Below are 63,096 nucleotides of genomic sequence, written 5' to 3'. Positions count from 1 at the left end.
AATACAATTTCGATTGTATCTACAAATCAATACAATCTGCAATTTCATATATAGATTGGTTGCTGCCACCAATTTGCATTAACGTGCAAATACGCAAATCTAACTCTAGCTAGTTCTGTAGGAAAAAGGGTTAAATCAACAACCTTTCTAGATATAGCAAAATATAGCAATATCAATAAAACAGTTATGGTAACGTTCTCTCCAGAAAAGCGGGACTCTTTGCAGAGCTATCCAGAGCTTAGACAAACAATTTTTTTGATCGTTTATTTTACAATAAAATAATGCAAAAGACTGAATACAGAAAATTAACACATTGATATAGTAAAATAATAGGGATCAAAAGTGAAAATAACTGGATAATGATCTAAGCAGTAGTAGTACCGTGTCCTGTGGAGTTGTAAGTCCATAACAGAAGTTAGACAGTTCTGTGGGTATTAGTCCAATGATAAATACCCAAATCCTTGATGGTATATGAATTGGCAAAGGAAGGACCCCTGACAGCCTTTGTGTCCACATATTTAACCTTCTACTTGCTAGGGGTGGATCTTGTAAGGATAGATGATCCCCCACCCCTAGCAATCTGACCTCAGGCCTTTGCCTTAGGGAAAGAGTTTTGCCATTTTCTCATATTCTGCCACAACTCTATAGACATTCAGTATATGATATAAAAAAACAACATTTTAGAGTCTAAAATTTAGACTGTCATCGTTCACTGAAACTGTAGATATCAATCATGCTTGTTTTACCAGCTTCCTTGTCTAGGGAATCGATATCTTAAGCTGGCCACTAACGGTCCAATTTCTAGCGAAAAATCGTTCGAGCGATCAGAAATTCTGATCGGATTGGTTGTAAATAATCTTCATTGATGGACACAATCGATTATGAACGAGTGAAAAAAATGTCGCCCGAATGAATTTTCGTTGAATGAAAATTTGGATTTTCTTGGTGGTCGTGATAGATAGGAAGCAATGATTGGTTAGTTGATGGTGTAGTGAACGATTTTTCGTCCGATCAGAATTTCTGATCGCTCGAATGAATTTTTGCTAGAAATTAGACCGTTAGTGGCCAGCTTGAGGCTGTGGACTAGCTAGAAGAACCATTAACCTCTCAAAAGGTGTATTGACCTTGGTGTATTACGCACTGTGAACCGCGAACCGCTGCACCCAAGCGGTTCCTAAGTATTCCCCAAATTATAACATCACGTGGAATTAGGTATAGCAGAGTTAAATTCAAAAGACAATGGGTTTCATCCTCCATTGACAGGAAATATGGAAGAATGTAGCTTTGGACATTTAGGGATTTACAACAATTGATCTGGTTTTCTGGCTCCCTTTGAGGTATACCCAAATAATTTAAGGGGAATCAGTAAGTGGAGAAACCAGACCCATTGTGAAGAAGTAATGCTTTTATGGCCCCTCTTCTCCTTGCAGAAATGTAAACAGTCACTTCCTATAGAGAGTAACCAAGCAGCTTAGGGTGACCCAAACTACTAGGAATGTATAGAAATCAGAATCAGAATCAACTTTATTCGCCAAGTACAGCAGGAGCCGCACCTGGAATTTTTTGTGGACACAACGGCAATTGGCTTAACAACATCAACATGGTACAGATAATAGCTACATACAGATAATAGCTACATTAGGGGGATAAAAGGAACCAAAAAGCCCTCCTACTAAAAAAGCAAAGCTTGGTGTAATTTGCCTTCTTAAAACAGAAGGAAATTTGCAATAATTCAGTTATAAATGAACATTTGTGGTTACCCACAATGCACTACCACTAAATATGCAAATTATCCCTTTTTGCCCTTGTTAAGCCAAGCAAGCATCCAGAACCGCTGGTGTATAGCAAGCCTATAGCTTTAAGTTTTACACAGCCATATCAAACCCACATGTAGACAGCCTGTTTCAGACTTTTGATCCTCATCAGTACATGGCAGGGATTGAAAAGGGATAATTTGCATATTTAGTGGTAGTGCATTGTGGGTAACCACAAATGTTCATTTCTAACTGAATTATTGCAAATTTCCTTCTGTTTTAAGAAGGCAATTACACCAGGCTTTCCTATAGAGAGTGACTGTTTTGTGACAAAGCACTTTTTTTTTCTTTTTTTTTTAAGTTACATGAAAACTAAAGGAATACTCAGAATCATGCCTTTGTACGCATATTTTCATGCGTTGGTGCAGGTGAATCCGTCACACTCCCGTTATCCAGAACTCAGTTAACCAGAATTGTCAAGCAACGAGAAAAAAATTTTGGCCTTGCAAGATTCATAAATCTACTTTTAGGGCCCGTTTCCACTAGAGCGAATATGCATGCAAATTCGAATAGCCAATAATAATCAATGGACCTGTTTCCACTTGCCAGGAATTCTGTGCGTTGGACTGTGCAGAAAAAATCTGCACAGCAGAGCCATCAGAATTCGCACACCGCAAGGCTAGTGTGCGATTCGCATGTAATGAATTTGCATGCGTTTTCGCTATGCAAATTTTTCATGAGAATTCGCATACATTTTAGTGTAAAATCAATGTGAAAGCACACAGGCACTGACATGGTTAAATTTGCATACTTACAAAAATACACGAAAACGCATGTGAAGTCCCATGAAAATTTGCATACAAACGCATACGAATTTGCATCCACATGCAAATTAGTTTATGCATTTTCAATAGGAGATCAATAGGTGATTGGATCCAGGAAGTAAATGAAACAATGAAAATGGAAGACCTCTCCCTTATGGTGCATGGTCGGCCAGAAACATTTAAAAAAACATGGACAAAATTTAAAAATACAGAAGAGTATGTGCAAGCCCTTAGTGAACAAATTCCACAGACATTTTGGTAACATCAAGGTTAAAAGAGATGGATAGCGACGGCCACTGGCTTGGACTGCGGGATTTCCAGAGGAAGGTGGGGGATGGGCCACCATAGACCATAATAGGAGTTACGGCTAAAGCAGCGCACAGTGAGTAACTTCGGCGCCATCAGAAGATGGAGCTGAAGTTACATATAAAAACACTGTAATTCGTCCGCCAGCAATAGCTGGAAGCCGAATTACATCATTCCCCACCATCCACGTCGACCTAGAGGGGGAATAGTAATTAACGTCGCGAGAACTTGTGGAGCAGCAGGATAAGCCATGCCGGCTGTATCCTGCACCCAAGTCTCCCGGCGCCGAATTTAAATGTATCCTAAATTGGCATTGGAAGAGTAGAACCTTGGAGACCTCTCCCAGTAAACTGGTGAGATGAGAGGGAGCCCTTGAGGAGGAACTATTATTGTAGAATGGGGAGATGTTAAGGATGATTGGCAGGAGGGAGATGACGTAATGTTTGGATCCTCCGTGAGGTATAAAGGAAGTAAAAAGTTTGGGGGCAACTAATATCCCAGCTATGATCTGGGGTAAAGAAGCAAGGGGTATATTCTTGGATGACATATTCCAAAGTGGAATTTTAGTTGCTGCATTATGTATACATATTTTATATTGAATTATGTAATTATATGAATAATATGAAGGAAGAAAAATATCGGCATTGAAGAGAAATTTGGGCACTCGTAACGCCTAATAAAGCCCTGCGCCCATAGCCACTAATGCAATTTCTCCACTATAAGGAGAATCCTGGCGCATAGTTAAATTTAAGTGCAGCTCACCAGTTATGGGCACTGCGCCAAATGTAACAGGATGCACCAGGATTCTCCTTATAGCGGAGAGATTACATTAGCAGCATACAGGTGCGCAAATCTCCTTGTGGCTTAACCGTAACCAAAAGAGACTTGTTTAGGCAAGAGATGACTAGGAATCTGTTTGCTGAAATTGCTCCAAACAGATGTTACAGAAGAAAGAATCAGGCAGGTGGTGCATTAACATTTCAATATAATAGAAAAACAATGTTTAATAATAAAAAAATGGACTACTGGGTTTCAGCCTGGCCATATGGAAATCCATACTGTTCCGTTTCTGGGGCTGGAGATGTTTTAGCCTTTTTATGCCCATGAGAAAAGCAGGCGTTTGTTAAATTACATCAAGGAGAAGTACAACAAAAATAATGGAGTTGGGCTTGCTTCCCTACAAAGGCCTTTTCTGTTGTCCCAACTCTGGTTTCCTCCCACATCTCAAAAACATACAAATAAGTTAACTGGATCCCCCTTCCTGTTCAGTAAGCCAACACCTATTCAGTAGGAGACCTTGGGCAAGACTCCCTAACACTGCTACTGCCTATAGAGCATGCCCTTGTGGCTGCAGCTCTGGCGTTTTGAGTCCTTCAGGCGAAAAGTGAAATATAAATGTTATTTGTCTTGTCTGGCCCTTGATGGTTGAATGATGGGTATGACTGGCAGGGTTTAGATTGTGAGCTCCTCTGAGGGACCGTTATTGACAAAATGATGTACTCTGTATTGTGCTGCAGACTGCATTATCTAAGTAATGTGTCTGTTGCTAGTGTAATATGTGCTACACAACTGGTGAAAAAACAAAAGTTTGCTTTCTTAAAACAGAAAGAATTTGCGATAATTCAGGTTGGAGTGAACTTGAGATGTCTCCCAGTGCATCACTGCTGATCATATGCAAATTACCATTGTTGGAAGTAATGGTAAAATTGATGTACTCTTCATACGGACTGCAATTTTACCTCTATTTGGTGAATATATCACAATGTATTAATTTGTCCATTTGTCAGTATCAACAAATGACCCAGTGTGGGGGTCATAATCCAGAGAGATGGTGGCCATTGTGAAACCTGAGGCCAGCAGTCATCAAATTTAACTGGAGAGATTTTGTATGGAAGAATAGTCAAAAATAGCTCCATCCAGAAACTCATTAAAGGTTGTAAGAAGTGTCTAAAGGCTGGTATATTTGCAAAAGCATTGATTTCATATCGCATTTGGGGTGCTCAAATGTGTGCAAAAACGCACAAGGCGGAAAACTCAGCACAGACAAGTGTGCTCCAAGCCTCAAACTTAAAGAGGGGTTCTTCAACTTTTTTTAAGTGACTGTATTAAACTTTAGTAAAACACATACAATAAATCACCTCATAAATTAAGTTTCATTTCAGATTTGGTTTAAATTACTTAAAATTCCTTCCATATACATAAATTCATTCCTAACCACAATATCTGCTTCTAAAATCATCTGCTAACAATTTCATCACTCATAACTCCTTGCCCTGCATGACTGCAAGATTCTTGTACAGCTGCTTCCACCCTCTGGAACTCTCTCACTCATCCAATTCATAAAAAAACTCAAAATCCAACAGTTACTTTAATTTTATTTTTTTTCTATTTTCCACAAATATGAATAATGTATTTCTCTTAGACAATAAAATAGAAGAATATATGCCTTCCTCTGATTCATCTGGGATTTCTGGACATGTGTTTTCCCTTGTTGAAGCCGAGCATCTTTCTTTCACCCCATGTAACCAGCAGTTTGCTGATGTGCAGTAAGATGGCCTCAGTGGCTAAAACATTTACTGCCACTAACATTGCTTCTCCTTAGTATGATTATTTTCATGATTGACAAAGTGAGTTCTCCTGGTAAATCCCTTTCCACATTGAGAGCAGTAAAATGGCTTTATCCCTGTGTGAACACGCTGATGGACTTTTAGAATGCTCTTCAAGGAAAAGCATTTCCCACATTCAGAGCAGGCATATGGCTTCTCCCCCGTGTGAACACGCCGATGGGTATTTAGAGTGCTCTTCTGGGCAAAGCATTTCCCACATTCAGAACATGAATATGGCTTCTCCCTGGTATGCGCCATTTTATGTCTAATAAAACATTGCTTCTCCTTAATATGATTTTTTTCATGCTTGACAAAGTCATTTTTCCTGGTAAAACACTTTCCACATTCAGAGCAGGAAAATGCCTTTACCCCTGTGTGAACACGCTGATGGACATTTAGAATGCCCTTCTGGGAAAAGCATTTCCCACATTCAGAGCAGGGATATGGCTTCTCCCCGGTGTGAATATACAGATGGGCATTTAGAGTGCTCTTCTGGGAAAAGCATTTCCCACATTCAGAGCAGGCATATGGCTTCTCCCCGGTATGCACCATTTCATGTCTAACAAGATGTGCTCTTGTAGGAAAACACTTATCACAAAAGGAACATGAAAATGGCTTCACTCCTGCGTGAATTTTCTGATGTTGATTCAAAATGCTCTTGTAGGCAAAACATTTCCCACATTCAGAACATGAAAACGAGGTTGATGGGGTTGTGGACTTTTCCTCTGAGTGCATCCTCCCATGAAATACAAACTCTGATTCCTGCGCAAAACTTCTCCAACATATTGAACATGTAAACCACTTCTCATCACGGAAGTGCCATGCTTGGTGTCTGTAGAGAGTGGTTATTGAATCCAAGCATTTCCCACACTCAGAACATGAAAATGAGGTTGATGGGGTTGTGGAGTTTACGTTTGAAGAACTGGAAGTTCCATCCTCTTCTGTTGTCTCACCATCACTGGATGTTCCATCCTCTTCTGTTGTCTCACCATCACTATTGGAGAAGTCACCAGGATGCTCACCAGTGTTACTGCGGATGTACTGTCCATCTGGTGAGAATATAAAATGTGTGGTAATAGGGATGGGTACATTGGTACTGTATGAACAATTCGTAAATGACAAAAGAGGCAGGCCTATGACACACTGAAATATATGCTGGTCTTCTGAGAAGGAGATAGAGGCCGACATATTTCCTTTTTAACAATGAACATTGCATGGCTATCCTGCTGATCCTCTACATCTAATACTTTTAGCCATAGACCAAGAACAAGCATGCAGATCAGATGTTTGCCTTAAAGAGACACTGAAGCGAAAAAAAAATGATGATATTATGATTTGTATGTGTAGCACAGCTAAGAAATAAAACATTAAGATGAGATACATCAGTGTAATTGTTTCCAGTACAGGAAGAGTTGAGAAACTCCAGTTGTTATCTCTATGCAAACAAGCCATTAAGCTCTCCGACTAAGTTAGTCGTGGAGAGGGCTGTTATCTGACTTTTATTATCTCAACTGTTCCTGGACTATTTACTTTTTCTCTGCTAGAGGAGAGGTCATTACTTCACAGACTGCTCTGAAAGACTCATTTTGAATGCTGAGTGTTGTGTAATCTGCACATATTATAGAATGATGCAATGTTAGAAAAAACACTATATACCTGAAAATAAAAGTATGAGAATATTTTCTTTGCTGCTAATCTTCTAGTAATTATTCATAGTACACAACCAATTCACTATATCATATTTTTTTTTTCGCTTCAGTGTCTCTTTAAGTTTGACTGCATTTGCCGCATGCTTGTTTCAGGCGTGTGATTTAGACACTGACAGATCAGCAGGGTGCCAGGCAACTAGTATTGTTTAAAAGAAAATAAATATGTCAGCCTCCATATCCCTCTCAGATCAGTTGTCCTTTAAACATTCTGTTAAAGAGTGACATATAAATAATTTGTTTAAATAGACTAGTTAGGAATTTAGTTAACCACTGAGTGTTTTTTCCACTTATGGACCAGAGCAATTTCACATCTCAGCACTCCTCCCTTAATTCGCCAATAACTTAATCACTGCTTCTCACAACGAAATGATCTATATCTTGTTTTTTTGCCACCAATTAGGCTTTCTTTGGGTGGTACATTTTGCTTTCGAATTATTTTATTCTAAATACATTTTAACGGGAATAAATACAATGAAAAAATCAATTAATTCTCAGTATTCAGCCATTGTAGTTTTAAAATAATAAATGCTGTGTAATTAAAACCCCCATATTTTATTTGCCCATTTGTCCCGGTTATAATACTATGTATTTTTATAAAACTGTTTTATTTTGCTAAGTATGGGATGGGAAGTAAGGGGTTAATTAATAGGGTATTTTATGTATTTTAATTTAATGGGATGAATGTAGGTATCATTTTACTATTTGGCCACTAGATGTGTCCCCCCCCCCCACTTTATTTCTAGCGTGTACGGTTTTCTGCATACATGCATTACAGGAAGTAACGCGTGTATGCTTTACTTTCACTTTAGTCAATGATCACAGGCATCTCATTAATGCCAGTGATCATTGATCACAGGTGCTTAGAGCAGTGCATAGGAACTGAGTTCCCATTCCCTGATTTTTTTTTTGATGTGTTTCCTGAACATTAGAAAAGGTATTGTTCACTTCCTCAGGAGTATTATCTCAGCTTAGAGGTCTCTCGGAGATAAGCTTAAACTAGGACAAGATTAGAGGGCAGATATATTATACAGCTGGTGGTGCCAAGTTTCTAGGTGGTATTTATTACTAGGAATTGATATGTATATCTTGAAAAGTATTTTTTTTTCCTGTGGGCTCCGAGATTACTTTCCCAGAGTGACCAAGGATGCATTCAGAAAGCTATCTACTGCACGGATCATGGCAAGTAATTTTGGCACTGTCATAAATTGCAATGTTAATTGGAGCTTAAGTGGCACTCAGTGTATAATTTGGACGCAGACCTTAGCCAATAGGAAGGTAATGCTGCAGGAGGGGACGGGTAGTGTCAGGTGTAGGCCAGTGATTGCAATAATTCTGACTACTACTCCTCAATACCTCATATGACTGCCGAAGGAATAAAGGTATGAGAGGGCAACATCTAGCAATGGGGGATCTGTGAGATTACACTGTAATTTTAATGTTAAAATGAATCACAGGAACCAGACAGTCATGTACTCTCAATACATTACAAAACACAGAGGTGCAATGCATAAAACACTGATCATTGTTGATTATTGCAAATGTTCTATTTTATGCATTTAAAGACCAATGTTAGTTACCTGGTAACATTTTTTTTAGTAACGTCCAGGACAGGTGCACCAGGAGACGACTTAGGCTCCTCCTAGAGAACAGGAAACGTCCACATAGAGTATTCTATAAATATAATCAGACATCTCCACTTGCCAGTTTGTCACAAGGACTGTTAACCATACAAGAGGTGTCCACCATCTATCAAACATAAACAAATGCTGGATTTGAGGATTGTCTTCTCACTCTTCTTGACCAAAATTCTTGAAAGGTCATTCCTTGCACAAGTACACCCCATCCTAGTAGGCTTTCATCGATGGTTATCAGTCTTGGAGATGGTATTTTCCAGAGCCGGCCCTACGTCAGAATCCTTTCTGACGGCCACCACTCTAGCAATCTTAGGATTGTCTCTGGGATCCTTAATATCCCCCCTAGATCTTCCTGTCTCTTCCTCCAGTTTTCCAGAACTGAAGATCTCTTGTGTACATTAATTCCCACTGTATTGCTGGGATCGTGGATGTGAAAAGGCCCAAGACCTTCAGACCTTCATGACTCGTCTTAGGCTCAGCTCACGCCTGCTTTAAAAATGTACCAGTGTGATACTTTTTAAAGCTCTACTTAAACGCAGGAAGAGGATCCTATGTTAAAAATAGGATCCACTCCCACTTGTTCAAAACACGGATTGTACATGGATCAATGTGACGGGGAATGCAAGACGGAACGTAGAGTCCGGCAGTTTTTCCTGGAATGGATGGGAAAACGTGTCCAATAAAAGCCTGTAAGAACTGACACTGTCTGTTCTCACTAGGCTAGTTGTCGCATCCCTGTTGCTTGTTTCGCCCGCATTCTGTCACTGCCGCAAAGTTGTACTCACGCTTCCTGCCGCCCATCGCCGTCGCCCGGTCCCTTCAAAACAGCCCAGTGGCTGGGGGATCTCCATTGGGTTGCAAAAGACCAGTGGGAATCCTCAGCAACAGGAAGAATTCTTATTGGTTGATGTTGGACCAATTAAAAACTTCCTTGTTGCTAGGGAGAATTGGTCTGCTGCATGCGTCTGCTGGCCTCTGGGCTGCTGAAGGGACCAAGCAGTGGTGGGATAGGAGTGTGGCAATGCATACAGGCTGACGTGATTGGCGCTGCGGACGTGTGGCGAGGTGCTGACGCGGAAGAGACGGGGAAAATTCTTGCATGTGGATGCAGAACAGGCGGTACGCATCCGCCTCGCGGATGTGCTTACCGTTTCCGTTCTGCATCCGCACAAGTGTGAACCGACCCTAACTGTTAAGATTGAGTCTCTGAAGTAGTCTACAATCATGTTACTTATGGTCTGAATCTTTTCTTCCATCAGATATAGTTTCTGTGTTACAAAGTTGATCAGAAACCCTAAAAACTTTATCCTCCATGATGGATGAAGCATTGACTTGACCTAGTTTATGATCCAACCCACTGCCTGTAATTGTTCTAGAACCTTTCCTGTATTGGTTATTGCCTCCTGATGGGTCTCTGCCAGCAGAAGTAAATCATCCAGATAGGGTATCACTACAATTCTTTGTCAGTGTAGGATCGTAATCACTTCTTCTATTACCTGTGAGAATATACAGGGAGGGGACACATTCCGAATGGAAGAACAATGAACTGACTAATGCTACGTACACACATGCGACAACGATCGTTCGTTGAGGACGACGAACGAACTTTTAATTGACGAAAGAACGACCGAAGTAAAGTTAGTTGTAAAAAGTGTGTAACGATCACATCGTTAGAACGAACGTTACACCACGTAAAAGCACTTAATGCGCCTGCGCATAAAATTGTAAAGTTCCTTGGAGAAAAAGTGAAGTACGCATGTCCAGCCTGGTACGAACGATCGTTTCCAACGATGTACCACTTTTGCTAACGATCGTCGGTGGTAAAAATCCGCCAAGACAGAACTTTGTTTTGTAGCGATTTGCCTCGTTCGTCGTTTGCCTTAATAGTCGTTAGTTCGTTTTTTGTAACGATCGTCGTTGGTAAAGATCGGGGAACGATCGTTACAAACGACTATAGTCGCATGTGTGTACGCACCTTTATTCTTCCTTATTGCAAATCTGAGAAATTTTTGTGAGGAGTCTCTTATTGGAATGTGGCAGTAAGCATACCTTAACCTCTAGCCAATCGGCGTAAAGTCCTGGGGCTCTGTTTTTGCAGGAGATCGCGCGCAAGGTGTGCGCGCATCTCCCGTTTGGTGAACGGAGCAGAGCGCCGCCTTCAGTCTCCAAGGGGCGCTTGCCGCTCGGGAGACTGTTAGACGGCGTACTCATTACATGCACAGCGCTGCGATCAGCACAGGCACAGAGGTGATTGGCTGTCATCGGCTAAAGCAGCTGTTTACAATGAAATAAAAAAAATAAACACTTTTTATATATAAAAAAAAACATAAATAGACAAACACAGACAAACATTGGGGGGAGAGGAGCGATCAGACCCCACCAACAGAGAGCTCTGTTGGGGAGAAAAGGGGGGGGGGGAATCACTTGTGTGCTGTGTTGTGCTGCCCTGCAGCTTGGCCAATTTAATGAAACATTGCCTGGTATTTAGGGGGGTTTAGCACTGCGGTCCTCAGGAGGTTAAGGTCTAATATTTTGTCATTACACATCTTGGGGTTAGTACGTTTCTCACAGAGAAGATCAGTTCCACCCTGAATCTTAGATAGGATACAAAGGGGTTCAAAGGCTTAAAGAGAACCAGAGATGAAGCACCCTCTTGTATTTTACCTTATAAATCAGTGGGAGCAGGACAGTAAACACCTAATCTGTTCTTTGTTTCATTGTTCTCTGTTTAATCTTCCTGTTATCACCTCTGATAAGAATCCCTGACTGAGCACTCAGTCTAGCTTTGCTACGGAAAGATTATAGCCGAGTTTGTCTTCTCTGGTGTCTTTTCAAGCCCAAGCCTGCCCCCTTGTGGCTCTGCTATAATGAAGAAAACAGCAGTCCCTGGAGCTCAACTGTGTAAATGTATAAACCAGGGAGTCAACCAGTCCACACCCTGATCCTTAAGGGTGTCACAATCCACAGTAGCAAGCAAAGAAATGACTGGGTCTCCACCTGGATGAATGCAGTTATAGCATAAATTTATTGCACCATAGTGACAGAAAAACACGACGTTTCGGCCAGCAGGCCTTTATCAACACTTGATAAAGGCCTGCTGGCCGAAACGTCGTGTTTTTCTGTCACTATGGTGCAATAAATTTATGCTATAACTGCATTCATCCAGGTGGAGACCCAGTCATTTCTTTGCTTGCTGCTCTGCTATAATGACTCAGCTATAATTATTCCCTGCAAAACCAGACTGAATGCTCAGTCCGGGATTCTTATCACAGTTGATAAGACACTTTTAGCAGTGAGGATAAAACAGAGAGCATGGTAAGTGTTTTCTCTATTCTCTAATGTTCTTACTGATATATATATGGTAAAATACACAAGGGTGCTTCGTCTCTAGTTCCCTTTAAGATTAATCTGAACTTGTCCTTTGGCTTTCTTACCAGAAAGGTCGTCAAGTAGAATCCCCTGCTGTCTTGACTTCGAGGAACAGGAACTACCACGTTCTCTTCTATAATGCCCCTGTTGATCTCTTTTAAGGCCAGACTTTTTTCCTTTTCTCTTGGAAAAGGAGTTGTAATGAACCTGCTCCTTGGCAGCGATTGTGAATTTTGTACCCTTTTCCTACCAGTCTCATTCAGAATGAAATTGTTCCTGCAAATTTTCATCCACTGGGAATATCTCAATAGACGCTCCCCAACTTTTTCTCTGGCGTCATTTCTTGTCCTGTGTTTCGAAGAAGAAAATGTTTTCTTCCACCTTCTCCGTTAACCCACCTGGCGGTAAACCCGACCTACACTCGGGATAGCCGCCGCAGAGGATTTCTCGGCCCCAGCAGGGATTTTTTAAATAAAACTTGTTGTAATAGTTGTAGCTAGCACAAGGCTAGCTACCTGTGTCCCCCAAGTCCCTACGGTCCCCACCGATCAGCCCCGATCGCCGCCATTACACGTACCCCAAGGGATCCCACGATGGCGCAGCCTCCCAATCAGCTCCAGGCTTCGCTTTGGGGAGGATCGGGATTGCGCATGATGTCATGTACGATCGTCGCCATAGCGACAACTGAAGCTGATTGCGGAGGCTGCAGTTCTCGCTTGATCGCGGCTGGGTAAATATAAGCGGCGGCGATCGGGGGGGATCAGAGAGGTGCGGGGGACGTGAGGGACACTGGTAGCTAGCCTAGTGCAAGCTACAAGTATTGCAACAAGTTTTATTCAAAAAATCCCTCCCGCGGACGCAGCCACCGAAACTGCGTACCGCCAGGAGTGTTAATAGCCCAGGACTTTCTCTTTTGCTGAGGTTTTTGTCTATTATCCATTTTTTTTACGAAAGAACCTTTTATTCTGGATACATTTCTTCTTCTTTGAGGAGTTCATCGGTTTCATCTGCTGGAAATCTAAATCTTGAAGCCTTCTTAGTTTCATACTAACTCATTACTTTTAGAGGAGGCCCGATCAGAATTATCCTCACCTTTTTCTTCTTCTACCTCCTCATCTTCTTCTTCTGAAGAATATATAATAAGTCTCTTAGCAGATGTCTGTCTTAAGTTTAAGGACTGGTTTCCCTGTCGTAGTCTTAAAGGACAACTGTAGTGAGAAGAATATGGAGGCTGCCATATTTATTTCCTTTTTAACAATACCAGTTGCCTGGCAGCCCTGCTGATCTATTTGACTGCAGTAGTGTTTGAATAACACCAGAAACAAGCATGCAGCTAATCTTGTCAGATCTGACATTAATGTCAGAAACACCTGATCTGCTGCATGCTTGTTTAGGGTCTGTGGATAAAAGTATTAGAGGCAAAGTATAAGCAGGACTGCCAGGCAACTAGTATTGTTTAAAAGGAAATAAATATGGCAGCTTCCATATCACTCTGGTTACAGTTGTCCTTCAAGTTCTGAACTAGCAGAGCCCGCAGCAGTGGCTGTAGCTGTAATAGCTTCTGCTGTCAAAAAAACTACTGCAGATAATACCCACTTCAGCCTACAGTGTCGAAAATCGTATGCATCCGAGCAACGTTCACCTCCCATTAATTCGCCAATAACTTTATCGCTACTTATCACAATCCATTGATCTATATCTTGTTTTTTCCGCCACTAATTAGGCTTTCATTGGGTAGTACATTTTGCTAAGAATTATTTTTTTCTAAATCCATTTTAACAGGAAGATTAAGAAAGAAATGGAAAAAAATTCATTATTTCTCAGGTTTTGGCCATTATAGTTTAAAATTAATACATGGTACCGTAATTAAAACCCATGTATTTTATTTGCCCATTTGTCCTGCTTATTACACCGTTTAAATTTTGTCCTTATCACTATTTATGGCGCCGATTTTTTATTTAGAAATGAAGGTGCATTTATTCAATTTGCGTCCATCACTATTTACAAGCTTATAATTTTTAAAAATGTAATAAGATACTCTCTTGACATGTATATTTAGAAAGTTCAGACCCTTAGGTAACTATTTATGTAGTTTTTTGTTTTTAATTGTAATTTTTTAAATTTATTTTTTAATAAAAAAATGTATTTGGGTAATTTTAGTTTGGGAGGTAAACAGCTAATTTTAGATGTAATATAATGTAATTATTTATTTAAAAAATGTATGTGGGTGCAGTTTACTATTTAGCCACAAGATGGCCACAGTCAAAAAAGTCCTGGAGCGTACGATCACGCTACCAGGAACTATTAGGAGGCTGTACAAGGAGGCTTTTTGGCAGAAATACCGCGCTCTCTAATTAGAAAGCGTCTGTTTTTCTGCGGGAGAGTTAGATCGGTCAATGGGAATTATATTCCCATTCACTGATGGGGAAGGGGGGGGGGGGGGGGGAGGTTAGCGGTGGGCAGCGGGAGCGCGCTCCTCCCTCAGCGGCAGCAGCACAGGCTATCTGGACCGATATATCCGTCCAGATAGACTTAAGTGGTTAAATGATTTAATAGTGTCTGCTATTTCCTGCCTCATAGTTGATATTATCTCCTTCTGTAACACCCCCCCCCCCCCCCCCCAGACTGTTCATGAATCAACTTAGTGATGCACGGCTGACAGAATGGTTTTGTACAGTACATTATGTCTGGGATAATTTAGTTTCATAGAGCGGGCAATGCCTTCTCAGTTGTGAAGGAATAGTTGTCTCCCCACTCTACAAAAGAAAAATACAACAGAACTTGTAAATATCAATCCTATGTATAATGACACAGTCAGAGGAAAGAGGCGCTCCGGTATATATCAAATTTTAAAAAATAAAATCAGAAAAATGGAGGTGGCTTACCTCAATAACCAGACTGTGTGTAAACAAAAGGTTTTATTATTTTAGCACAGGCAATGCGTTTCACGGGTCTGAGCCTGCTTCATCAGGCCAATAACAGCACTGAGAAACAAAAGCCATCGAGCATAGGGAGCCACTCTATGCTGGATGGCTTTTGGTCACTCTGCACTGTTATTGGCCTGATGAAGCAGGCTCAGACCCGTGAAACGCATTGCCTGTGCTAAAATAATAAAACCTTTTGTTTACACACAGTCCGGTTATTGAGGTAAGCCACCTAATTTTTCTGATTTTATTTTGTTTTGAAACATTTTATACACACCAGGGTGCCTCTTTCCCTTATTGTGCTATCATCACCACCCAACGGTTCCTATTGGTGGGGTATAGACAGACCAAAAGTGGTCTCCACCAAAGTGGTTCCTGTCGATTTTTACCAAGTAGAGTGATCGCACGCAGGTCCCTCAGGACCATCCCGAGTGGAGTCAGGCTTGTTGTCTCCCCCCGCTTCCTGTGTTTGGTTGCCCCACTTGAAATCCACCTTTGTGAGTAGAACATTTACTTTACTCTACGGCTAATACTGCTTTCTACATATTGCACTATTGGGCTCCCATTTTTGTTTCCTGTCATTTTTCCTCTAGGGTGCCAAGACCCCCACCATCCTATGTATAATCCGATGTATAATGATATACACCCCCGGAGGAACCCTGTGTAGAGACTGTGAGGAAAGCCAATGAAGCTTTATCTATGGTAGAGCTAACAGGCAAGAAACTCAAGGCAATACTACCATACTTCATCTATGAATAGCATAACATAGATTCAACAGAGTAACCATGCATAGAACATATTGCATCAACACCATGATCAATAATATGCATACTATTTATATGGGGAAATGAACCATATAACAGAACTTAGATCAGCCAATAAGCATTAACAGCATCTGAGCAGTAATAGTGTGTATATATAGCAACATCTGAGCAGTAATAGTGTGTATAAAAACACACACACACACACACCCACACACACACTATTAATCTAGGAGGAAAGTATGAGGTTTTCCTGTATTTAGTGCTTATCCCTCACCTGAGCTGATCTGTGCAGGAATGTCCTCCTCCTTACATGGCTCATCTCCTCTCACAAACACCTCTTCTTCTTCTTCTTCTTCTTCAGTTTTAATACGAATCATCCTTTCACACTAAAAAAAAAAAAAAAAGATAATGCACAAAACACATTTTTGAGAATTGAGTTTATGATGAAAACCTGATAATAGTGCAATGATAATGTTCCAGTGAGGAATCCTAAGAATATAGGGAAAATGCTTCACTAAGCATCACCGCATTTGGCAGGAACGGGACAAGGTTTTTCAGCACTGGAAACAGAGATTTAAAAGTGCAACCCCGTCCCCTTCACCAAACTGTGCCCACCCCAGTACAGGTAGCAAATGTGCCCCCAGTATTAGGTAGCCCCCTACCCAGTAAAACCTACAAGTGCACCCAGGGGTACAGGCAATAGTCAAATGTCAATTCACAAGTCACAGGCTGTTACCACATGGAAAAATAAAATTACTAACTAGTGAGGGGAATTACCAATTGTCAATTCACTAAAATTACAGCATTCCATAAAACGAGAGAGCTGTTCAGTATTTTAAGACCAGCCTGGAGCTGTCAGTAACTGACAATTAGCCATGTGGTAAAATGTGCAGTCAAAGCCCCCTCTACTATAGTAGGTGGCACACAAGCATGGGATGCTCCTGGTGACATTCACAGGTGGAGACACACATTCCCCCACCCATGCTCTAGTTGTCCTTCTAGTCCCCCTAACTCCTCATCCTGTCCACACGTGGCCCCTTCTGTCACCTGCACATTATACATGGGAGATCCCACGCAACAAGCACACACCCGCTTTGGATCACAGTCCCCCTGCTAGACTACATGGCCCGCCTCTCTTGTCACTCAGAGCAATCCAGGCAGCAGCAGAACTGAGGAAGCTTGCCAGCCAATAGGACATCGGATTGTGGATGGTGACACTGATCCATGTATGTAGAGGCAGCAGGAGTACAAAGCAGGGCACAGTGCAGCAAATATCTGCCTGACTATGCAGCCTCTCACATTAGGCTTACACAGATGTTTATTCATGTCTTCTATATTATTTAATCCTCATATTTGCTCCCTAACCAGCTCCTGTCATCTCCAACTTAAAAAGATATCTCGCATCCAACCTTTTCTCACTCAGGACACACTAAAACGTTAATACATGCTCTTATGATATCTCGTCTGGACTATTGTAACATACTGCTTTGTGGACTAACAGGCTGTACTGAACTAGGCTGCTCATCTCATTCATCTTTCTTCTCGCTCTTCCTCTGCTGCCCCTCTGTGTCAAGCTCTTCAATGGGTTCCAATTAACCAGAGGATCCAGCTCAAACTCTTAACCCTAAAGGTGGCCATACACTTATAGATTTGCAGCAGATTCGACCATCAGATATATTTCTGTCAGATAAATGTTAGGGGGAAGCCAATTAACTTATCTGTATGTTTTTGGGATGTGGAAGTAACCCGCGCAAACACGAGAAGAACATACAAACTCCATGCAGAAGTTGACCTGGCAGGAATGCAAACCAGGGACCCAGCGATGCAAGGAAAGAGCGCTAAACCACTACGCCACCGTGCTGCCCATAATGCCATGAATCACTTAACAAAATTGTTCACAAAAGTGCTTAGCGCATATGAATTGTAGTTTGAAATAAGCCTTATAGAGAGGGAAGTCCATAGCTCTTATAGAGCCTTCCTGGTACTATATCGGTATCCTTGTTCCGGCACAGACACCCCTGTTGCAGGTTATTCAGCCAACTGGTCACATACGCCTTTGGTGATCCTCTGAAGGCTTGGGAAGCCTTCTGGGACACAAGTGCTTCCGAAGGCATCTGAGGATCGCCGAAGACATATTCCACCAGTGTACAATCTAGAGCCGCCTGTCTGCAGAAGCAATCCGGGACACAAGTGTTTGTGAAGCCTTCTGAGCGCTACCGGAGGTGGTAAATCTGGACGGGGGACAGTGCTGGAAGGAGGACACCAAAAGAGCACAGGGAATGCTCTATGTATGAGATCCAGAGCCTTCCCTCTCCATAGGTGGATATCTGACTTCTGTTTTTACAGTCACTTCACATTCACTTTAAGTTAGAAAAGGAATAGTATGGGATAAGAGTGGAGTGATACATCTACAAATAACTCTCCACATTACAATATGCTTCTGAACGCCAAACCTGGGGAAGGAAGTTTTGATTGTGTGACATCAGTTTGCTGCCCAAACCAAAACAGTCTTCGATTATGTCTTAGGGCCGGTTCACACTGGCACTTTCTGGTAAATGGATCAGTGAAAACAAATCCGTTTCTATTCCGTTTGGGTCCATTTCACAACGGAAGGTGAATAGCTGCAAGGGAAAATGCCAGTGCTATATACGTTGATGTTGAGAAACTTAGAGCTAGTATTTAATGCTGGCAATATTCTTTAGCACTGTACAGAGTATATATACAGAGCAAGCTTTCGGACAATCCCTGTCCTTTGTCAAGCTTGTGTAGCTTGACAAAGGACAGGGATTGTCCGAAAGCTTGCTCTGTATATCTACTTATCTGCTCAATAAAAGAGCTTGGAGTGCTGCAAACCTCCTGTTTCCCTTGATATTCCTGTGGAGGAGGGGACCTCCACCGTTTGCTTGCACCCACTGACAGCTTGACTCGAGTGCTGCTGACCCCTGCACGATTGTACAGAGTATATAGTCATATAACAAGTACAGATCATTCATTGCTGCATTCCAGACCCCCATCACCATAGTAGATTTTTGCAGGCTAGAACGTCTGTTTTGTAGTCAGTGTGTTGTACAGATCCGTTTCTCATTGCCTCCCATGCAGTACTTCAGCCTCCATTTCCTTTCCGCTGTCCGGGAAAATCGCTGCAGCACCAAACTTGCATTTGACTGCGCATGACATCACTACTGCGCATGACATCACGACTACGTCATGCGCCGAGCGCTCCTAGCCACAGATGCACGATGTACCGTACGATGCACGCAGCCCGGTCAATGCCTGAGCACTAATACACGACCCAGAATTTGCCAGGGGTCATTTAGGTAGGAAAGTAGGGGAACAGAGAAGAAGGGGGGTGCAGTGGGCATCAGAACAGCTTGCAGTAGATGCCTGCTCCCCACCCCCCGATTCTCCGAGTTAACCACTTGATGACCCAGCCTTTACCCCCCCTTAAGGACCAGCGCTGATTTTGCTGATCTGTGCTGGGTGGGCTCTACAGCCCCCAGCACAGATCAAACACCAGGCAGAGCGACCGGATTGCCCCCCTTTTTTCCCCACTAGGGGGATGGTGTGCTGGGGGGGGGTCGCTCCTGCCTGCGTGTGGCTGGCGGTGGGGGGGGACCTCAAAGCCCCCTCCACCGCAGGATTCCCCCTCTCCTCCATCCCCAGAGATCGAAGGCTGCACAGGAACGGATCTGTCCTGTGTAGCCTCTAACAGGCTCCTGCCTGTCATGTGACAGTGATCCCCGGCCGCTGATTGGCCGGGGATCGCTGATCTAGTACAACGCTGCTACTGTTAGCAGCGTTGTACAAATGTAAAAGCGGATTATTTCCGCTTGTGTTTACATTTAGCCTGCGAGCCGCGATCGGCGGCCCGCAGGCTATTCACGGAGCCCCCCGCCGTGAATCGACAGGAAGCAGCCGCTCGCACGAGCGGCTGTTTCCTGATTAATCAGCCTGCAGCTGGCGACGCAAATCTGCGTCGCTGGTCCTGCAGCTGCCACTTTGCCGACGCGCGTTATGAGTGCGCGGTCGGCAAGTGGTTCAGCTCTGCTGGCACTTTATAACTCACTAATAATTTTTTTTAATCAATCTGCCATGAAGTATCCTTCCACAATTGCAGCATGATTTCTTCACTATATATAATTATTATGTATGTATATGTAATGTGAAATGCAGTTTACCCATCTCCCATACTCACTGCTCACCTGGTTATGTGATCTGGAGAGAGTATAGTCCACAAGCCTGCAGCCACTTATGCAGCAGCTCTACTAGTATTTACTCCTTTCATACCCTGCTAGGACTTCCTGTTCAGCTTAGAGTACAAAAATCCCTCCCTTGCTTCCTCTAGTCTACAGCAAAATGGCTGCCTCCTGCGATGAGGACACATTCGATACCTATAGTCTGTTAATTTCAGTGTAATAAGCAAAACAGATTATCAGTTGCATTAACATCAGAAAACGTGCTAAAAATGCTTGCATGCTTAAGTCTTATTATGTTACATTAGTTTGCCTTTCAGGTACCTGGCTGCTGCATAAGGGGTTTGGAGTGGGCGCCCTTTAGCATTTGGACTCGGAATGACAAGGCCACATTCACAAACTTCGTGAACACACTAGGCGGTACGTGAAAGATAGCGTTTTGCTGCACATAAGTTTGTGCATTTTTAGTGCGTTTGCGTTTTCGTTCCGCACATGCATTTTCTTGCGTTTTGGGTGGTTTAATGCGTTTGCAGTTTGCATATATAAATCGCATATGCATTTTGAATGAGTTTTCGATATGCATTTTAGGCTAATTAATAGAAAGTCAACAGGAAACAGAAATACATCATCAAACCTTTTTTTTTTTAAACGCATAAAACCCCCGCTGAAACGCAAGACCTCTAACTCAGCACTGACATTCATTATGTTGCGTTTAAGATGCGTTTTGGAAAAATATGCAAGACCTGCATTTTTAAAAATGCACATTGCAGAACGCAAACATATGTGTTTAACCATTGACTTGCATTATGTACATTTTCCACAACGCTAGCGTTTCTGCCTAGTGTGTTCCTACACTCAGAGATTACCAGAGGAAGTGCGCCGTGGTGAGGCTTGCAACGAGACCAATAGGACACGTGCAAGCTGTTGGAACGCAGGACGGATGGCAGAATTATGGGTAAATAACCCCTTCTCATGCAGCTGCTCAGATGCGGTAATTAAAGCTCATTTGAATCACAAGTAAGCACTCGTGATTACTCATGAGAGCATCACGGTTACCCACTAAGCCTATGGTGAACTCCCAGAGCTCAGGTGTCAAGCACAAGGCTTGTGGGCCAAATCCAACTCCTCGCACCATTTTATGCCCTCAAGAGCTTTATACTTGCATGATTGAAAGTAGTAAAAGATAGGAAAAAATTAATGTATGCTGATTCATGGGATTTGCATAATGTTGAAGGCTGCGGGACCTTTTAAGGACTCTTTCACAGTGGGACGTTGCGTTTGAAGCAACGTTAAAGTCGCACAACGTGCTCCTAATGCAGTGCATGTATATCATGAAATTGGCCGTTATTTTGCACTGCGGTATGTGCCCCTTGGTGCGTCATTTTCGTTGCATACTGATGGAACGAAAACGGCGCATGCGTTACATTTAAAAAACAAAAAAAACATAACTGAGCATGTGCAACGCAGCAGATTAATTGTTAAACACACAACATGCAGCACTTTCTAAATATTGCTACACGTTACGCAACGTGTGCATTGTGAATGTCGCACAGACCTTGTATTTCTGTGCGTTACTCTGCGTTGTAATGTTTTCTAACGTGTGACTTTAATGTCTCACTGTAAAAGAGGCCTAAATGTAAGAGACACTACTGCCCATTTTGATCATCTGATGAAACCCGGTGGGCAAGCGATACTAGTGATGTCTGGGTAACGTGGTGACGTCACCACTACATTCCTGCCCGGAGTACGCATTTATGGCGGAGCTTGTTGCGGCCTGTGAGTGAAGGATGGGGATGCCAAGCAGACAGAGCAGACTGGCCAAATGTTAACTGAACTGGCTGAGGAAGTCAGTGCTAGCCTGAAGGAGGTGGTGAGAGCCCTCATGGGCACCATGCATACCACACACTAGCGGCTCCCCACTCCACACATGTTCCTTATGCCAGCAATGTGTCATTACTCACAATGAGTTTTAGAAATCTCTTGATGGAGATACGTGTGAGAGTCTTCAGCGCATTGTATTGCTGCGAATAGGAATCTTTGAGAGTGACTACAAGCAGCCATCATAGTGACTCACTCTAAGTGAGCTGCATACACCAAGTTCAATGATTATCCCTGGAAACGTGCCAATCTACGCAATGCATTGCTGTTAAAGGTTGACGCCCGGGAGTTAGAGGACTTTTAGGTTGTAAGCAGTGTGTGAATGTGGCGTGTGAGTAGTTTAGGCTGGTCACCACATTGTTACCCATTTTCAGGGGGTTTGGGGCGTTTAGCTTAGCAGAGCATAAATCAAGATTTATATGTGTTATTATTTATATGTGTTTTAAGCAGACACCTGTGGCAAATTGTTTTAATGCAACTACTCACCTGCGGCGTCGCTGGTATGCGGGATCCCTCGCCAACACCTTGCAGCTTCCCAGCGCGCGTATTCCCATCTTCTTCTTCGTGATCCCCGGCGGTGATCTCCTCTTCTTCTGCTTCCATTGCTTCCCGTCCCTTAGCGATCATGTCTTCTGGCGTGCAAAGAGAACAAAGATAGGGACACCAAGAGCCAAATATAGTGAAGTATGTACTGGTAATATAGGATGAAATTGGTAGAGTAAATACAAATATACTCTCAAGGCAGGGTTACCTCAAAGGTAACCACTGTAACTGCAGATAAGGAGATTAGATTTGAACCCACTCAGGATTAAGAAGTCGCTCTCCATATATGAGGAAAAAAAAGAGGATGACACCCCTGCACCAAGGGTGGACTTAGAGAACAGTGTAACAGGGATACAGAGGCGCCAGAAGAAAAAAAATGTCTAAAAAGTTTAACATTTGTGGAGGCAGTGGTGGACTTACCTCCTTCAAATAGACACAAGAAATGCCAACAAAGTCTGGTGCTTTAATGAGCCAAGCGCCTCTGTCACAGAACCGCTTTCACATTTTAAATTTGTCACAGAGGCACTTGGCTCAATTACAGACCTGCACTGTACCTACTCCTACCTAAAGCCTAGTACACACTAGCAATTTTGATAGGCCAATCATTGGTCAATTTTACCACCTCCATGTAGTATGACCATTTACCTATATAATCTGCATATAATTGAAAATCTGTTTGGCCCTCATACTACATGGAGGTGGTAAAATTGACCAATCATTGGCCAATCAAAATTGCTAGTGTGTACTAGCCTAAATGCATGATAAAGTGGGGTCAACCTGCGAAACGCGTTGCATTTTCCCCTGGAGTATGTACATAAATTTGTTCTGCTAAACTTTGTTGGCATATCTTGTATATATTTCGTGGAGGAAAGTCCACCACTGCCTCCACAAATTTTAAACTTTTTATACATTTTTATTCTTCTGGCACCTCTGTATCCCTGTTACAATGTCCCCTGGCATGTCCCTCTGATGACGCTGCGTGCGCCCCCTGTGTCGGGTGTATGCAGCCTTATCACATCAGGCAGAAAATTCAAATTTCTGTATTGGATCCAATATAAAAAAAATGTTAAGTGTAAAAAAAAAAAATCTATGGGCAGCACTACTGCCCATAGCAGCAAATAATAAAGTGTTTTTACTATGGCGTCCGCACATCACACGGTTCTATTCCATCTAAGGTTAACTGTTCTTTAATTGACCTGAGGAAGCGGGCTTGGTCCCGTGAAACGCGTTGTCAACAGTATACCGTAACCGTTTGTTTTAATAAAGGCTCCCTGATAATCCACTCTCGTGAGTCTTCTATAGAGGTAAATAACCTCTTTTTTATTTATACATATAGATACTAGTTGTATAATTTTATACAGTTTGGGCACCTCCACATAACCCTGATCCAGTTACTCCACACCACCCACGGAGGTGATGACCTCGACTACAGTGGACTAGTTCCATTAGTAAAAGAGGACCCTAAGAGGAGAGTGACCGCCCAGCTCCTGAACAGTCTGGGATTCCGAGCGGGAACGTTTTTTTTCTCGCATGCCTATACGTTGGATGCAGGACTGCAACCCATGTTTGTGAGTATTCACTTCTTCTGAATTTGAGCCACCAGGCGACACTAACGATACTGCACTATTGGGCTCCCGGTCTTCCCTCTCTCAACAGAAAAGGGGGCCTTACTTCCGAAGTGAAGGAAGGACCCTAGACCTGTGCACCTCTTGAAAGTTATTATATACATGCAGATATTTTTATTATCTAGACCTGCCTTTGCTCTTGTGATTTGCACTTCAACAACTCATTTCCTCAACTGTGTCTTGCCTGTATACAGATCTTTATAACTGTCCATTTTTTATGTCTAAGAATATCTGCACCACCTTGCCTATGCAATTTATTATGTACTGTCTATTTTCTACAATAAACACTTTTGGTGAATGAAAAAAAAAAAAATTAAAATAACAAAAGTGTTTTTTTTTTATTGTTTGCATGCTTGCGGACAGCTTGCAAGACCACCACTTGCAAGCGGTCTGCAAAAACGCTTACAATATAAAGAAACACTTTAAAAAAACTGCTTTTGGTACAAAAATTGCATGGAAATTAGATGCCAGGAAGTTTAAAAACACAGTCCTGGAGGTGCCTCTAAGCTGTGGTGTAACACTGGAAGTTTCCAAACCCACAGTGATCACTGGGAATATGGCAACCAGCTGGCCGGATGATGCAGATCACACGCACGCACACACTTTTTCTCTGATTTTACAAAATAGTTGATGCATGCAGCAGTCAGCATAATGTTTGAGTCATCTACCATTAGAGTAGAATTCAAATTTTACTGAACAAACTTCCTAATTATAATGGTATATTTTTCAAAAATAATAATAATAAAATTTTTTTAAAATGAACTGTTCCAAATGATTACACACAACAGTGTTTCAAAACATTTTATAGGTTGTGAAAAACATTATTATTATTTAGTATTTATATAGCGCCAACATCTTCCGCAGCGCTGTACATACAATGGTTTGCAAAAGTATTCGGCCCCCTTGAAGTTTTCCACATTTTGTCATATTACTGCCACAAACATGAATCAATAGAATTGGAATTCCACGTGAAAGACCAATACTAAGTGGTGTACACGTGAGAAGTGGAACGGAAATCATACATGATTCCAAACATTTAAAAATAATAAATAACTGCTCCAAGAGGTTTTCTGCCAAGATTGCCCTGTATTTGGCTCCATCCATCTTCCCATCAACTCTGACCAGCTTCCCTGTCCCTGCTGAAGAGAAGCACCCCAGAGCATGATGCTGCCACCACCATATGTGCAGTGTTAGTTTTCCGCCACACATAGCATTTTGCCTTTTGGCCAAAAAAATTCCAGTTTGGTCTCATCTGACCAGAGCACCTTGAGCCATGTGGGGGATGTTTGCTGTGTCCCCCACATGGCTTGTGTCAAACTGCAAATGAGACTTCTTATGCTTTTTCTGTTAGCAATGGCTTTCTTCTTGCCACTCTTCCATAAAGGCCAACTTTGTGCAGTGCATGACTAATAGTTGTCTTATGCAGCTCGTCCAGAGTCACCATGAGCCTCTTGACTGCATTTCTGATCAGCGCTCTCCTTGTTCGGCCAGTGAGTTTAGGTGGACGGCTTGTCTTGGTAGGTTTAATTGTGCCATACTCCTTCCATTTCTGAATGATCGCTTGAACAAAGTGCTAGCTGCGTGTAAAAAAAAAATATTATGCAAATCGGCCCAGCGGGGCCTGAGCAGTGCCTTCCGGCGGCATAGCTCGGGCTTACCGCCAGGAAGGTTAAACACAGGTGCACTCTATTTAGTCATTAGCACTCATCAGGCAATGTCTTTGGGCGCACACCCCACTTTGCAGTTATTTATTTGTAAAATAAAATGTTTGGAATCATGTATGATTTTCGTTCCACTTCTCATGTGTACACCACTTTGTATTGGTCTTTCACGTGGAATTCCAATAAAATTGATTCATGTTTGTAGCAGTAATATGACAAGATGTGGAATACTTCAAGGGGGCCGAATACTTTTGCAAACCACTGTAGTATATAGTCGTGTCACTAACTGTCCCTTAAAGGAGCTCACAATCTAATCTCCCTACCAGAGTCCTATGTGTATGTATCTAGCGTGTAGTTTATGTATTGTAGTCTAGGGTCAATTTTAGGGAGGAGCCAATTAACTTATCTGTATGTTTTTGGGATGTGCGAGGGAGGGGGAGTGCCCGGAGGAAACCCATGCAGACACGGGGAGAACATACAAACTCCTTGCAGATGTTGACCTGGCTGGGATTTGAACCAGGGACCCAGCGCTGCAAGGCAAGAGTGCTAACCACTACGCCACCATGGTTATTTATTGGTTAAATGGTTATTTATTGAATTTTCTGCATTAGCAGCAAGTCATATTTACTGAAATCAAAAGCTATTCTAATCACAAACATCTTAACAGGTCAAGTTATATTTTAATATAGGACCCCTTATTTGATAGCAGCTTTATAATTCTTTTACCCATTGAACTTGTAAGATTTTTAGATAGTTTCTGCTTAAATTTCTATGAAGGATGTCAGAATAGCCTACCAGAGCTGCTGTTTGGATGTAAACTGCCTCCTGCACTCATACATCTTTTGCTTGAGGATGCTCCAAAGGATCTCAGTAGGACTGAGGTTAGGGGAGGATAGAGGCTCACCATGAGTTTCTCTCCCTTTATGCCAAAAGCAGCCAATGGTGCAGAGGTATTACTTGCAGCATGAGATGATTTTATCACAGAAAGCACCAATCTTTTTGTGCCATGGAAGAAAGTGGTCAGTTAAAAACTCCACATACTTTTCAGAGGTTATTTTCAAACCTTCAGGGACCCTAAAGGGGCCGAACTGCACTCTTCCCACAATTCCAGCCAAAACATTACTCCGCTACCTCATTGCTTACGTCGGAGCCTTGTTGGGACATTTGTGACTATCCACCACTCCATCTTTTTGGACCATCCAGGGTTGCATGGCACTCAACAGTAAATAGGACTGTTTGAAGATGTGTTGTCATGTAGTTCTGGACCCACTGCTGTGATTTCTGCATGTGAGCATTGTTTAGGGGTGGCTGAATAGGTTTATACATAACTGTAATCCTCTGGAGTATCCTGCGCCCTGATGCTCGTGGGACTCCAGAAGCACCAGCAGCTTCAAATACAGTACCTGTTTGCTGCTTTGTAATGGCATTTTAGCAGCTGCTCTCTCAATCCAATGTATTTCTCTAGCAGAAACATTCCTCATTTTGCCTTTATCTGCACAAACTTGTGTGGGCTCTGAGTCTGCCACAAATCTTTTAACAGTATGATGATCACGCTTAAGTTTTTATTAAACACCTGAGGTTTTCATACCCTGTCAAAGTCATTCAACTATTTCACACTTTTGGCAGCAGAGAGATCATTTTTGTTTCTCATACTGCTTGAAAATGGTGCAGGGCTGTGGAGTCGGTCCAAAAATCCACCGACTCCGACTCCTCAGTTTAGGATTCCACCGACTCCGACTCCACGACTCCGACTCCTCTAATTTGCATATTACAATTTTGTTTTTTAAAAGTATGTAATATGAAATTCGTCTCTTAACTGCCAACGCTTAGGAATTTTACAAGACAACTGAAGTGAGAAGGATATGTAGACTACTATATTTATTCCCTTTAGACTAAAACTAGTCCTTGGTAAGAGTACTTGTAAAAGGTACAACCGGAACAAAGAACATCTATCAAGTGTGGGTGCATGTAAGAATGTGAGGAGATTGTAAACAGACAACACGTCTGTGTTCAATGTGCACAGCATTCTCAGTGGATTCCCTGCAGCTCTGTGGGGAGTGCATATGTAGAGTATAGTACTACTGTGTAACAAAGTAAACCTGAGACAGATGAAATTAAAGTTTTATACATACCTGGGGCTTCCTCCAGCCGCCTTCAGGATAATCAGTCCCTCGTTGTCCTCCTCCACCACCTGGATCTTCTGCTATGAGTCCAGGTACTTGAGCCAGTCGGGCGTAGTGCGCATGCACACACTCCGCCGCCAGGAGCATACTACACCTGTGCAGCACTATTGTGCAGGTGCAGAATGTTCCTGGCTGTGGGAGCGGCATGCGGCCGGACAGCGCTGACTGGCTGAATTACCAGGACTCATAGCAGAAGATCCAGGTGGTGGAGGTGGACAGCGAGGGACTGATTAGCCTGAAGGGGGCTGGAGGAAGCCCCAGGTATGTATAAAGCTTTACTTTTCATCCGTCTCAGTTACCCTTTAATTTGTAATCACCAAACCAAATTTTAATAACATATCAAATTATTTTATTTCATCAGCAAAGGGAGTGCATACATTTGCATAAATCAGCATCAATGCAGAATTATTTCCATCTCGTTGACCATCTCTATTAGTGACATACACATCAGGCTTTATTCTTACAGCATAGATGTTATTTAGTATATATAAGAGATTCCTGTGTACACATCATATATACAGTCACAATCAGATATGTATATCTGACCTTAAAAATACGGGGACTGCTTTATTGAAGCAGCACAAGTAACTAATTTTGATTGGTTTATTTCATTTTTGTGGACTAAGCACAGCTATTACTGTATATATACTGTATATATACACATTATTTTTAATGACTATTATCCGAGAAATAGAACATTTTATCATATTTTCTATTTTAATTACAGTTACAAATTCATTAGGAGTCGGAGTCGGTGCATTTTTTCCCGACTCCGACTCCAGGCACCCAAAATTGCCCGACTCCACGACTCCGACTCCACGACTCCGACTCCACAGCCCTGAAATGGTGGTCTGCTTAATAATGTGAAACACAGTTTTTTTTTTAGCAGATTTCCTTTAATCGGACTCACCTGGCAAACTAGTAATCAGAGGTGTCCAAGATTGATTTGAGTGATCAAAAGAGCCCTGAGACACAATACCATCCTTGAGTTTACACACAAAATATTTAATTTTTATAGTACTTAAATACAATTTGCATAATAATTTGGAATGCAGTGTACACACAAGGAAACAGTACACAGAGATTTCATTGCTCATAGTGGGGGTAGGAAAGAGTTCTATTCACTGAAGCCGAACTCTACCATAAGTAAACAGCAGAACTGTAGGAGCTAGTGAGCTGACAAGTCATTACTGATAACACTTATTGTGTACTTTATATGTTCTTCAGGGCTGTTACTACTGATGGGGCCCCCAAGCAAATTAACTTGGGGGCCCCCTAGCAAAAAAATACCCCCCCCCCCCCACTGCCTCTGAGCCGACTTCCAGGACTCATCCCACAACACTCCAAGCCACACAATCATTAGGTGTACATCATATGTTCCCAAGAGCATTGTTGGGGACCCCATTATTCCCCTCCTCCTTTCTCTTATATATTCAGAGTGCACACACATTGGGGTCTTGCCTATTCCAGGCAGCACCATGCTCCAAACTCTGGACTTCTCTCTACACGGCCTCTCCTCCTCATTCCCTGCAGGCATGTATGGGGTCACCATGGCTGGAGGGGACACACACCTTGGGAGGCCTCTCCTGAAATAAGTGTTTGATTGACTCTAAACTTTATTTCCATCATTTAAATTGATATATTTCTTATTTTCAAATGTTAATATGAAAGATAATGAACCAGGATAGAAATGACCAGTGTGATTTGAATTATAAAACAACATATCTTGCTTATAAAATCTTTATGGTATGTGTAATCGAGTGTGTGTCGGGGATGTGGTTAGGGGTGTGACTTAAATGTCCCTCTCACTTATCTCAAAAATTGGGAGGTATGCTCACAGGCTGTGTCTGTTGACATACCGTTTCTGGCTGCCCCTCCATTCAGTTACTCCCCCGACTGCCCCACCACTGTCCTCTTGGCACTTTACACTCAGAGGAGGACTCATGGTTGTGGCAATAGATGCCAATGGTGATGAATCCGCTGCAATTCCTCTGCTGCCCAGCCGGGACACAAGGGGGCTACTAGGGTACTACATACCTCCCAACCCGTGGCAGTCCCACTGAACTCGGGATGGTTGGAGGATCCGCCGTTGCCACCTATATTTTATGGTAGATGACAGCACGCTAGATTCTCATCCAGTGGAGCACACCAGTACAGTGGCCACCAACAGGTATAACAGCTGACGGCTTCAGGGTGCCCAAAGGAGGACCACATGCCTGTCTTAACCCCCACCCCCATTACACCTTAATAAGCAATGCGGCCCTCAATTAACACCTGTTTCAGATTCTGGCCCATTATGTGTCAGAGTTTGACATCCCTGCTATAGAGATACATGTAGTTTTGCCTTCCTAAAGATCAACTCTAGTCAGGGCCATTTCTAGCCTTATTGTCACTCCAGGCAAAATCCTGTATCAACTCCTCCCTCATGAAAAAAAAAACATTCACACGCTAGAGAATACGAATCATGTGCCATTTATGGAGGCACAGGAGGTCCTTGAGATACAAACAACTCACCGATCCTGATGCATTTCATCACACGAACCCTTCCTGCGACTCCCAACCCAGTGTGTAAATGCAGATTGCAGCGCAGCAGTAGCTGTGGACTTTTAGCGCAGCAAGAGGGATTGTCACTGACAAGAGACGTCGCCTAGTGTTGATTACCTGACCTTTATTAAAGGACAACCGAGGTGGCATGCGACATAATGAGATAGACGTGTATGTACAGTGCCTGTCACAGAAATGACTATTCCACGTTCCGGTTTTTCTTTCTCTGCCAGAAAGATTTAAACATCAGGTATGATAGTGACAGTTTCTGTCCGGGTCTGGACTGGGTCAAACTATAGCATTACCCTCACAGATAAGGAATTACAGCCATAAAACACTCCTGTCAGTAAATGGCTTCTGAGAGCAGGAAAAAAATAAAAAAAAAGGGTCAATAATTCATAGATTTGAGCTCTGGCATACTTCAACGCATGTGTCATTGAGCAGAGACAATGAAACAGTAAAAATGTAAAAACTAGATTTGAATATAATATCTAAAAAAGTCATTTTTAGGAGAAGGAGGATGGATATAATTGTTTATCTCATCAGTTAATTTTCACCTTGGTCGGATGTCTTTTAAGATGAATGAGGCATGAATCCCAAAGGGTTACTGCACACTGGAAGACTTGTGACTCAGTCGCCACAGAGCTGTTTTTCCTCTCTTTATGCTGCATGACTACCCACACAGCTGTCCTTCTCTGCCACCACCAACTAGGGTCCAAACCGTTTTTTTTTTATGGAGACATTTTATACAGGTTGTCACAGGAGCCCTTGTGGCTGACCGCACTTAGCCTTCTAAACGATGCCAGCGCACAGATCGTGCGAACTCTGGTCGCCGTCAATGCGCAGGAACCGTTAAGAATTGGCCGCGGACAAACCAGGAGGGCGCCTGTGAGATACGGGTGACTACAACGTCACCTACTGGTTCAGAGTAAACTGCCACCACCGCGGTTACTATGGGACCGTGGGGACCACTAACTGACTGACTAATCCTGCGAATAAAACGGTTAAACACACGATATTCTGTCTAGCCAACAACAAACAAACAGTAGCGTATCTTCAGAGACCCGGGATCAGTTCTGTGTGTGCTGATAAGCAGGGTAGCGGAAAGTGAATGACTTGGAGAAAGTCGTTTATTCACGCAATATAAATAATTAATATATACAGACAATTTATTAAAAATCACAATTATTAAGACAGTAATAGCCAGTATGAAAAATAAAAGAAGGGAGAAAAATACTTAGTTCCTGGAAAGATGTCCTTATTGTGGGAAGAATCATAAAGTTCTTGGTTTCAAAGTCCAGAGTTCAGACCAGGTGGATGCCAGCATATCCTCAAGCTGGCATCTCATGAGTTCAAGATGTTTCAGTGTGGAGGACCCTGAGTTTGGCTCCTCTCCCATTCTTATGCCCCTGATTCAGTAGGAGGAAGTGAGGGCGGGCCCACACACCCCCTTAGAACATGAGATGAGTCCTGCCCTTGTCCTGGAGACCAGAAATCATGCCTTAACCATATATGGGCTCTATCTCACAGAACCGTACAGGTCAGGGCAGATTTACTAATATTTTCAGGTCTGCCTCGATGTACCCAGCAGTCTGATACCAAACATGAGGGGTGGGACCCCTGTGGTACCATTAGGGCACTGTTGAACTGCCTAACGGGCAGTCTTTACCTCAGAAGGTTCTGAAATGTTCTCAGAACCAACGCCAGGCAGGGCCCTACCTGCTCTGTTAGTTTGGAGGGTCTGCCAGCCTGGCAACACAGAAAATATGATACATATAGCAGTTTATGGAATATGAGAGACCCCTGGGATTTATACCAGGTCATTCCCAGGCAAAGGTTCTTTGAAGTTGGCAGCAGCAAGCCACATGTCGGCTCCCTGCTGGGAAAAGGAGTCGGAGTGTCTGAGTTTCCTCACTCTAAATTGGTTCTGTCATGGTGTTTGTCACCTTATACCTGATGGATGGGCCATCAGCACAGCTTGAAGCCAGGGACTCTCTGGGCCCAGGCTCATTAGCATATCAAAAGGGCCAACCAGCATTTAGGCTGGGGCTCTCTCTCTGCTGAGAAAAGACTGCAGCTGCCCCTACACACTCAACCCGGATTGTATCATTTTGAAGCGCAATCGATGCAGGAATCGAGTGCGATCGTTCTTTTCTTCACGGGCGGTTCCAGGACGCGCCTGCGTCCCCGCAATCGTCCGTGACACAGGTGAACCCTGATTTTTTTCAGGCTGCTGCTACAGCAGGGGCTGCTACAAAACCAAATTGTTCAGGCATTTGTACATGCCAATTTTTTTTCTGGCCTCTGGTGCTACACAGTGGCTACAACAACAAAAAAAGGATGTACATGTCCATTCCCTTCATGATCGTTACCTTGTCGTGGTGAAGTAGCTTGCGTAGCTCAATGAAGCAATGTCCTATATAGATATATGATGTATAAGGTCATTGTTTCATTGCTTTGATCGGCTGGATACGTTTTGGCAAAAAAAACTTTTTTTTATGGTCACCTCAGGTGATCAATATAGCCTACTAGGCCAGCACTGGTCCCACACTGCAGAATCAGTGTTTTTTTGGTCACTTTACAGTCATTGAACTACCTCACCCCGACGATAGGGGCTGGAAAGCGACCATCACCTGCATTCCCGCGAACATGCTCACAAGCACAGTGACCACTACACAGCAATACACAAAGATTGCCAACAAGAGGACTAACATTTATGTTCTGAGGGAGTCAACTATTAAAAACAATGCTCTTTGCGGTGCGTTAAATGGGAAGTTTGGTCTGTCAGTGTGATGTGAGCCTAACCCTTACACTAACTGATCGACATGTACATACACACGACGCAGTACCCTGGGGGGTTACTCACCTCAGGAGGGGGACCCTGAGGCTTCCTGCTCCGCTGTAGCTGCAGGCAGTCCAGCGCTGGCTCCCCCGAAATGTCCCGGAATCCTCCCTCGACAAGCCTGACAAGCGCGGATTTATTTACCTTTCCTGGCTCCAGCGGGGGCGCTGCTCTGGCTCTCCGCATGGAGATAGGAGGAAATAGTCGATCTCTGGCGGGTCCGCTCTACTGCACAGGCGACTTGCACCTGCGCAGTAGAGTGGCCTGACAGCGATCGGCTATTTCCGCGGCGGAGAGCCAATACTGCGCCTGCGCTGGGAAGGTAAATATTTACATCCCCGCTGTTCGCTTTACCACCGCCGCCGTGGGACCGAGGAGGACGAGGGAAGTCTCAATAGGATCCAGAGGTTTCCCCCGCCCAAGGTGAGAACCCCCCCCTCCCCGGGGAGGTTTTTAAAGTTACATGTTTTCTTTAACCACTTGAGGACCACAATGTTAAACCCCCCTAACGTCCAGGCTTCTTTTTTGCTCAGCTGGGCTGAGCAGTTTTTTCAGCTTCCTGCACAGCCCAGCTATGGACCCCAGCGATCAGACTCACCTTCTTTGTTTGTCCCTAATGGGACATGCTGCCTGAAGTGTCCGATTGCTGTGGCGGTTTTTTTTTTTTCAATTTTCAGCCTGTATCAGGCTGTTTCTCCCTCCCTCCCCTTCTCCCCTCCGTGTACTGCATTGAACAGGACGGAAATCCATCCTGTTCCGCCTGTCATAGGCAACAGCCTATGAGAGGACGACGATCCCCGGCCAATCAGAGGCCGGGGATCGCCAATGTCGTACATCGCTGCCGGAGACCACAGCGCTGTACGGATGTAAACAAAGGGGATTTCTTTCCACTTTCGTTTACAAACAGCCTGCTAGCTGCGATCAGCAGCTAGCAGGCTAATCATGGAGCTCTGCTCCGTGAACTGTCAGGGAACGATCGTGCATTCCCTGGGAAACTGCAGCTCCAGGACTTGACGCCAATTGGCATTTGTTCCTGAATTTCTTTGGTGCTTTTGGTCTACTTCTCTTTGTCAGATAGCTCCTATTTAAGTGATTTCTTGATTGAAACAGGTGTGGCAGTAATCAGGCCTGGGGGTGACTACAGAAATTGAACTCAGGTGTGATAAACCACAGTTATTTTTTAACAAGGGGGGGGGGGGCAATCACTTTTTCACACAGGGCCATGTAGGTTTGGAGTTTTTTTTTCTCACTAAATAAAAACCATTGTTTAAAATTGCATTTTGTGTTCAATTATGTTATCTTTGACTAATAGTTAACGGTTTTTGATGAGCAGAAACATTTAAGTGTGACAAACATGCAAAAGAATAAGAAATCAGGAAGGGGGCAAATAGTTTTTCACATCACTGTAAATACATTCCTAACCACAATATCTGATTCAAAGATCATCTGTTAACAATTTCATCACTCATAACTCCTTGCCATGCATAGCTGCAAGATTCTTGTACAGCTGTATCCACCCTCTGGAACTCTCTCACTCATGCAATTCATAAAAATCTCAAAACCCAACTGATATTTTAATACTTTATGAACAAAAGATATCGATAATTATATAATAGTAACAGATAATCCAGGGTGCTTCTAGTTTCCACAAACATGAATAATGTATTTCTCCTTTAAAGTAAGTTAGACAATAATTTAGAAGAATTTATGCCTTCCTCTGCATCATTTAGGATTTCTGGACATGTGTTTTCCCATGTTGAAGCCGAGCATCTTTCTTTCACCCCACGTAACCAGCATTTTGCTGATGTGCAGTAAGGGCTTGTTCACACCTAGGGCATTTCGTGCGGTTTTTTTTGAGTGTCAGCGATTTTTAAAAAACGCCCTGAAATCGCTTGTGCAAAATTGTACCGCATAGTGGAGCGCCGGGATGAGCGGGAAACACTAAAAAAAATTTGAAAGTCGCTGCCGTCAACGATTTCGATTTTAGATGTAACCCAAGTCTAAGATGGCCTCAGTGGTCAAAACATTTTCTGCCACTAACATTGCTTCTCCTTAAAAGTGGATCCGAGATGAACTTTTACTCATTGCATAATTGTGTTCCTTTCCTATTGTTTATAGGGCATTCCTCAAGCTAAATACTTTTTTGTTTTAATACTCTAATTCCCTATAAACTAAACAAGCCTCTCCCACAGTTTTTTTTAGCAGTAGCAAGGGCTCACTGGAGCTTAGTCTGGGCAGGAGACGGGGGAGGTATTACTAGTCAGAGATTTCAGAGGCAGGGGGGAGGAGGAGGGGGGGGGGGATTAGGTTTTTTTCACAGAAGATGCAGATAAGCCTGCCTCTGTGTAATGTTTACAAACAACATGGCTGCTGTCATTGTATCACAGGAAGAAATAATCATATTCTATTGAAGCTGTTGGAAGCTAGATATGCTGTGTAAACTATCTATCTAAACTTTAGATAAGATATATAGACAATTTACTTGTTATAGTTAGTTTTTCATCTCTGCTCCGCTTTAATATGATTATTTTCATGCTTGACAAAGTGAGTTCTCCTGGTAAATCCTTTTCCACATTGAGAGCAATAAAATGGCTTTATCCCTGTGTGAACACGCTGATGGACATTTAAAATGCTCTTCTGGGAAAAGCATTTCCCACATTCAGAGCAGGGATATGGCTTCTCCCCGGTGTGAATATGCAGATGGTTATTTAGAGCGCCCTTCTCAGCAAAGCATTTCCCACATTCAGAACATGAGTATGGCTTCTCCCCGGTGTGCGTCATTTCATGTCTAACAAGATGTGCTCTTGTAGAAAAACACTTATCACAACTGGAACATGAAAATGGCTTCAATCCTGTGTGAATTTTCTGATGTTGAATCAAATGTTGCTTGTAGGCAAAACATTTCCCACATTCAGAACATGAAAACATTTCCTCTGTGTGTATCTTCCCATGAACGACAAACTCTGATTCCAGCGCAAAACTTTTCCAACATATAAAACATGTAAACCACTTCTCATCACGGAAGTGCCATGTTTGGTGTCTGTAAAGATAGATTTTTGAACCAAAGCATTTCCCACACTCAGAACATGATAATAAGGTTGATGGGGTTGTGGAGTTTATGTTTGAAGAACTGGATGTTCCATCCTCTTCTGTTGTCTCACTGTCACTATTTGGGGGGTCACCAGGATGCTCACCAGTATAACTGCAGATGTACCGTCCATCTGGCGAGAATATAAAATGTGTAGTAATAGGGATGGGTACATTGGTAATGTATGAATAATTTTTAAATGACAAAAGAGGCAGGCCTATGACGCACTGAAATATATGCTGGTCTGAAAGGACAACTGACCTGAGAAGGAGATGGAGGCTGCCATATTTATTTCCTTACAAACCATTAACATTACCTGGCTGCCCAGCTGATCCTCTACCTCCAATACTTTTAGTCATAGATCTAAAACAAGCATACAGATCAGATGTTTGACTGCATTTCCTACATGCTTGTTTCAGGTGTGTGATTCAGACCATAACAGATCAGCAGGGTGCCAGGCAACTAGTATTGTTTAAAAGGAAATAAATATGGCAGCCTCCATCTCCCTCTCCTGTCACTTGTACTTTAAACATGCTGTTAAAGAGTGACATAAGAATTAGTTTAAATAGACTAGTAAGAACTTTAGTTAACCACTAAGGCTTTTTTCCCATTATTGTCCAAGCAATTGCCATATTTCTGCGCTCCTCCTTTCTATTCGGCAATAGCTTAATCACTTCTCACACCAAATTATCTATATCTTGTTTTTTTGCCAAATAGGCTTTCTTCGGGTGTTTCACTTTTTTTTCAAAATACATTTTAACTGGAATAAAACAAAATAATGAAAAGATTAATTCTCAGTTTTCAGCCACTGTAGTTTTAAAATAATAAATGCTTTGTAGTTAAAACCCCCATTTTTTTTTGCCCATGTGTCCCGGTTATTACACGGTTTAAATTATGTCCCAAACACAATGTATGGCGACAATTTTATTTGGAAATAAAGGTGTATTTTTTAAGTTTTGTATCTGTCACTAATTACAAGCCCATTTTTGGCAAAAATAACAGTAATATATCCTCAAAACATAGCTATTAAAACAAAATTGAGTCCCTAAGGAAACTATGCATTTTTTATTTTTATAAAATGGTTTTATTTTCGTAATTATGGGAGGGAAGGTTAGGGGTTAATTATTGGGGTATTTAATGTATTTTAATTTAATGGGATGTATGTTGGTATAATTTTACTATTTGGCCACTAGATGTCCCCGCACTTTATTTCTAACGTGTACCGTTTTCTGCATACATGCTTTACAGAAGGTAACGTGTGTATGCTTTACTTTAACTATTGTCAATGATCACTGGCATCTCATTAATGCCAGTGATCATTGATCAAAGGCACTTAGATTAGTGAATGGGAACGGAGTTCCCATTCACTGATTAGTGTACTGAAGGGCGGCGACGATCAGGAGCGCGCACAGTGGCAATGCAACGGGAGACGAATATCTACGTCCCTGGGACTTCAGATGAAGCCTGCCAGGGTGTAGATATACTGCACGTGGTGCAGCAACTAGTTAAAGTGGACAGTAGTGATTTTCTCATAATGTTCATTCATTCAGAGACATTTATGAAGTAGGTCATTTGCTTTTATTACATAAATCTACAAACAATCTAAGACGTTGCATATTTGCCATGAATATCATTATATATATATAAAAATAAATATATATATATATATATATATATATATATATATATATATATATATATATATATATATATATATAAAAATATATATATAGAAAAAAAATATATATATATAGTAATTCTTCGATGGGAAATGACATAGGTGTCTACCAAAAGATAAGACGATGTACAAGAGGCATTATTGTGGAAAAAAAAATTCTCAGCTTTTATTTACATTTGAGCAAAAAGTGTTCAGTCCAACATTAGTCATACCTTTCACAAACTGTCACAGTCTGTGGGAAAATCCAAAGTTCTATACCATTCCAAATAGTCCAAGCTGTTCTAAAGCATCCTAATTACCCTGATTAATTGGGAACAGCTGTTGTAATCAACTCAACAGGTGAAAGAGAGCTGCTCTCTGCAGTTGGTTTGTGTACAGTCATGGCTAAGACAAAGGAGCTCAGTGAAGACCTGCGGCTGTGCATTGTGGCTGCTCACAAGTCAGGAAAGGGCTACAAGCTCATTTCTAAATGTTTTCAAGTTCCATTCGCTACACTGCAAAGTATTATTAAAAAATACAAGATGTTCTGCACAGTAAAAAATCTCAGAGGACGTGGTCGGAAGCCAAAAGTGACACCTGTGCTGGCCAGGATGATAGTGAGATAGGTGAAAAAGAATCCAAGGATCACCACTAAGGCCACCCTGGTAAATCTAGGCTCTGCTGGTGGCAATGTCTCAAGGCAGACAATCTAACGGACATGACACACTGCTGGGTTCCACGAATGCAGACGAAGGAGGACGCCACTCTCCAGATAAGGCACACAAAAGCTCGCTTGGCCTTTGCAAATGCTCATCTGGATAAAGAAGAAGACTTCTGGTCTTCTGTGTTATGGTCAGATGAAACAAAAATTGAATTGTTTGGTCACAATGATGTTTCCTTCATTTGGCGTAAAAAAGGAGAAGCCTTCAACCCAAAGAATACCATCCCCACTGCCAAACATAGTGGTGGGAACCTAATTCTTATTTCTGGTGGACCTGTCCTGGAAGATACTAGAAGAAAATAGGAGGCTAAAGAAGGGCTTTAAAGAGAAACTCTGACCAAGAATTGAACTTTATCCCAATCAGTAGCTGATACCCCCTTTTACATGAGAAATCTATTCCTTTTCACAAACAGACCTTCAGGGGGCGCTGTATGACTGATATTGTGATGAAACCCCTCCCACAAAAAACTCTGAGGACCGTGGTACTCCTGGCATTTTCCTGTCTGTGAATCAGGGAGAGGAAAGATTTTACAATGGGCAAACACTGACTAAATCATTTATACATCATTATTGTAAAAATGAAGACTTTTTTTATTACATTATTTTCAATGGAGTTCCTCTTTAACCTCCTTGGCTGTAATCCCGAGCTGAGCTCGGGCTATGCCGCGCAGGAGGATTGTTCAGGCCCCCGCTGGGCCGATTTACATAATTTTTTCTTGTTGCACGCAGCTAGCACTTTGCTAGCTGCGTGAACTCGCCGCTCGCCGCCGATTCGCCACGTTACAGGGTCTTCCTCTCCGCCAGGGAGGTTAAAGACATTTGTTTTCTATTCCAATATGTCAGCTGTAGTATGTATGGAAAACCCCCTACCAAAAGGCACTGCACATAATGATCACTTTAATTGCAGCTGCCCAGAGAAACTCACCTCTGTGCCCCCCTCTCTGCCTTCTAGCTTCTCACAAGCTCCACTTTTGCTCAATCCAGTTTCCATATACCCTTCTTCTTTATTTCCTTTATTCTAATTCATCCCATTTTGTGTATTTCTATTCTAAAACTCACCTGTAATGATCTCTGGAGTTATTTCCTCCTTTTTAATGCTCAGAAGTTTTTCTTCCTCAGCTTTGAAATGGCTCTGAGCCCTTCTGGTGTCTCCAGGGATTGTGAACAAAGAGTGACACTTCCTGTAATGCAAATTTCCACCAGCCAATCACAGGGAGCAGCTGCCTATCTATTAACTGGTACATTAAAGGGGCACTATGGCTATATTATGTTTATATTATCATTTCATATAAAATATGTGCAATTATAGCAATGTGTAAGACTTGTATTGTGGCTGAATAAAACGGTTTCAATATTGCTTTACCCTAAATGAGTGCTGGAGTCCCATCGCCAGAGAAAGCTTTAACCAGTTCAGCACCGCAGTCCGAAAATCTCATGCATCCGAGCAACGTTCACCTCCCATTCATTCGCCTATAACTTTATTGCTACTTATCACAATGAATTGATCTAGATCTTGTTTTTTCCGCCACTAATTAGGCTTTCTTTGGGTGCTACATTTTGCTAAGAATTATTTTTTTCTAAATCCATTTTAACAGGAAGATTAAGAAAGAAATGAAAAAAATTCATTATTTCTCAGTTTTAGGCCATTATAGTTTGAAATTAATATACGCTACCGTAATTAAAACTCATGTATTTTATATGCCCATCTGTCCCGGTTATTACACCGTTTAAACGATGTCCCTATCACAATTTATGGTGCCGATATTTCATTTAGAAATAAAGGTGCATTTTTTCAATTTGCGTCCATCACTATTTATAAGCTTATAATTTTAAATAATATAATAACATACTCTCTTGACGTGCATATTTAAAAAGTTCAGACCCTTGGGTAACTATTTATGTTGTTTTTGTTTTTTTTTATTGTATTTTTTTTATTTTTTTTTTAATAAAAAATGTATGTGGGTAATTTTTGGTGTGGGAGGGAAACTGTTTGTTTTACATGTAAAATAATAGTTTTCTTTAATTAAAAATGTATGTGGGTGCAGTTTACTATTTGGCTACAAGATGGCCACAGTGAAAAAATTCCTAGATGCGAACGATTTCGCATCTAGGAACTAAAGATCAGAGGAGTTGTTTCCTGGGGGCAGAAATACCGCGCTCTCTGGAGAGAAAGCGTCGGTATTTCTGCGGGGAGGTTAGATCGGTGAATGGGAATTATATTCCCATTCACTGATCGGGGGGCTAGCGGGGGGCGGCGGGTACGCGCGCCCGATCGCGCGCACCACGCAGGGGAAGATGCAGTGCCTATCTGGACGAGAAAGCTCGTCCAGATAGGCCGAATTGGTTAAGTAACAGATAGAGGCTTGGATTGGATACATGCAATTCCCTGCCTGGGTCAATGAACATATCAATGTGTTTAGATTTGTTTTACTCAGCACTAAAACTACTCTACCAACTTCTTAGCCCTGGGCACATACTGTCTCACCATTACATCTAATAGGGGCTGATGTCTCCTGACTCCCCCACTGGGCACATACTGTCTCACCATTACATCTAATAGGGGCTGATGTCTCCTGACTCCCCCACTGGGCACATACTGTCTCACCATTACATCTAATAGGGGCTGATGTCTCCTGACTCCCCCACTGGGCACATATTGTCTTCCCATTAATTCTAATAGGGGCTGATGTCTCCTGACTCCCCCACTGGGCACATACTTTCTCCCAATACTTCTAATAGGGGCTGGTGTCTCCTGACTCCCCCACTGGGCACATAGTGTCTCACCATTACATCTAATAGGGGCTGATGTCTCCTGACTCCCCCACTGGCCACATACTTTCTCCCAATTACTTCTAATAGTGGACGACCAGTTTTGTTTTGCGCTCTGAGGGCACATACGGTCTCTTGATTAATTTTCTTTGCTGACAGAGAACAGGTAAATAGAGATGGCTGCAGTGAGTTAACAAGAGGAAAGTATGAGGCTTTCTTATACAGGAAGTGCAGAATTATTAGGCAAGTGAGTATTTTGACCACATCATCCTCTTTATGCATGTTGTCTTACTCCAAGCTGTAAAGGCTCGAAAGCCTACTACCAATTAAGCATATTAGGTGATGTGCATCTCTGTAATGAGAAGGGGTGTGGTCTAATGACATCAACACCCTATATCAGGTGTGCATAATTATTAGGCAACTTCCTTTCCTTTGGCAAAATGGTTAAAAAGAAGGACTTGACAGGCTCAGAAAAGTCAAAAATAGTGAGATATCTTGCAGAGGGATGCCGCACTCTTAAAATTGCAAAGCTTCTGAAGCGTGATCATCGAACAATCAAGCGTTTCATTCAAAATAGTCAACAGGGTCGCAAAAAGCGTGTGGAAAAACCAAGGCGCAGAATAACTGCCCATGAACTGAGAAAAGTCAAGCGTGCAGGTGCCAAGATGCCACTTGCCACCAGTTTGGCTATATTTCAGAGCTGCAACATCACTGGAGTGCCCAAAAGTACAGGGTGAGACATGGCCAAGGTAAGAAAGGCTGAAAGACGACCACCACTGAACAAGACACACAAGCTGAAATGTCAAGACTGGGCCAAGAAATATCTTAAAGCGGATCCGAGATGAAAAACTAAATATAACAAGTGACTTGTCTATATATCTTATCTAAAGTTTAGATTCAAACAGCTTCAACAGTATATTCATATTTTTTCCTGTGATACAATGGGAGCAGACATGTTTTCTGCTTGTCACTATTACACAATCACACACACAGGCAAGCTTATCTGTATCTAGGCATGCTAATCTGCATATTCTGTGAAAACTCCACTCTTATCTCCTCCATTACACAGGCAACTGATCTGTATCTGCACTGCAGCTCTCAGATTGTGAAAACTCTGCCTTTGAAATCTATAGCTAGTAACACCTTTTTCACCTGCCCAGACTGAAATCCCACAATCCCTTGCAAGCGCCAAGGCACTCTGGAGAAGCTGTGGGTGTGGCTTATTTAGTTTATAGGAAATTAGGGTATTAAAACAAAACAAAACAAGTATTTGGCTTGAGGAATGCCCTATAAACTATATGTAAGGAACACAATTATGCAATGAGTAAAAGTTCATCTCGGATCCACTTTAAGACCGATTTTTCTAAGGTTTTATGGACTGATGAAATGAGAGAGTCTTGATGGGCCAGATGGATGGGCCCGTGGCTGGATTGGTAAAGGGCAGAGAGCTCCAGTCCGACTCAAACGCCAGCAAGGTGGAGGTGGAGTACTGGTTTGGGCTGGTATCATAAAATATGAGCTTGTGGGGCCTTTTCGGGTTGAGGATGGAGTCAAGCTCAACTCCCAGTCCTACTGCCAGATTCTGGAAGACACCTTCTTCAAGCAGTGGTACAGGAAGAAGTCTTCATCCTTCAAGAAAAACATGATTTTCATGCAGGACAATGCTCCATCACACGTGTCCAAGTACTCCACAGCGTGGCTGGCAAGAAAGGGTATAAAAGAAGAAAAACTAATGACATGTCCTCCTTGTTCACCTGATCTGAACCCCATTGAGAACCTGTGGTCCATCATAAAATGTGAGATTTACAAGGAGGGAAAACAGTACACCTCTCTGAACAGTGTCTGGGAGGCTGTGGTTGCTGCTGCACGCAATGTTGATAGTGAACAGATCAAAACACTGACAGAATCCATGGATGGCAGGCTTTTGAGTGTCCTTGCAAAGAAAGGTGGCTATATTGGTCACTGATTTGTTTTTGTTTTGTTTTTGAATGTCAGAAATGTATATTTGTGAATGTTGAGATGTTATATTGGTTTCACTGGTAAAAATAAATAATTGAAATGGGTATATATTTGTTTTTTGTTAAGTTGCCTAATAATTATGCACAGTCACAGTCACCTGCACACACAGATATCCCCCTAAAATAGCTAAAACTAAAAACAAACTAAAAACTACTTTCAAAAATATTCAGCTTTGATATTAATGAGTTTTTTGGGTTCATTGAAAACATGGTTGTTGTTCAATAATAAAATTATTCCTCAAAAATACAACTTGCCTAATAATTCTGCACTCCCTTTAGTTAGTGGTTATCCCTCACCTGTGCTGATCTGTACAGGAATTTCCTCCTCCTTACATGGCTCATCTCCCCTCACAAACACCTCCTCTTCTTCTTCTTCAGTAGTCTTAACATGAATCATCCTTTCACACTAAAAAAAAAAGATACAAAGCACAAAACCCATTTTAGAGAATTGAGTTTATGATGAAAACCTGATAATGGTGCGGAATGTCCCAGTGTGGAATCCTAGGAATACAGAGAAAATGCCAGTAATGGGACAAGGTTTCTCAGCACTGGAGGCAAAGATTTGAAACTGCACCCCCCTTCCCAAAATTGTGCCCACTACAGGTAGCAAATGTGCCCCCAGTATTAGGTAGTCCCCTACCCAGTATAGCCAGAAGTACACCCTAAATTAATTAGCCTCACCTCCCCAGTATAGCCAGATGTGGCCCTGTATTAGGTAGCCCTCTCCCCTGTATAGCTAGTTGTGCCCCCATATTAGCTAGCCCCACCTCCCCAGTATAGCCAGTGGTGCCCCCCAGTATTAGCTAGCCCCACCTCCCCAGTAAAGCCAGTGGTGCCCCCCAGTATTAGCTAGCCCCACCTCCCCAGTATAGCCAGGTCTGCTTCCTGTATTAGCTAGCCCCACCTCCCCAGTATAGCCTGGTGTGCCCCCGGTATTAGCTAGCCCCACCTCCCCAGTATAGCCAGGTCTGCTTCCTGTATTAGCTAGCGGCCCCACCTCCCCAGTATAGCCTGGTGTGCCCCCGGTATTAGCTAGCCCCACCTCCCCAGTATAGCCAGGTGTGCCCCCTGTATTATCTAGCCCCACCTCCCCAGTATAGCCAGGTGTGCCCTCTGTATTATCTAGCTCCACCTCCCCAGTACAGCCAGGTTTGCCCCCAGTATTAGCTAGCCCCACCCCCCCCAGTATAGCCAGGTGTGTCCCCTGTATTAGCTAGCCCACCTCCCCATTATAGCCAGGTCTGCCCCCTGTACTAGCTAGCCCACCTCCCCAGTACAGCCAGGTCTGCCCCCTGTATTAGCTAGCCCACCTCCCCAGCACAGCCAGTTTTGCCCCCAGTATTAGCTAGCCGCACCTCACCAGTATAGCCAGGTGTGCCCCCCTGTATTAACTAGCCCACCTCTTCCCAGTATAGCCAGGTGTGCCCCCTGTATTAGCTAGCCCACCTCCCCAGTATAGCCAGGTCTGCCCCCTGTATTAGCTAGCCCACCTCCCCAGTACAGCCAGTTTTGCCCCCAGTATTAGCTAGCCGCACCTCACCAGTATAGCCAGGTGTGCCCCCCTGTATTAGCTAGCCCACCTTGACCATGACGTGTGCTGGAAAATGGGTGGAACCATTACATGGGCGTAGCCAACTGTAATGTAACGGTGTAGTGGGTAAGTAGGTCAAGCTGTGGCTAGTGAGGTGGGTGGGTAAGTAGGTCAGGCTAGTGGGGTGTAGGTCAGGCTGGTGGCTAGTGGGGTGGGTGGCTAAGTCGGTCAGGCTGGTGGCTAGTGGGGTGGGAGGGTAACTAGGTCAGGCTGGAGGCTAGTGCGGTGGGTAGGTAGGTCATGCTGGTGGCTAGTGGGGTGGGTGGGTAAGTAGACTATGATCCAAGGAAAGTGAGTGTGGCACTCCTGATGAACCAGGAAAGTTCCGTGGGTAGAATAGTACTGGGCCAAAACTTCTCGCACAGCGAATCACTTGCACTATACAAATTCAGCCACTGACGTGTGCCCCGTAAACATAGTAGGAAGGAAGTATTGCATGAACTCACTGTAAACAAGAAGCAGATTCGGGCACCATCCGTCATTCAGCTCATTTATTATAGACAACTTGTGCAATATGAGATGTCAAATGGATATCACCTGATTCTCATGACGATACTGTGCGGGATAGGGTGGAGGTGGGTGCTCAGGGTTGCAGAAGGGTCGGCGACGGCCGTTTCGCGTCCACCAGGACGCTTGGTCACGCTGCGTTCCACCGAACGCAGCGTGACCAAGCGTCCTGGTGGACGCGAAACGGCCGTCGCCGACCCTTCTGCAACCCTGAGCACCCACCTCCACCCTATCCCGCACAGTATCGTCATGAGAATCAGGTGATATCCATTTGACATCTCATATTGCACAAGTTGTCTATAATAAATGAGCTGAATGACGGTGGGTGGGTAAGTAGGTCAGGCTGGTGGCTAGTGGAGTGGGTGGGTAAGTAGTTCAGACTAGTGGCGTGGGTGGGTAAATAGTTCAGGCTGGTGGCTAGTGGGGTGAGTGGGTGGGTAAGTAGTTCAGGCTGGTGGCTAGTGGCGTGGGTGGGTAAGTAGTCCAGGCTGGTGGCTAGTGGGGTGGGTGGGTAAGTAGTTTAGGCTGGTGGCTAGTGGGGTGGGTGGGTAAGTAGTTCAGGCTGGTGGCTAGTGGGGTGAGTGGGTGGGTAAGTAGTTCAGGCTGGTGGCTAGTGGGGTGAGTGGGTGGGTAAGTAGTTCAGGCTGGTGGCTAGTGGGGTGAGTGGGTGGGTAAGTAGTTCAGACTAGTGGCGTGGGTGGGTAAGTAGTTTAGGCTGGTGGCTAGTGGGGTGGGTAATAGTTCAGGCTGGTGGCTAGTGGGGTGGGTGGGTAAGTGGGTCGGGCTGGAGGCTAGTGGGGTGGGTGGGTAAGTAAGTCAGGCTAGTGGGGTGAGTGGGTGGGTAGGTAGGTCAGACTAGTGGCTAGTGGGGTGGATAGGTAGGTCAGACGAGTGGCTAGTGGGGTGGGTAGGTAGGTCAGACTAGTGGCTAGTGGGGTGTGTAGGTAGGTCAGACTAGTGGCTAGTGGGGTGGTTAGGTAGGCCCTCCATCCCTCCCGCTCACATAGCATGGCAGCAGATCGCTCCTCACATTGATCCTCGGCTGTTCCCCAAAGGTCTCCCCGAGCTTCAGTACCTGCTCCATGCTGCAAGACAGGGTACAGCCCTGCTGATCACCCAGAGCACATCATCCACCTCTGCCAGCCAGCGCCGCGCTGCCAACCACTGCGGGCCGGAGAGATATATATATCTTATAGCCTGCATATGGAGCAAGATTCATATTGATCCGTCAGTGAGCTGCGCACATACCTCTGTCTCTCTCCACACACGTCCCTGCACAGCTCACAGACATGCACGGGGCCCACGGAACTGCAGAAGGCGGCTAGCCTATCAAAGCACGAGCTCGCCTGGAAGTGCGAGATTTCGAGTGTAGAGGAGAAGCAGCTCATCCTGACAGCCGGACAGTGAGGCTCGCGGTGAATGGGACACGCAGATTTATCAGCCGGGCAGTAACTTATTTTACTTGGGCTCGGAGACAGCGGGGCATGCAGTCTCATCAGCCGGGGGGTAATTAAACTTACCTGGGCGCTCCGCCCGGCTGATTGACAGTGTTGCCAACCTTTCATATTTTTTTTTACTGACAAAGCTCGAAAATTTACTGACAGAGGACATTTTTTACTGTCAAACGTATTAAAAAGGGGCGTGGTCACACAGCATGGGCGTGGTCATGGGTGGGGCCAAATATATATGACTTTAGCAGTGATGTAAGTGGAGTTGAGCATCTGTCCACCATATTGTTTCGACCCCAAAATACACATAATCTGAAAGCACTTCACCAAAAATACATATGATCTGGCATATTTTCTGGCTTTGGTCTGATGGCCATCCCTTTCACCCCTTCCCTGCCAGACTCTTGCCACCCCTTCCCTGCCACGCTCCAGTCACCCCCTTCACTGCCAGACTCCTGTCACCCCCTTCCCTGCCAGACTCCTGTCGCCCCCTTCCCTGCCAGACTCCTGTCGCCCCCTTCACTGCCAGACTCCTGTCACCCCCTTCCCTGCCAGACTCCTGTCGCCCCCTTCCCTGCCAGACTCCTGTCGCCCCCTTCCCTGCCAGACTCCTGTCGCCCCCTTCCCTGCCAGACTCCTGTCGCCCCCTTCCCTGCCAGACTCCTGTCGCCCCCTTCCCTGCCACACTCCTGCCACCCCTTCCCTGCTACCCCTTCCCTGCCACACTCCTGTCACCCCTTCCCTGCCACACTCCTATAACCCCTTCCCTGCCACACTCCTATAACCCCTTCCCTGCCACACTCCTGTCACCCCTTCCCTGCCACACTCCTATAACCCCTTCCCTGCCACACTCCTATAACCCCTTCCCTGCCACACTCCTATAACCCCTTCCCTGCCACACTCCTATAACCCCTTCCCTGCCACACTCCTATAACCCCTTCCCTGCCAGACTCCTGCCACCCTTTCCCTGTCACCCCTTCCCTGCCACACTCCTGTCACCCCTTTCCTGCCACCCCTTCCCTGCCAGACTCCTGCCACCCCTTCCCTGCCAGACTCCTGCCACCCCTTCCCTGCCACCCTCCTGTCAACCTTTCACCCCTTCCCTGCCACCCCTTCCCCGCCACACTTTCCCTGTCACCCCTTCCCTGCCACACTTTCCCTGTCACCCCTTCCCTGCCACACTTTCCCTGTCACCCCTTCCCTGCCACCCTGTCACCCCTTCCCTGCCAGACTCCTGCCACCCCTTCCCTGCCAGACTCCTGCCCCCCTTCCCTGCCACACTCCTGTCACCCTTTCACCCCTTCCCTGCCACACTCCTGCTACCCCTTCCCTGCCACCCTTTCCCTGTCACCCCTTCCCTGCCACACTCCTGTCACCCCTTCCCTGCCAGACTCCTGTCACCCCATCCCTGCCAGACTCCTGTCACCCCATCCCTGCCAGACTCCTGTCACCCCATCCCTGCCACACTCCTGTCACCCCTTCCCTGCCACACGCCTGTCACCCCTTCCCTGCCACACTCCTGTCACCCCTTCCCTGCCACACGCCTGTCACCCCTTCCCTGCCACACTCCTGTCACCCCTTCCCTGCCACACTCCTGTCACCCCTTCCCTGCCACACTCCTGTCACCCCTTCCCTGCCACACTCCTATAACCCCTTCCCTGCCACACTCCTATAACCCCTTCCCTGCCACACTCCTATAACCCCTTCCCTGCCACACTCCTATAACCCCTTCCCTGCCACCCCTTCCCTGCCAGACTCCTGCCACCCCTTCCCTGCCAGACTCCTGCCCCCCTTCCCTGCCACACTCCTGTCACCCTTTCACCCCTTCCCTGCCACACTCCTGCTACCCCTTCCCTGCCACCCTTTCCCTGTCACCCCTTCCCTGCCACACTCCTGTCACCCCTTCCCTGCCAGACTCCTGTCACCCCATCCCTGCCAGACTCCTGTCACCCCATCCCTGCCAGACTCCTGTCACCCCATCCCTGCCAGACTCCTGTCACCCCTTCCCTGCCACACGCCTGTCACCCCTTCCCTGCCACACTCCTGTCACCCCTTCCCTGCCACACGCCTGTCACCCCTTCCCTGCCACACTCCTGTCACCCCTTCCCTGCCACACTCCTGTCACCCCTTCCCTGCCACACTCCTGTCACCCCTTCCCTGCCACACTCCTATAACCCCTTCCCTGCCACAGTCCTGTCACCCCTTCCCTGCCACACTCCTATAACCCCTTCCCTGCCACACTCCTATAACCCCTTCCCTGCCACACTCCTATAACCCCTTCCCTGCCACCCCTTCCCTGCCAGACTCCTGCCACCCATTCCCTGCCAGACTCCTGCCCCCCTTCCCTGCCACACTCCTGTCACCCTTTCACCCCTTCCCTGCCACACTCCTGCTACCCCTTCCCTGCCACCCCTTCCCTGCCACACTCCTGTCACCCCTTCCCTGCCAGACTCCTGTCACCCCATCCCTGCCAGACTCCTGTCACCCCATCCCTGCCAGACTCCTGTCACCCCATCCCTGCCACACTCCTGTCACCCCTTCCCTGCCACACGCCTGTCACCCCTTCCCTGCCACACTCCTGTCACCCCTTCCCTGCCACACGCCTGTCACCCCTTCCCTGCCACACTCCTGTCACCCCTTCCCTGCCACACTCCTGTCACCCCTTCCCTGCCACACTCCTGTCACCCCTTCCCTGCCACACTCCTATAACCCCTTCCCTGCCACAGTCCTGTCACCCCTTCCCTGCCACACTCCTATAACCCCTTCCCTGCCACACTCCTATAACCCCTTCCCTGCCACCCCTTCCCTGCCAGACTCCTGCCACCCCTTCCCTGCCAGACTCCTGCCATCCTTTCCCTGCCAGACTCCTGCCATCCTTTCCCTGCCACACTCCTGTCACCCTTTCCTGCCACCCCTTCCCTGCCACACTCCTGTAACCAGTTCCTCCCTAGGGACAAGCAGAACCCCCTCTCCTCTCCCAGATGCAATCAGCGGGGCAGAGAAATAAACAAGCAGCCAGCGTGACTCTCTGTGTTGGAAGCTCCCCCTCCCCTCCTCCCTCTTCAAAACACTAAACAAAGCTTCAATTTTCCTCCTGCAGCCAGACGGACTGTGTGCGGTGCCCTGTGATGGGCTGAATGGGCTCTCCCCATGTGTTTGGTCTCTACCTCTCTCTGTGACTGTCCTGACTTCAACATCCCCCATCCGCTCTGCTGGCCTGTCCTAGTGTTCTCTCCGCTCTGGCTGTGGCGCTGGCTGCTGCATGTGTTGCCTGTGACTGTCACTGATTCCAGGCCAGCAGAACGGGTCTGCGAGGAGGAGCTGGAGCAAGAGATAGAACTCAAACTTCGGCGGGGAAAAAAAGGGGAGGAGGAATGTGGCCGCCTGGCATGCCATTGGCTGAGGTGAAGTCAGTGATGCGAGAGGGGCGGGGCTAATTTCCAAACCACATTTCCCGTCCAGCACCTATTAAAGGAGCAACTGCGCATGCAAGGAAAGTAATTTATAGCCTTTTTACAGACGCTGCCAATTCATTTACGGTATTTACGGGCACTTCATTTCAGGTGTTTATTTACGGAAAGTCCGTAAATTCATGGACGGTTGGCAACACTGCTGATTGATCCTGGGGAGAACACTGCCCCAGTATTAGCTAGCGCCACCTCCCCAGTATACCCAGGTGTGCCCCCTGTATTAGCTAGCCCTCTCCCCAGTATAGCCAGGTGTGCCCCCAGTATTAGCTAGCGCCACCTCCCCAGTATAGCTAGCTGTGCCCTCTGTATTAGCTAGCCCCACCTCCCCAGTATAGGCAGGCGTGCCCCCCCCAGTATTAGCTAGTCCACCTCCCCAGTATAGCCAGATGTGCCCCCGTATTAGCTACCCCCACCTCCCCAGTATAGCCAGGTGTGCCCCCCCAGTATTAGCTAGCCCACCTCCCCAGTATAGCCAGGTGTGCCCCCCCAGTATTAGCTAGCCCACCTCCCCAGTATAGCCAGGTGTGCCCCTGTATTAGCTAGCCCCACCTTCCCAGTATAGCCAGGTGTGCCTCCAGTATTAGCTAGCCCCACCTCCCCAGTATAGCCATGTGTGCCCCTGTATTAGCTAGCCCCACCTTCCCAGTATAGCCAGGTGTGCCCCCAGTATTAGCTAGCCCCACCTCCCCAGTATAGCCAGGTGTGCCCCTGTATTAGCTAGCCCCACCTTCCCAGTATAGCTAGCTGTGCCCTCTGTATTAGCTACCCCCACCTCCCCAGTATAGCCAGGTGTGCCCCTGTATTAGCTAGCCCCACCTTCCCAGTATAGCCAGGTGTGCCCCCAGTATTAGCTAGCCCACCGCCCTAGTATAGCCAGGTGTGCCCCCTGTATTAGCTAGCCCCACCTTCCCAGAATAGCCAGGTGTGCCCCCAGTATTAGCTAGCCCACCGCCCTAGTATAGCCAGGTGTGCCCCCTGTATTAGGTAGCCCCCTCCCCAGTATAGCCAGGTGTGCCCCCCCAGTATTAGCTAGCCTCACCTCCCCAGTATAGCCAGGTGTGCCGCCTGTATTACCTAGCCCCACCTCCCCAGTATAGCCAGGTGTGCCCCCCCAGTATTAGCTAGCCCATCTCCCCAGTATAGGCAGGCATGCCCCCAGTATTAGCTAGTCCACCTCCCCAGTATAGCCAGGTGTGCCCCTGTATTAGCTAGCCCCACCTTCCCAGTATAGCCAGATGTGCACCCAGTATTAGCTAGCCCACCGCCCTAGTATAGCCAGGTGTGCCCCCTGTATTAGGTAGCCCCCTCCCCAGTATAGCCAGGTGTGCCCCCCAGTATTAGCTAGCCTCACCTCCCCAGTATAGCCAGATGTGCCCCCGTATTAGCTAGCCTCACCTCCCCAGTATAGCCAGATGTGCCCCCGTATTAGGTAGCCTCACCTCCCCAGTATAGCCAGATGTGCCCCCGTATTAGCTAGCCTCACCTCCCCAGTATAGCCAGATGTGCCCCCGTATTAGGTAGCCTCACCTCGCCAGTATAGCCAGATGTGCCCCCGTATTAGGTAGCCCCCTTACCAGTATAGCCAGATCTGCCCCCCGTATTAGGTAGTCCCATCTCCACAATAACCCCCAGTAAAGGCAGCCTCCCACCATATGGGAGACAGAGTATAGGGGGGAGCAATGAGCATCAGATCAGAGAAGCTTGCAGATCGTGCTTGCTCCCCCTGTTTCTCCTAGTTAATTCAGCTCTGTTAGCATTTTATAATTCAATAATAATAATACCAACAACTCTTTAAAATTAATCTGCCATCGAGTGTCCTTCCACAACTACAGTACGGTTTCTTTACTATATATTATGTATGTATGTGTGCTTGTATGTATTGTATAAGTAATGTGAAATGCAGTTTACTCATCTTCCACACAAACTGCTTACCAGGATGTGATCTGGTGCGAGTATCAATCCACAAGCCTCAGCCTGCAGTCAGCTATGCAGCACCTCTCCAAGACCCGTTATACACCCTGCCAGGACTTCCTGTTCAGCTTAGCACACAAAAAGCCTCTAGTCTACAGCAAAATGGCCGCCACCTGCGCTGAGGACACATTGTATATCTATATTATGTTAATTTCAGTGAAATAAGCAATAAATATTATCAGTCATAAAACGTGCTAAAATGCTCGCATGCCTATGTGTTATTATGTTACATTAGCAGATATTATGTTAGCTTGCCTTTCAGGTACCTGACTGGCTGCTGTATGAGGGCTTGGAATGGGCGCCCTCTAGCGTTTGGAATCGAAATGACACGGCCAAATTTCACAAACTAGAGAGTGAACACTAATAACCAGCTTATCATAAACCTGAGATGGGGAGATGTTTGATAGTAAAGAAAAAAAAAAAAAAAAAAAAAGGATGTTCGATGCTTGATATTAAACCTGAGATGGGGGAATAGAAAACATGTATACATACCTGGGGCCAGGAATGGATTAACATGACAGGAGGCCCTAGGCAAGATAGCAGTTTCTGATGGCCATCTGTTTTTTTCGGTAAGATTTGTTGGTGGCTAACAACCACCATGCCCCTAGACTCTCTTCAGGCCCTAGGCAACTGCCTATAATTGCCTTGTGGATGATCCGGCTCTGCCTGGGGCTTCCTCCAGCCCACCACGCCACCATCCTTCGGTGCCTACAGCCTCCACAACCGGCCCCGGTAAGTCGTCTAGTGGGGTCCAGTCGGCGCAGGTGCAATCTGGCTGTGTGTGCTCCCCCGTTGCACTCCTGTTGCCGGGAGCATTCTGCGCAGACGCAGAACGCTCCCAAACATGGTAGGGAGAGTGCACAACCCAACTGCCCCTGCGCCGACTGGACGAATTACCGGGGCAAGTTGCGGAGGCTGTAGGCACCGAAGGATGGTGGCGTGCGTGCGATCAGGCCAGAGCGGGCTGGAGGAAGCCCCCTTGTATGTATAAATTTTTTATATCCCCCGTCTCAGGTACACTTTATGTACAGTGACCATACGTCCCGCTTTACCCGGGACGCGTCCCACCTTCGGGGGGCGCTGTCCCAGGCTGCATGAGGTCCCGGGAAACGTCCCGCTTTTAGCAGCGGGACGTCCCGGCCTCGGGACTCTGGCTACCGTACAATGAACTAGCCGCAGCGTCTACTAGACGCTGCGCTAGTTCATTCCCCGCAGCCCCGCTCCAGCCTGCAATGTCCTCCTCCGGCAGGCAGAGCAGGGCTGCGGGAAGATGGCGTCCGGAGGCGGAGCCCTGTATTGGAGACTATTTGTCTCCAGTACAGGGCTCCGCCTCCGGACGCCATCTTGCCGTAGCCCTGCTCTGCCTGTGAGAGGCTGAGCGGGAGATTGAAGATCATCCAGGCCAGGGGGAGCTGCACACACCAGAGGCCGGCTGCGTGAGGGGACGTCTTCTGCCAGGTGAGTAAATGCTTTTTCTTGCAGGTGAAGTGTTTGCCCAAATTGTGTTCATTTTGTACTGACATGTTTGCCCAAATTGTGTTCATTTTGTACTGACATGTTTGCCCGCAGTGCGTTTATCTTGTACTGACATGTTTGCCCGCAGTGCGTTTATCTTGTACTGACATGTTTGCCCGCAGTGCGTTTATCTTGTACTGACATGTTTGCCCGCTGTGCGTTTATCTTGTACTGACATGTTTGCCCGCAGTGCGTTTATTTTGTACTGACATGTTTGCCCCCATTGCGTTTATTTTGTACTGACATGTTTGCCCCCATTGCGTTTATTTTATGCTGACATGTTGCCCGCAATGCGTTTATTTTGTGCTGAAATGTTGCCCGCAATGCGTTTATTTTGTGCTGAAATGTTGCCCATTGCGTTTATTTTGTGGTGTCTGGGGTAACTGTTGCTGCATTTATTATTTAATGGTCATAGTTGGCTGTGTTTGCTGCTTTGGGGTTATGGCATACTATGAAATAGCATCACACAGTTTCTGCACACCTATGATGTGAATCCACGTTTGACCACATCACGGCGTAAACACTGCTTTCTTATGCCTCGCTGTTGCATCATTACGTTAGCTCCGCCCATAGAATGTCATGGCCACGCCCATTTTTCGCGCGCGCTGCAGACACCACATATTTTCACTCTAGAATTCTCGTGATACTGCAATTGAGCAGAGACTATGAAACATTCGCTCGTTCACACTAGAGGCGTTTTTGGTATTTTTTTAAGCGCAGGCGATTTTCACAATAGTCCTAAAAATGCTTGTGCAATGATTCTCTATGAGAGAGTTCACATCTGAGCGGTTTGTTTCCGATCCGCTCAGAAAAGCGTTGCATGGACTATTTTCTGGGCAATTTTGCCTCAATGAAAGGTAAAGGGAAATCGCAAAACACTTGTAAAAGTGCTTTGCATAGCGATTTTCCAGCGCTTTTAATAATAAATACATTGTATTTATTATTTTCCGGTTCAAAGAGTTCACTAGTGAAAAAACGCAATTGCTCTGCAAAAGCGCTTAGAAAAGTGCTTTTATAAAAAAAATAAAGCGCACAGAAATCACAAAAAAGTGTAAAAAAACGAGAACACCAACGCGATTGGAGTGCAATGTGAACGAGGCCTAAATCTGCTTTGTAAATATTTATACATAAAATAAAACCTTGAGATATCTAAGAGTTATTTTTAGGAGTAGAAGGTCAGATCCAATTGTTTATCTCATTAGTTTATTTTCATCTCTGGTTCACTTTAAAGAGAACCCGAGGTGTGTTTGAAGAATGTTATCTGCATACAGAGGCTGGATCTGCCTATACAGCCCAGCCTCTGTTGCTATCCCAAACCCCCCTAAGGTCCCCCTGCACTCTGCAATCAGGCATAAATCACAGCCCAACTGTGCGGGCTGTGTTTACATCTGTGATGTCAGTTTCCGCTGCTCCCCCGCCTCCTGCATAGCTTCGGTCCCTGCCCCCGTCCCTTCCCTCCAATCAGCAGGGAGGGAAGGGATGCAGGCGGGGACTGGAGTTCTGCAGGAGTCGGGGAGAGCAGCAGACTGACACTATAGAGATAAACACAGCTAGTTCTGACAAGCTGTTTGTCAGCAGCGTGGCTGTGATTTATGAGGGATTGCAGAGTGCAGGGGGACCTTAGGGGGGTTTGGGATAGCAACAGAGGCTGGGCTGTATAGGCAGATCCAGCCTCTGTATGCAGATAACATTCTTCAAACCCACCTCGGGTTCTCTTTAAGTTTGTACCAGTGGTCTCTGATATTTCCACGGAGACAGGAGCACATTGCACATGTATGTATACGCACACTATATTGTTGCTTAATTTTCTAATAGAGAGACAATATATTTAAAGAGACTCTGAAGCGAGATTAAAACTCGCTTTTTACCTGCTAAACCGCTGCTATCGTGCGGCAGAACGAGGGGTCTTTACCCCCCCCCCCCCCCCTGCAAAATCCACAACCAACTTGGTCGTAGATTTTGCTGCTTATGGATTTTGTTGCTTATGGATCTCCGCCTCTCCCCCGCCCCTCAGTGAAGGAAGACCTGCCTCAACAGGAAGCACTCCCCGGACACCACGGAGGGGATTTGGAGGGTAAAGACCCCCGTTCTGCCGCGGGATAGCGGCGTTTTAGCAGGGGCAAACATGCCCCTGTTGAATATAAGGTAAAAAGCGAGTTTTAATCTTGCTTCAAATTCTCTTTAAGTGACAGTGCCAATCCTTACTGTTTTAGTTCTTTCTCTAACAGCATGCCCCCTCCCCATCACCTGTTTTTGTGATTTATCATATAGATTTACCGTTTATGCACATTCAAGGCACGCGCTTAAAAGCATGGCATCTTTGCACTTCCTGCCCAAACTGGCAAAAACTGCGAGCAAACATCCTTTTCAACCACTACCAGATGGCGGTGATTGAAATCTACGCCATTTTGGTTTTCTAATACCTGCCAGGGCGTAAATTTCACATCACCGCTGCCGCGTGTTCGCGCTGCATTCATCGCAACCGCCGGCGATCTCGCCACTCTCCCTGCCGCAGCTCACTCGCCCTGCCGTCTCTATGACGCCAGAGCCCTGTGAGACGGTCAGAAGCTGATTTCATTAGCTTCTGACCCTTTCATCAATGTAAGTAACCCCCATTGACTAAAGCTGAGTACACACGTACGATAACGATCGTTCAAAAACAAATGATAACGACAATCGGACCGATAATCGTGCAGTTGCCAGGCAGCAGTGAGCAGTTACCAGGCAGCGACAAGCAGTTACCAGGCAGCAGTGAGCAGTTGTGAGAGTTTGAGAGGCATTTCACTGCCTAGAAACAATTTGTGGAAAAGAGGCCTAAACCATCAGCCTGAAAGCATAGGATGCCCGCTTCCCGTCCATCCAAACTCACTCCCCCTCCGCTCTCTCTCCAAATCGGCGCTCCCAGTGTGAATCCAGCTAGCATGTCACGCTAGCTTTATTAGTGGAGCGCACACGCTGGGCAGGGAGGAGGCGGGGTAGTGTCCGATCTTCTGCCGTTATCATGCGACGGCAGAAGGGAAGATGATTGGACATACTGTGCATGCGCAGCGCAGTATGTCCGGGTCAGAAGAGTCAGTCAGTACCGGGAGCTGTAGCAGATGAGCTGGACCCGCCGGCAGGGAGCGGTGAGTATGTCCTTTTTTTCCCTACACCATGCTGCATTTATTTTACCACAGCCTTTGGGCTGTGGTATCCGTTAACACGAACTGTTTCTAGGCAGTGAAATGCCTCTCAAACTCTCACAACTGCTCACTGCTGCCTGGCAACTGCTTGCTGAGCACACTACTCAACAGTTTGTGGAAAAGAGGCCTTATTGGGAATAGCTTACTAATTACTTACTAATTGCCTACACATGCAGACTTTCTGATGTAAAAACATATGAAAATAAGTACCCAAGAGGTTAAAAAACACAGCCTGGGGTATTCTGGGAAGCCTTTTTTGTTTTGCTCTCACTGCTGCTGCCTGGGAGATCTGTCTCCATTAACTTTGCTCTTATCCACACCCTTATCACCTCTTCAAAGCAGCGGTATTCTCCGTCCCAATACCGCCTGCTCTAATCTTTATGAATTGACATTTAGTGACATGTGTTGAGATAACCACCGCACAAGGCGGTAATTTACCTCACTGCTCAGGAATTTCAGCTTTTCATGCGATAACAGATTTTATGAATTGACATTTTGCTAAGTGGTCGGTAAATGCTGTTTTGAGCATTGCCACATGCTTTCTGAAGTGAAATATATTTGAAAACAGGTACCCAAGAGGTTAAAAACACAGCCTGGGGTATTCCGGAATGCCTTGTTTGTTCTGCTCTCACTGCTGCTGCCTGGGGGAGATCTGTCCCCATTCACTTTGTTCTTATCGGCTGGCTTAATGCTTCTTCAGCTGGCTTATCACCTCTTCAAAGCAGACGGCATTTCTCCGTGTCAATACCGTGTGCTCTTATCTTTATGAATTGACATTTAAAGGGGAACTGAAATAAGAGGTATACGGAGGCTGCCATATTTATTTCCTTTTAATCAATACCAGTTGCCTGGCAGCCCTGCTGGTCTACCTCTCTGCAGTAGTATCTGAATAACACCAGAAACCAGCATGCAGCTAGTCTTGTCAGATCTGACATTGTCAGAAACACCTGATCTGCTGCATGCTTGTTCAGGGGCTATGGCTAATAGTATTAGAGGCAGAGGATCAGCAGGAGGGCCTGGCAACTGGCATTGATTAGATGGAAATAAATATGGCAGCCTCCATATACCTCTCACTTCAGTTGTCCTTTAATTACATTTTACGACATGTGCTGGAGGTGTTCACCACGCAAGGCAGTAATTTATCTCCCTGCTTGGTAATTGTAGCTTTTCATGCGGAAACAGCTTTTATAAATGGACACTTTGCTAAGTGCTCAGAAAAGTCTGCTGTTTTCAGCATTACCGCATGCGGGAATGCTTTATGAATGATACCCATTGTTTGTTTAACCACTTGACGACCGCAGTGGTAACCCCCCCTAACGACCAGGCCGTTTTATGCAGTGCTGGGCTGTGCAGGCATTTCAGCCTCCTGCACAGCCCAGCGATCAGACTCACCTCCATTTTTTGTCCCTAAGGGGACATGCTGCCGGAGGGGTCCGATCGCTGGCGCTGCGGCAGTGTTTTTTTTTTTTTTTCTTTAGCCTCTACGAGGCTTTCTCTCCCTCCCCTCCGGTGACTGAATAGGAACAGGACGGAGATCCGCCTCTCATAGGCATCATCGGCATTGGCGCTCCCCAGCCAATCAGAGGCCGGCAAGCGCTGATCTCGTACATCGCTGCAGCCCCCGGTAGCGCTGTACGCATGTAAACAAAGGGGATTTCTTTCCTCTTTCGTTTACAAGCAGCCTGCTAGCTGCGATCGGCGGCTAGCAGGCTATTCACGGAACTCTGCTCCGTGAACGGGCAGGGAACTGCAGCCCCAGGACTTGACGCCAATTGGTGTTAGGTGGTCCTGGGGCTACCGCTGCAGTCACGCCCATTGGCGTGACACGGTCGTAAAGTAGTTAAGTGTTCCCTTTATTTTTTTGAGCAGTGTACTTTTAGCCATAGACCCAGAATAAGTATGCAGATCAAATGTTCTGACTGGATTAGCCACATGTTTGTTTCAGGTGTGTGATTTAGACACTACTGATGCCAGAGACCAGCAGGATAGCCAGGCAACTAGTACTGTTTTAAAGGAAATTATTATGGCACCCATCATAACCTCACTTCAGGTTCTCTTTAAAGAGAACCCGAGGTGGGATTTAATTATGTTAGTGGGGCACAGAGGCTGGTTGTGCACACTAACACCAGCCTCTGTTGCCCCATGGTGTGCCTCCAGGACCCCCCTGCGATCTGCTGTCCCCTCCGCTGTGCTAGCAACACGCAGCGTGCCGCCAGCACAATGTTTACCTATGCCGTGTCTGTTAGCGCCGCTTCCCCGCCTCCTCTGTATCGGCCAGCGTCCCTTCCCTCCCGCTGATTGGAGGGAAGGGACGCGGGCGGGTAGCGCCGATACAGAGGAGGCGGGTGAGCGGCGCTGACTGACACGCATAGGTAAACATTGTGCTGGTGACACGCTGTGTGTCGCTAGCACTGCGGAGGGTATAGCAGCGCACAGGGAGATCCTGGAGGCACACCATGGGGCAACAGAGGCTGGTGTTAGTGTGCCCAACCAGCCTATGTGCCCCACTAACAAAATTAAATCCCACCTCGGGTTCTCTTTAACCACCTCCCGACCACCTAACACCGATCTGCAGTGAGAGTGTAGTTCTCTCAGGTCTCAGTAACACCAATAGGCGTAATCTCGCTCAAGCACGCATTCCCTGCATTTACCATAGGATGCCGCCACGAACAGCCTACCAGCCAGCGATTGGAGCGGTCAGGCTGATTTAAAAAAAAAGGTAAAAAATTTGATATATATCTTTTTTTAAAAACGCTCTTTTTTATTAGAAATTGTAAAAAATTGCTTGTTCATTAGGGAGGTATAAACCTCTGGTCATCAAGAGGTTCATTGAGCATATTTGAGATTTCAAGGACACCTAAATTAGAGGGATATGGTGGCTGCCATATTTATTTCCTATTAAACAATGCACATTGCCTGGCTGTCCTGCCAATCCTCAGTCTCTAATATTTTTAGCCATAGACCCAGACGCCTGCGCAGTACAGTCTTAATGACGTCGGCCGGACCACGTGACCCGCGCCGTGGAGCGCAGAAGAGGCCGACCCAGTATACACAGTAGAATGCGCCTGGAGCCTGCGGGGACTAGAGGAGGCGGCGGCAAGGAAATGTATACATTGCACCTTGGCACCCATGGGGGGGGGGGGACGACACACGACACATATCACTGGGGGGACAGTGCCGGGGTTTCATTGCATTCGTCGCATAATTGCACACCATGCCCGCTGTGCACCCGATCAAGCAAGTCGGCCCAACATATAGCAGCACAGCATGCGTCATCGGCTTTGTGACCAATTTCGGGGCCGAAATTGGTTGCATTGTCGTTCAGGCATTACTTGGCGGCACCGATTGTCATCCAATTCAATTCTAATAATCGAATCGGATGGTTGATTGGCCGCCAAGTCACATGATGCATGGCCACCTTAAGCTAAATAGACAGTAGGGGTGATCTGAGCTCACTCAGATTTTCCATATCTAGTTTCAGAGCCATATTTGCCCTACTTACCTGTAATTATATGGAGAATTTAGGCGACGAGACTTCTTTAGGCAAGAGGTGACTCAGAGATGACTCGGTACCAGTTTGCTGGACTTGCTCCAAACATGTTACAAAAGAAAGAATCAGGCAGGTGGTGCATTGACGTTTCAATACAATGTTTAATAATAAAAATGACTATCGGATCTCAGTTTGGCCATATGGAAATCCATACTGTCCAGTTTCTGGGGCCGGAGATGCTTTAGCCTTTTTATGCCCATGAGAAATTACATCAATGGGACGTAATACCGAAACAAATGGAGTTGGGCTTGCTTCCCTAGAAACGCCTATTCTGTTGTCCAGGGCCGGATTTACAGCTCAGGAGCCTATAGGCACAGAAGTTCTGGTGCCCTAAGCTCCGCCCCTCAGCTAAGGCCACCAACCCCCCAAGTCACGCCCCTTTTCTTAGGAAATAAAACCATGCTTGGTAATACAGATATTACCCAAGACAAGCAGAGCACCAAACATATCCCCATATTCCCTACCATTATGTCTATGTAGTGTTTGTATCATTGTCTAAGATGAATTTAGGGGAAGCCAATTAACTTTCCTGTATGTATTTGTTATGTGGGAGGAAACCCACATAGACACAGGGAGAACATACGAACTCCAGGCAGATAGCACCCTGGCTGGGATTCGAACTGGGGACCCAGCGCTGCAAGGTGAGCATTCTAGAAGGTGGCGCATGAAAGACTGGCCCAGCTGCCTGTCTTGAACATAAATATACAGGCAAATGTTGGCAGGCCTGTCTTCATGTGCCTCTTGCTCTATCCCTGCTGTATCCTCTGTGGCTTTACTGAAGCCTGTGTCACCTGCATTTGTGTATGAGAACATTACCCATACAGCAGCAAATACAGGCAACACATGCTTTAACCACTTTCCCCCCGCCCGTACGAATTTCTCCGTCCCTTTTTCGATCTTTTAAACCCCAGGGACGGAGAAATCCGTACTTTCCGCGCTCCCGCCGCTGTCCGCGCTCCCGCTCGTAAACACGCCGCCAGCCGCTCGTAAACACGCCGCCGCCCGCTCGCCCGGAGATCAATGAACGGGAAAATCCATTCCTGTTCGTTGATCTAAGCCCCGCAATGATCGATCATTGTGAAAAAAAAAAACCACATTACCAGCCTCCTTGTACTTCCTCCAAACCTCCGGAAGGACGCTTAGAGGTCGCATTAAACAAAAAGTTACTGTTGCCATCTTGTGGCCAAATAGTAAAACTACACCCTAAACATTTTTCACATACAAATGAATTACTTATACACAAAAAATTAACTCATTACCTCCCACATTCCCCATTTTTATTTTTTTGTAATTAAAAAAAAAATTAAAAAAAATCTACAATTAAAAAAAATACATAAATAGTTACCTTAGGGACTGAATTTTTTAAATATTTATGTCAGGAGGGTACAACACTGTTACTTTATAAACTATGGGCTTGTAATTAGGGATGGACGCAAAATTGAAAAAAATGCACTTTTATTTCCAAATAAAATATTGGCGCCAAACATTGTGATAGGGACATAATTTAAACGGTTTTATAACCGGGACAAAAGGGCAAATACATTTCATGGGTTTTAATTACAGTAGCATGCATTATTTAAAAACTATAATGGCCGAAAACTGAAAAATAATAAATTTTTTCCCACATTTTTCCTATTTTCCCATTACAACACATTTAGAATAAAATAATTCTTGGCATAATGTCCCATCTAAAGAAAGCCTAATTGGTGGCGGAAAAAACAAGATATAGTTCATTTCATTGTGATAAGTAATGATAAAGTTATAGACGAATGAATGGAAGGAGCGCTGAAAGGTGAAAATTGCTCTGGTGCTCAGGGGGTAAAACCCCTCAGTGGTGAAGTAGTTAATAAAGCTGGGCACACACAGAAGGGACTGATCAAGAGGTGCACGAGGACTGGTTAGCGCCTGCCTGTAAACCTGCACAAAAAGGGCCAGTCTTTCGTGCACCACCCTGTATAAAGCTAGCTTGTAATCTAGAGAAGAAATCAAGTGCACTCAAAAACAGGCGCTTGTAAAAGCGAAAAAGGGGTGCTCGGTGAATCCGTATTGTTAAAATCACCCAAAAGTAAACATACCAGTGCGTTAGGGGACATCTCCTATTACCCTCCGTCACAATTTCGCCGCTCCTCGCCGCATTAAAAGTGGTTAAAAACAGTTTTAAAAAGTTTGTTTATAAACAAACAAAATGGCCACCAAAACAGGAAGTAGGTTGATGTACAGTATGTCCACACATAGAAAATACATCCATAC

The 63,096-nt window shown here is 45.1% G+C and overlaps 1 protein-coding gene across 4 annotated transcripts; it reads right to left on the bottom strand.

Moving 5' to 3' along the window:
* Nucleotides 1–5,241: 5,241 nt before the first annotated feature.
* Nucleotides 5,242–52,654, bottom strand: LOC137534306 (gastrula zinc finger protein XlCGF26.1-like). Of its 4 annotated transcripts, none has more exons than XM_068255738.1 (5): nt 52,561–52,654; nt 43,910–44,018; nt 22,448–22,593; nt 16,165–16,276; nt 5,242–6,539 (listed from the first exon to the last, which is right to left on the bottom strand). In XM_068255738.1, the coding sequence occupies exons 2-5, from the start codon at nt 44,007–44,009 to the stop codon at nt 5,467–5,469; spliced, it is 1,431 nt and encodes a 476-aa protein (XP_068111839.1). In that variant the 5' UTR covers nt 44,010–44,018; nt 52,561–52,654; the 3' UTR covers nt 5,242–5,466. The 4 variants fall into 4 exon arrangements, with proteins under 4 accessions (XP_068111839.1, XP_068111840.1, XP_068111841.1 ...); XM_068255739.1 differs by having other exon boundaries at nt 22,448–22,590; XM_068255740.1 differs by lacking the exon at nt 22,448–22,593.
* Between the last annotated feature and the right edge of the window lie 10,442 nt (nt 52,655–63,096).

This window comes from Hyperolius riggenbachi, chromosome 10 (assembly GCF_040937935.1).
Source record: "Hyperolius riggenbachi isolate aHypRig1 chromosome 10, aHypRig1.pri, whole genome shotgun sequence".
In the NCBI taxonomy this organism is placed as follows: domain Eukaryota; kingdom Metazoa; phylum Chordata; class Amphibia; order Anura; family Hyperoliidae; genus Hyperolius; species Hyperolius riggenbachi.
This window is presented reverse-complemented; position numbering and strand designations above follow the sequence as displayed.

Excerpts from the sequence above, each read along its gene's own strand:
- LOC137534306 (XM_068255738.1), bottom strand. The coding sequence starts at position 44,009 with ATGATTCATGTTAAGACTACTGAAGAAGAAGAAGAGGAGGTGTTTGTG. Across the intron at positions 22,594-43,909 it reads TCCTGTACAGATCAGCACAG|AAGACATGATCGCTAAGGGA; the intron begins GTGAGGGATAAC and ends TTTGCACGCCAG. Across the intron at positions 6,540-16,164 it reads TCCTGCACAGATCAGCTCAG|ATGGACAGTACATCCGCAGT; the intron begins GTGAGGGATAAG and ends TATTCTCACCAG.